The sequence below is a fragment of the Pteropus medius genome, unplaced genomic scaffold, assembly GCF_902729225.1.
Source record: "Pteropus medius unplaced genomic scaffold, Ma_sr-lr_union100, whole genome shotgun sequence".
Taxonomy (NCBI): Eukaryota; Metazoa; Chordata; class Mammalia; order Chiroptera; family Pteropodidae; genus Pteropus; species Pteropus medius.
This window is the reverse complement of record NW_024342539.1, coordinates 1,477,486-1,538,433: the sequence shown is the minus strand read 5'-3', so window position 1 is coordinate 1,538,433 and position 60,948 is coordinate 1,477,486. Positions and strand designations below refer to the sequence as shown.

General features: G+C 40.5%; 1 protein-coding gene and 1 long non-coding RNA gene across 2 annotated transcripts; one reads left to right on the top strand and one right to left on the bottom strand.

Moving 5' to 3' along the window:
• Positions 1-1,386: 1,386 nt before the first annotated feature.
• Positions 1,387-18,846, bottom strand: OTUD6B (OTU deubiquitinase 6B). Its single transcript, XM_039866380.1, has 7 exons — positions 18,617-18,846; positions 17,824-17,975; positions 15,583-15,663; positions 10,070-10,382; positions 9,249-9,310; positions 4,527-4,633; positions 1,387-3,771 (listed from the first exon to the last, which is right to left on the bottom strand). The coding sequence occupies exons 1-7, from the start codon at positions 18,696-18,698 to the stop codon at positions 3,687-3,689; spliced, it is 882 nt and encodes a 293-aa protein (XP_039722314.1). The 5' UTR covers positions 18,699-18,846; the 3' UTR covers positions 1,387-3,686.
• A 1,549-nt stretch (positions 18,847-20,395) lies between these two features.
• On the top strand, positions 20,396-25,584 carry LOC120605478 (uncharacterized). Its single transcript, XR_005653638.1, has 3 exons — positions 20,396-20,418; positions 24,639-25,067; positions 25,339-25,584. It is a non-coding gene; the product is annotated as an uncharacterized LOC120605478 (long non-coding RNA).
• Positions 25,585-60,948: the final 35,364 nt, after the last annotated feature.

Genomic DNA, 60,948 nt, shown 5'->3' with positions numbered 1-60,948 from the left:
TAGCAATTACAAGGCTTCTAGGTGAGAAATAAAAGGGGGCGGGGATAGAAAGAAAATGATAGGGTATAAAGTAGGTAAGACCGTAACTAGAACCTGATCTCATAGGTATATTAGATGGGCTGAACCGCAATTTAAGATGTAAAGTAGGTAAATAGAGTTGGGGTAATATTTGGTTGGGTAAGGCTGTGGCACAGGTCAAGTTTTGCGAAGACACAAGAAGAGAAATGCAGAAAAGGAGATGGGATTTACTACTTCAAATTTTTTAATGTTGACCTGCTTCTTAAATGCACTATTTAAGCCCCGCTGAAAGGGGTGCTGAGCTCACTGCCATGTGGATTAACCTTGTGGAATGTCAGCAACCAGAATTCAATCTATTTGGCAGGAAAACTGAAAAAGCATTTGGCATAGAGTGAGAAAGATGGTCAGGGGTAATAATGTGAAAGTCATAGGAGGAACCAGCAGAAATTTTCAGTAAGATAAGGACAGGTACTACTCTTAGAAGCAGTTTCACTGGAGTGGTGGAAGTTTACACACTGTTGTTGGTTGAATATATACATATATTTCAAAACCACATGGTTAAATGCATAGCTTCATGTGCAAATGTTTTTCTTCAGCAATAATCAAAACAAGCTTTGTAAGTCTGGGAGCTTGCCAAGGTAGGTGTTATTTAAACCGAAGACATAAAAGTATGTTGGTGAAGCAGGTTGGGTGAAACGTTCAACTCTGAAAGGTCTTAAACAACAGTGGGGTAAAGAACAAGAACTGATTGCTTTCCTAAAAACTTACTTCGAAAAATTAAAAACCCCATGAGTTCTATTTTTTCCACAAGATGAAGAGACTATTTTAAACAAGACTTAAAATAGGAGAGAAGAATCTATGTATGTGAAAACATACTGGACAGGAAGAAGAAACACTCTATTTCATACTGTTTACTACAAAAAAAAAAATCTGCTCCTTTAGCTAGTTCAGGACAACTCGTTCAAGACAACATATTAACAAGGGTGTACCAGTATAATTTGCACAGCCTTCCTTATTTCACATTCTTGTACACACGTTTCTTTTCATTAACACCCACCAGTCTGAGAAACTTCTAATTCACTTGCCCTAAATAAACCTTCATTATTCTAAAAGGTTCTAAATTTCAACTTGATTACTAAAAGCCATGCCTTAAATGGCTATTATTTTATTATCTCCTTCTATTCTGTTTAGGTCATAATGCTATGCTCGTACATTTATTCCAGATCTTTTAAATCCAAGAATATGTTATTGTATTAATTTCAATTATATGTGAAGACAAAATAAAGGCTGAATAAAATTCTAAAACAAAATGAGTTTCCTCTATTTCTATATTCTAAAACTGTTAAAGAACAACAATTTGAACAAATGTTTACTTAATTCATCTTTTATTCTTTTGGCAAACAGATATGAACAAAACTATATTGTTCACTATAGTTATAACACTCTTTTTTGCTTTATACAAGTTGTAAACATATTTAAGGGGATAAAATTCTTGGCTTAACACATATTCCAGAACTCTAACACTTTTTGAGTTAGGACCAAATAAAGATTAGAAAACTTCTATTAAACTGTCATCATACAGCAAACTAAATTAGTGTACGTGCTTTTAAATTAACATCTGCCATTTTTTAAAGACTTAAATTTTAGGTTACAGCTAAAATGATTTTTATCTGAAGTTTTATGAAAGAATGGAAGTTAACCATACATGTCTTGTTCATAACCATATTGGGCATTTAAAAATAAAAATAAAAAATAAACCTATAATCAAGAAAACACTCGTTAGGGAAAACAATAGCTACCAGCAGGTTATTTTAGAATACTTTAAATATAGATGGAATTTGTAATAACGAGGATTCATGATCTTATTTTATTACTTCCTAATGTTTATCTTTTAAAGTAATAAATTACTTCAAAATAAAGCCAAGATATTTAGTGTTTTAAAATTTCATTATTTTATACATTTCAGACCCCCAGAAATTCAGATCATGGATTACAAAACAAGCAACCTTCAGAATATATTTTGTTTGGCAGGCAGAATTGTTTTTAAACTCTTGAAATGCAGTACTCACTTGCTCTAGTTGACCAGCTTCCTACATAGTCACCTGCTAGGCAGGTGAGACTGACACCTCATTTTAAATACTATAAACTCCATATTTAATTGTAAAAATTAGCTGGATTAATGAAGCTCAAATAGATCCAACCAAGAAAGTCTCATTTTCATAATACTTCCTTATATATCAGACACATTTGTATATATAAGTACTATCTTCTTAGATGGAATACGTTATATGTAACCTGAAATCTGATTTAGATAAATCATTCACACCAAAAAGCATTGTATACTGATTTTACTATATAGTCTTGACTCCTAAAGAGTGGCTTTCAACTTTATCCATAATGTAATAAAAAAAATACTGAAAATACTTGAGTTAAGGAAAGGTACATTAATAAGGCAAACAAAATAACAAGTAACAAAGGCTTTCTTTTAATCCTAGAAAATAAAACAGAGAAAGATCTTGTAAAACAAATTGGAAAAGAAAATTTGAAGAAATTTTAGCCTTGGGCCTTTTTACATTGCTACTCTTTCAAATTGTACAAGTTAAAGGTTAAGTGAGGCCACAAACTATTTCTTAGTGGAAAATGCTGCAAGGAAAGCAAAGCAGCTGAGTGGTGATAAAGAAAACACAACAAACCAAAAAACTGTAGTTATGAAGATAATCAAGAAATGATGGCACTAATTCCATTCTGAAGTTTAAGAAACAGCAAGTAGTAACAAGTGAATTAGACAAGAATCCGTTGGGTTTTTTTTAAGTTACACACAAATAAAAGGCTAAGCTGTAATTCTTTAGAGCAGGGGTCCCCAACCCCCTAGCCACGGACTTGTACAGAGCTGCACAGTAGGAAGTAAGCAGGGAGTGAAGCTTCGTCTGTATTTGAAGCCACTCCCCAGGACTAGCGTCACCACCTCAGCTCTACCTCAGATCATCAGGCATTAGATTCTCATAGGAGCACTGGTCCCTGGTGCCAAAAAAGTCGGGGACCACTGCTTTAGAGGTTTAAATCTGATAGGGAATACCTATTTACCTTCAAATTTGTCTCATTTCTTAAAATATAACTGATTCCCATAGGAAAAAATATTTTACAATTCTTAATCATTAAAGCAAGCTTCTCAGCTATACTTTGATGGGCTTATAAAAAGGTTCACAGTATTAATCCCATTGATACCAAGGTTACCGCAATCAAGTTCATTTATAAGCGTTAAAGTCGCTATCACGATCACCACAGTATTGCAATGACAAAGAGACTGAGTCTCATTTCTTCAAGAAAAATTACACTGAAGTGGTTACTGTAAGCTTTTAGTAAAACATTTAAGATTTTATTTCAACAGAACGTTCAGGATCCTATACTAATAAAAATATCAGCAAATAGGGTTGCATCTTGGTCTATAAATGATCTCCACAATGTATTTACATGTGTTTTTAAAATACCGCTTAGGGGACACTGGTTAAAGTTTATCTCTGAGACATTTTCTAAAAACCTGTTAGTAGCTTTGCCATAAAACAAATTTCAGGTAGTTGTGTTTTTCCAGTAACATTTAGAACAATCCAGCACTTGGTTTGAATACTCATATATTGGTACTAAAACATAATTGTGCAACTTTTTGTAAACTAGCTGCAATTTTCAGTAGCTCTGTTCACCAACCATGTAACAGAATTGTAATGTTCTCCTAAGCCATATGCATGTCTCATATATCTGAAATAAAAAAAAAAGAAATGAGTAGTTTTGATGAATATTTATACATATTTATTAAGCATATAAAACCAAGTATTCTGAATGAATCACTCCACAGAGGTATCATTTAATAAACTACATAAGCATACTTAAGTTTAACACCATGTGAAAAGCAGTGGCAGTCAATAAGACCTGTAACTCTGTCTGCTAAGTTTAAGTAAAACACAATCATTGGAGGAAAAAAAGGATTGAAATGCTGACTACTCAATAAGCTGAAATTTTCACCTAAATCCAAGCCATTAATGACCACCTTAGTAGAGTTAGCTAATAAAACACTGAAGCCAAGAGCAAACTCTCCATGTTGTGTTTCAGAGATTTCTCAATCGCATAAAATACTTTTACAATATGAAGAAAAAAATCTCTAAGGAATAATCAGGCAACATAAATATATTTCAGCTTTTTCACTTGTTGAAACTTTTAGCATTATTAATGTCAAACTAGGACAATATGCAAACTAATTCTAAAACTTTGTAACCTTTAGAAATAACTTTATTCTTAACTCATACTCAAAAATAAATCACTAGAGATTTAAACGAGTATCTAAATCACATATTTTAAAAATGCTTTCTAATTTTATAATTGCCGTTAACATAAAATAAGCATAATTCTACTGACAAGTTTTTTTTCAATTAATCAACAACACAACCTAAAATTTTTAAATAATCCTTTTTGTCTTAATATGAAAAATATAACAGTAGACATTTCTAGGTACTTACACAAGTATTAATGGTTTTTTGTGATATTCTTCACCAACTACAATAGGAGGAGAATCTGCCTGTATTATCTCTATTGGTGTTTGTAAAATATGAGACAGGGCTCTTAGCTATAAGAAAGAAAATGCATCGTTAAAAAAAATAAAAATGTAAATCTTACTGAAATTATAAACTACTAAGGTACGCATGAATTGGGCAATCAGTAAGGGCAGGGATCTGCCCTGTTTGTCAATGTACACCGAGAGCCTGGCATACAGAAGGCACTTAATACCTTAAAATTAAAAAATAATTAAAAAATAAATTAAAAAATAAATGTTTATTAAATCAAATGCAGAAGTTTCAAGCTCTGGCTACACAACAGCTTCTTAGACATATCAATGTCATAGTTAAAGTGAGGGGATGGGTAGACGGAGTTCATTGGTCTATTTTTGAATATAATTTAAAATTTCCATAATAAAAAGTTTTTAGTAAATCATTGTTGAAGCAGCAGACCAAATCAATTACAATTTTGGAGGGAGGGGGGAAAGAGAAGGAGCAGAGCAAATTGGTTATTTTTTTTAAAGCTTTTCAGATGATCTTGAAGGCCTACCTAAAATCAAGCACAAGGAAATAAAATGACCTGCAACTGAATGAAGAAAGTTCATAAACAAATTAATCCCTTAACAGTCTTCAATCATAGTGCCCTGATCTATACATCTGCCCCACTAGAAGATCATTCTGTCTAAAACATGGAAGTTTTAAACAAAAGTATTAAATTACTCGAGGAATATGAAAAAGGTTCTATGCTTCATGGTGGCAAATTTAATCCCATACTCTATTGCATAACAATGTCCCTTTGAGAATGAGGAAAAAGAAATGGCGTAGATGATAGAGGCTCTGTTCATCCCTCTGGTGACTGAATCAAAGTTGTGACATCAACAAGGAGCAAACAGCAAGGAAAATCATCTGGGATCTAGATAAACAAGCCATACAACTAGGGAGAGAACTAAGAAATCACCCGGCAATGGCAGAAGGTAGGACGAGGCGAGGACGATGGGCTGACGGGTCCAGAGCTGCTGAGTGGGAAAGAGGCCACTGCAGCGGTGGCTGGCAGCTGCAGAGGCCTCTTAAAGGGGCCGTGTCTGCGAGCAGAATTTCATGGTGATGGACCTGCTCGCTCTGAGCACAAGCACTGGTTCAGCTACACAGGTGGCACCAGGGACTTCCATGGGGAATACTGAATTGTCAGAGGGCCAAGGGGAGACTTGCTCTGTAATGAAGTGCTGGTGGTATCCACTGTTCCCCTGTTGAGCCCTCCCCTCTTTCAGTGCGTGGACCCAGCGCCACCACACCCAGATGTCATCAAACTGGATAACAGAGGTTACTCTGCCCAGAGGATTCCCTGAAGCTTCCCTCAACTCGTGGCCCCACCCAAGCCACATCCAGCTGTGCCCTCACTTAGTCAGATGCCCCTTGCTGAGCAGGGCCAAGCCACACTGGTGGCAGTTGGCTTCGGTTTCTGGTGTGGCCTTTTGAGGTAACTATAAGCACAGCATCTGTGGATTGTTTGCTGAATCTTAACAGGTGGCCCAAGAGGGGCGCAACCTGGGGCTAAATTTGGCCTGCAGCTGAACCCCTCTCAGGACTGTGCCACTGGACACCTACTACACAAAGTTGCACTAATAAGACTGGCAGACCTAGGAGCTTTGCTTAGTACATAGAAACAAACACAGAAATGCAGCCAAAATGGGAAGACAAAGGAGAAACCATATGAGAGAGCAGAACAGAGATCCAGAAATAATGAAGTCAGGCAATTGAAAAGATGCAGAGTCTAAAACATTGGTTATAAAGATGTTCAATGAACTTATGCAAAGTGTAGATGAAGTCAGTGAGAACTTCAACAAAGAGATAAAAAATATAAAAATGGAAATTATAAAAGAGAACCAGTCAGAAATGAAGAACACATTATCTGAGATGAGAAGTATATTAAATAGAATAAACAGAGTGAATAAAGAAGAGGATCAAATGACCTACATAGAGGATGGGAAAGCCAAGGACACTCAATCAAAATAGCAAGAAAAAAGACTATAATAATAATAATTTAAGGAGCCTATGGGACACTATTAAATGTAAAAATATCTCTGTCGTAGGGGTATTGGGAAAAAAAAAAAAAGAAGACATTGAAGAGCTATTTGAAGAAATAATGATGGAGAACTTCCTTAACCTGGTGAAGGAAATATATATAAAACCCTAGGAAGCTAGAGAATCCCAAAAACCAGGGACCCAAAGAGGCCCACACCAAGACATATAATTAAAATGCCAAAGGTTAAATACAAAGAAAGAATATTTAAAGCAGAGAGAGAAAAACAGATCATTACTTATAAGGGAACACCCATAATACTGGCAGCTGATTTCTCAAAAGAAAACATGCAAGATAGAAGGCCTTGGCACAAAATATTTGATGTGATGAAAACCCAGAATCTACAACCAAGAATTCTTTATCCAGCAAAGCTATCATTTAGAGTTGAAGGACAGAGCTTCTCAGACAAAAATAAGCTAAAGGAATTTATCAACACCAAGCCAGTATTACAGGAAATGTTGGAGGAACTTCTTTAAGAAGAAAAAACATGTATCAAAAACATGAATAAAGAACGGTAATAATTACGTTCCTATCAACAAGTACCTCAAATGGAAAAGAATTAAGTGCTCCAACCAAAAGATAGAGTGGCTGAATGGATTAGAAAACAAGACCCCTACATATGCTGCCTACAAGAGACTCACTTCAGATTAAAAGACACACACAGACTAAAAGGAAGGGGATTGAAAAAGATATTGCCTTGATGGACCTAGAGGATATTGCACTGAATGACATGGGTCGGATAGAGAAATACAAATATTACATGATTTCACATACATGTGGAATCTGAAGAACAAAATCAAGAACAACAACAAAAGTGGAAGTAAACTTATAGATACAGAGAATATTTTGAGGGCTACTAGATGGGAGGGGCATTGGGGAGGATGAAAAAAAAGGATTAAGAGGTACAAATCACTTTGCAAATTATGTGAATTTCTGATCACTATGCTATACAACTGAAATTGGTATTTTATTGTATGCCAACTATAATTAAAAAAAAAAAAAAACTCATGGAATTGTAAAATATACTACAAGCAACTAATTGTCTATTTCAATAAAGACGGGGAAAAAAATACCAAAAGGAAAAAAAAAATGTTCCTTTGAGACAGTTTTTCCTCATACCTAAAATAACATTTTTTAAAAGCTAGCTCAGAATGGAGGGTGCAAAGCAAGTTCTGAAAATCTTAACATCCCTTCTAAGTCTTCAGAAACCATACAAAGATTTTCTCTTTAATAATTTAAATTTACCCTATTGTAAAAATAGCAATTCTTATTTCAAATGGATTCAGAGATGAACAACTTATGAGAAATGTCCTTCAAAGAATTTTTAAAAGTTTTTTCAATTTAGAAAGATTCACTTAGGTCTCTAATACTCATATTAACTTGTGATCCTTGTAAGAAAAGTCAAACATCTTTAATTAATTACTCCTAATGTAGTCACAATGCTACTATGAAAACTTCTTGAGTTTCAGAGACCCAGGAGAGGAACACAAAACAAATGGACACAGTTCCTTCTCATGGCTCAGAAGAGGTACAAATACAGTACTGCTCAGAAAAAGATTTTGAAGAAACATTTATGTCATACCTTCAAACAATATAGTTCTTAAAGGAAAATACCCAGAGCTACAAACTATTCAAAACGATTAATCACTATATTAATAACACTGCTAGATTCATCCACCTGGCACTTTAGCTTACAAACTTCTATGCATATAGTTCTTGCCTTAGTGTCCACAAATGACCTGCTGAGGTACACATAGGTTTTTTATTATTCCCATTCAATAATTAGGAAACTCAAGCTCGGGAGATTGACTCCCTCATGATCACAAAACTGAGAAGTGGAAGGAAAAGCCAAAACCCAAACCCAAGATTTCTCCTCTTATCTCCTAACTTTCTAATCACCCAGGTTGCCTCATTACCATTTGGACCACTTAGAGGTTTGGTTTATTTTATTTTAATGAAACAAAATTAACAAAGTACAATAAATAATTAGAGACAAAAAAATCCTAATTAACTCTCTACAAGTGACTAAACATTGTTTTCTTACATGTGAATTTTAATTCATCAATACTGCTTTCAATTCAGTCAGTCATTACCAACTAGGAATTCATGACATCAATACTGCTTTCCGTCAGTCATTACCAACTAGGAATTCATGGTAGGATTTGACCTGTAATAGCACATAAAAATATTGTCTTCTATGTCTGATGTAATAGGTATGTTATTTTTCATCAGCTGAGCCACTAGGGCAAATATTACAGTACTTGAGTAAAATCTTAACTTTCATAAGTTCAAAACATCAAACACAGTGCCAATAGCAGTATCACAATTGGAAACACACAGGTGCAACACCACCTACACCAACCCACAGATCAAACACCCGGCTATTTAAAATGAAACAGTGCTTTACTTCCTGAAGGTACATACTTAAAGGCCTAAGAATGTTATCCTCCTACACTTCAATGCTTTGTCAATATAGAACCAGCTAATATTTAAAGAAAGGGAATCTTCAAAGAGATGTTAGGATCATCTGAAAAATGTCAAAACTACAGATGGGATTTAGAAATAATTTAACAATTCGCTATCATGATGAATAATTACAAACTTACCTCAAGTTGACCTCCCCATGCAGCTGTGTTTATAATATCATCACAGTACTTTCCAAACTCTTCTGTAGAGAATAAACAATATAAAACTTAATAATTTTCATAAATCATGTAACAAGATCCCTTTTATAGCTTCCACAATTCCTGATGAAACTGTTCAATATATGAACTTCCTCCTTCTCTATCTGTGCTTTCCAGAATTTAACCCACTCCAATTTTCTGCCGCCTCACCATCCAAGAAGAGCAAAGCAATACATTTCTGCTTCCCTCCCTCAGCCTGAGGCCCAAGAACCTTAAGTATGTAACAGGTCTTTCTTCTCCCTCTTTAACCCAAGCAATCATTACCCACCCCCAAACTGTCACCTTATTCACTATCTTGACATGTACTTTAAAGCCTAAATCTGCATGCAAAAGAACACATCAAAAGAATAAAAATGCAGCCCCTATAAAATCGGGTTCACTGTAAAACTATAAGAAATGTGAAAAAAGAATCAGGGTAAAAGTACAAATGAGGTGAAACTTCTTTCCCAGAGCTAGCATCAAACAGTGCCTCCAACTTGTCATTCTGGAAGCTGTTAACTTATTTGCATCAGCATCTTATATGACACAATTAACATATTTTAACTACAAAATGGTTAAGTACTTAAAAGATCTTGTAAAATATGCTAATATCTGTTAAAATTATAGGAAATAAATCTGCCTAAATTTTGAGGTATTTTTCCCCATAAGAACGATATGAGTTTTTCTTATTCTCAGTCCCAGGGAGCACTCTATTTAACAACAACAACCACGACAACAAGATGTAGTAAAGACAAATAAATAACCTGGAGTATATAGATCTCCTGTATTAGGGTTTGTTAAAAATGGCAGAAAGTCTTCTACGTGGTTTTGCATATAGTCAGCAGCTTGACTTCTTAAGGCAGCCACAGTCAGAGGGCAGTCCTGTTCTTGCAGTTGATCTTCAATGGCTCTATACATACAGTGACCATCAGATGGAATCTGTTTGATTTCCAACTGTCTAGCTGCCAATATTTGAGCAAGTTTTTCACTTTCTATGTGTCTAGCTCCAGATAAGTTCTCAATTTCAGCTTCAGCTATCCTTTCTTTCCGCTCCTTTTCTAATGCAGCTTTTTTGTCCTAAGGAGAGAATGTAGAAAAGTTAATTCATAATAATTAGGGCTAATTTACATTTAAGGAGACAGACATAAGATTCTCAAAACATTTTTGCCATTTTTCTCCCTTTTACCACAAGCACTATAGCATTGATGATTTCATAACTTGTAGAATCTTCTGTACTGTGAACTCCTTTAAGGGCAAACTATCTTTCTGTGTACCCAGTACCTAGCTCTGTACCTAGACAAAAGCTCTCAAATTTTCTTTGAAAAATTTAAAAACTTTTAAAAACTACATGCCAAGTTTCTAAAACTTTACTTACTGATTTCAATGTATTGTCTTAAGACTGGATTGTTCTCGGCCTTAAAGCATCATTATCATATATTTATTTAAGTCCAGGCTAATGCAAGCTTTTTAATTTACCACTCCACCAATGAGGCATTAACGTGCTAAAGTCTTTAGAAAAGTACAGGAACTCTACCTAGCTTTAAAAAAAAAAATGTGCATATAAACATGAACATACATGTTTTATTAAAGTAACAGGTAAAAATATTCTTCGTAAAAAATTAAAATATTATAGACAGACTCAAGTACCCCTTAAAGACCACTGCTAATCCCAGTACCTACTGTAGGTATCTGTTGTATATCCTTCTAGATTTTTTCCTATGCATTTTAATAAATACAAATGTACTCATTGGAAATGTATAAAAAGAAAACTTTTAAACAAATATGGTATACATTACATTCTGCACCTTTCTTTACTCAAATGTCATAAGAAATCTTCCCATAAAGCATATACAAGGATGAGATTAGGAGGTCAGTAAAAGATTTGTGACATAAAGGATGGATAGAAGGTAGAATGAGAAGGTTGGGGAAGAAGAGAAAAAGTTCTTGACAGTTGGACTAGCAAGAATTAAAAGCCAGAAGCACTATGTTTCATAGATAAACACAGTTCGTATAGCTATAGTACCAAGGAAAAGTATCAAGACATGAGTTTGGGGCAAAAAAGGTATATAAAAACAGTCCCCCACTTACAGTGGTTTGACTTAAAATTTTTCAACTTTACTCTAGTGTGAAAGCACATACATCTAGTTGAAACCTTACTTTGAATTTTTATCTTTTCTCAGGCTAGCGATATGCAGCAGGATACTCTCTCGTGATGCTGGGCAATGGCAGCCAGCTGCAGCTTCCAGTTAGCCATGATCACGAGGATAAACAACTGATACTCTACACTGTATTTGCTGTGTTGGATGATTCTGCCCAACTGTAGGCAAATGTAAAGTGTCCTGAGCATGTTTCAGGTAGGTTAGGCTAAGTTATGATGCATGTAAGTTAGGTGTGTTCAATGCATTTTCAACTTAAATGATATTTACAACCTATGATGAGTTTATTAGGATTTAACCCCATCGTAAGTTGAAGAGCATCTGTAGTTAATATACATTAAGTATGCACACACACTGTTTAAAAAAAAAAAAAACACTAGAAGGACATACACAAAGTATTTACAGTACTTTTCTCTAGATGGTAGGATTACAAAATAAGTTTTATTTGGTTGTGTGTGTGCATTGCACTTTTCTGCTTCTTTCGAATTCTCCACTGTATGTTTTACTTGTATATTTAGGAAATGCTTTCAAATTTAAGAGAATAAAAATAATTAAACTAAATTCTATGAATCTTGATATTGGTAGCAAATTACAGGGTAAACCTAGGAAAAGGTGAAGATTTTCATATCTCTAACTTCTCCTTTGGGCAGAAGAAGCAAAGGGAAAGGCAAATTTCAATTTAATGTCACATATTGTACTATATGCCTGTTAAGTGTCCCGCTAGATGAACCTAAAGTGACCTCTAAGTTACCTGAATCAAAAACTATTACCTCCCTAATAAAACATAAGCCTATTTAAGTATTTTCTCCCAATTCCAACCATTCCGGAAACAACATGAACAAATTTATCTCACTGCATACCTAAAATTGTGGACCACAGAAGCATAAAATCTTAATACACAAGATGGCACTATTACTTTATAAAAGACTAAAAAACATTTTCAGAGGAGTGGGATAAAAAGCACCTTAGGTATCATCTAGTTCAAAACCTCTCATCTTCCTTTTCTGAGGAAACTGCACACACAAAGATTTCCAAAGCCCATACAGTGGGTAGAGCAGGGGCCAAGGAAAAACAGAGAGCTCCTTCTATCCAGGTACCTGAATCAGAATAAAAACTGGAGCAGATGAAAGCTGAACTTATGATATAATGTACTATTTACTGGCAGAGTGGAACTTTTTACTAATTGCAAAACCGTTCGTTGTAAAACCTCTAAAATACTAATCTAATCATTTCATTTTTTTCTCCCTATGCTCTGCTTCAATATGACACAGCAATTGTATTTCATTTGGGTAGGGTATGCAAAGTACTGTAGACACAGTTCTATTGAAAGTAACCCCACAGGGTGATCTGATCATAAATTCCTAACTGGGCAGGTCATGGTAAATAGTTATGCCCCAGGCATAAAATTGCTTTAGGAAAAGATTTATCTTTGTCTTAAGGAAGCCCTGTCCATTGTTTCTATTCATCTAGGTTAACACACCTGTGAAAAGTCCCCTTTCAGACCCCTCCGGCTAAAGCAGAGACCACCTTCAGGAAGCCATATAATCTTAATTGTAATCCAAAGCACCGCCTTGCTTTCTGCCACCTTCCTGTAATCTTCCTTATGTTCCCTCCTTAATCTCAAATGCTTAACAGAAACTGCTAATTTACTCTCCAAAACACTTGAGATCTTACTCCCTGGCATATGTCCTCAGTTTAGCGTAAATAGACTCTTATAAAAATTCTCCACAAATTTAGATGTTTCTTATGTCAACAGTATAGTTTCCTAATGGCATTAGGCATTTTTGTTTCTACAACCCTAGTACTGGAGATAGAATATCATCAGTGAAGTCTAAAGAAAAAACATATAAAAGATGAAAATATATTACATAATTCATATACACTGTCAGTGAAACTAGAATCATGTTGATGTAATAATATAGCAAAAACAACTCTAAAGAGGAACCTTAAGAATTGAGTACTAGTCCTGGATTTGTATCAAACTTTCAGCATGCCATTGAAACAATTTGGGCCTCAAGTATTCTCATTTGTAGACTAAAGAAACTTAACTATATCTCATTCTAGCTCTCAAATTTCATATTTTGGAACCCAATTCTTCTAAGTTCTACTTTTAATTCTTTCTGCAAAACTAAATTGAAGCACTGAAGTTCTCTGAATCAAATAAATACTCCCTATCCTTTTCTAGATTAAAAATAAGAGATTTGCTCTACGACATTCCAGTAACAAATCGTCATAAAATTCTGTCATGTTTTTCTACCAGAGTTGTTCTCTCTCCTAAAGATAAATACCATTAATTGGCTTTTCAATTCTTGGTGCCTTTGGCCAAAAAAAAGAAAAAAGTCAAAATAAGTCTAATAACTAATTATCCACTCTGTTTTCAGGTTCCATTTTCTTATGTATTATAAGCTTTTAGTGTTTTCTGTTCCAGAATCCTACTGATATAAGAAAGCAAAAGAAACTTGGGGCATTAGTTCTAGGATATTTTCTCTGCCAAGTGTTAAAAGCTGCTGACTATAAACGATAAGATCTTTGAGGGTATAGCCAAAAAAAGGTATGCAGTATTTTAGGAGAAAAATTACAAAACGTTTAAGATAAGGAAATTTAATTTGTTTTTGTTTGTCTTGTTCCCAAAGGGTCCAGGTGGGGATGAACCAGTTTTGATAATGACAGAAAGGAGTTGTATCCTTATGTTTCTCAGAATTAAAAAGAATACTCTAAGATGTATCGATTACTAAGTAAAGGGAATTCCAACAAATATTTTGTTATGCTAAAGCCAAGCAAAGATTCTGCCCTTCATTTTAGATCTATAGATGACAATTTTAACGCTATTGCAAAAAGAATATATATCATAAGTAGGGAGTTGAACTAGGTAACTTTTAAGATACCATGAATTCTAAATTTTAACAGTTGGACAAATCTAAATTTCATGGTCCTATAAAATTCAATCATATTTACTTAATAAAAAAATTTCACCTAAGTGTGAAAAATGTTTGACAATTTGAACTTAATCAACTTTCAAACAAACGAAAAGTACTGGTTTTAGGTTAAATTTTTTTTAAGAGGTATATTTATTATGGAGTAGTTAATACGGTAAACAGTCTATCACTTGTTGACCCAGTAGTTCTCTAGGCATTGTATTAGAACTTTGGAAATAGCATGTTACTTAATTTTCACAATAACTCTATGAAGTAGGTGTTATTTTCCCCATTTATACATGTGAAACCAAGGCTTACAAGGGTTAAGAATCTAATTCGAAGTCACAATAAATGAGATTAAAACCCCATCTATCTGACACCAAAGCCAATGCTCTATTAACTTATATACTAAATTATAAGATTCAAAGCTAGCTTAAAAATAAACATTTAAATCCTAGAAAACATCAGGTGTTAGTAAAACAATATTTGGGACTAAAAAGATTGCATTTAAAGTTTTTCGAAGTGAGAAGGCCTTATCTATCTACGTCATTCCCATAATTTTGATATCACTAATTCCAATAAATCAGATTTCTACAGTTCTTTGATAATGCAAAATTTCATTCCCATACTTTTGTCTATGATATTTCTTACTTCAAATATCCTACCTAAATAACTATTTTTCCTTAAAATTCCAACTCATTACATAACACAAAGAACTTTTCTTTCTTTTATACGGCTATATATCTTGCTTAAACTTCTGGGTTCAAATCTTTGTTTCATCGCTTACTACTATAGTTTTTAACCAAAGCTGTGCATCAGAATCTCCTTGGCCCACACTCTGAAGACTCTGAATTATTAAGTCTGGGATAACATAATTGTAAAAAGTATTCTTTGCACAACTACTTCTTAGCCCCCGCCCTTCTATCAGAACTACAAAATGAATATGACTTTTTTTTTCCCTTGGCCTATTTTCTTTTCTATAAAATGGGGTAAGAAATCCTACTTCATAGGATTAGTGTCAGGACTAAATGAGATTTCATATAATCTATAAGCCTAGCCTAATATCTAGCACATTGCAAGTGTTTCATAAATGTTACTTCAGAGCCTGACAAGAAACTCCATCATTTTTTTCTCTACTCCTTTCCTATATAACCCCTAAGATAGTACTGAGCACATAGCACTAACTTAAATACTTGACTTTCATACCCGTCTCTTTTGTGCTTTTGATATCCGAGGCAGCTGATTCTCAAGAACCAAGTTTGAAATGTTAACAGCAACAGAATCTATCTGAAAAAACAAAAAGCATTAACTAGTTAATGTAAAATACTTTTATTAATCAAAGTATTAGATTATTACATTATAGGAAATCATAAATATGTGCAATCCCACTTTTCGAATTTGAATAAGAACACTAGATAAATATTAGATAGTATGGTTTGTCTCCTTTCTCTATTTACAAGGAAGAATTTGTCAGATTCCCAAGAAGTTTCCTTACAGGTCTTCAAAGATAATGCTCATCTCTCCTCATGCATTATTCCCTTCTTATCAAGCCTACACCTTTACCACCCAAATACTTTTTTAAGTGTCAATTTACTCAGCACTCCATTCTTCCCTTCTCCAAATGTGGCAACACAGGTCTTCTCCATCATAAGCACTGATGAGCACTGCTTCTTGACCCTAGTAACAGTTTTGCTTTTTCTATTTCCCAGCTACAAACTGATAACCATAGGTAGACTTTAACTTACAATTATCATTAAGATATTACAACCAATCTTAATCATTAAATAGGGGTTATACGTTTGCTGAAATAAAAAAGTTGCTAGATGTTAACTATCAGAATTAGGAGCTAGTATTTTATTATTGCAAATATAAACTAGTATTTAGTATGACACATACATAAAACATATCAAGGCCTCTGGCAACAATAACCAGTCAGCATTCTCCAAGGCTATGGCTCGAATGATCAAAAAATCAAAATCAGATTAAAATGTCAAAGAATGGTCATCGATTTAAGTAAAATTAGTATTATATTTTTCAGAGGAATCTGTTACAATTTACAAACTGCCATACTGACAATAAGCAAGATATAGAGAAGTATCTGGAAAAAAAAAAAAAGAGAGCAATAACATAAGAATTCGGGCAGTATTCAGAAGGAGAACAAGTTTATAAAAAAGATAATAATTCAAAATAGAATGAGAGTTTGTATATTAACAGTTGGGCACTATGTAGCTTAAGAATCAAACATTTTTGTCCTTGGAAACCTAGGAAAGAAATCTCAAAATTGAAAAGCCAGGGAGAGCAAACAAAACCATCTCACTAATAGGAAAGACGAGGAGATAATTAAGAATACCATGATTGTGACAACACCAATACCTGGAGCATCAAGCCTAGGAACTTGGAAATAAAATATGTGAAGAGCATGGAAGGCCAGAATCTGGATGACTGGCTAATAAAGTTAAAGAAAATAAAACTATGTTTAATATAACAATCATTATAAATCAGTACAGACAAGCTCTTTCCCTGTCAACAGCAGACCAAAAATAAACCAAATAAAATTCAATTATGGTAGAAAAAATTTGCATAGACGTAAGAACTTTCTAATTACCAAAATGGAGTGAAGTTATGAAGTCTGATCCTTGCTATCCAAAACTCAAGCAATAAATTACCACACCATACAAAGTTATAACAGAATTCAATACTCACATCATGGAGTAAGACAGCTGTGACTTTGACACTAGGTGCTATGAATTCAGGACAATGTTCTTAATCTCTCAAATTCTGTTTCCCAATTGAAAAATGGAATTATTTACACTTATTTTTTATAGGTAATACCTCATAGTTACCATGAGAATTATAGATAATGCACTATTAAAGATGGTGTTTGGCACACAGTACATATTAGCTACAATGATAAAATAAGTATAAGTTAAAATGAGCCATTATGTTCCAATTTCCCCAAGAAACATCAGTAAGTTTTCATTCATTACAACTTGTTCTAAAAGCACTTTTATAACTTAAAAATGATTTCACATCTGTTGTCCTATTTGATTCTTACAAAATCTTTACTTAAACAGAAGTATTTGTATCTTATTATATGTGGAAAAATTTATGCTCAGTAAGTTTAAGTAACTTTATCCAGGTTACAATCATATTTAATGGCAATTCAGGGACTAAGGCTGCTCTTCCAACTTTCATTTGGTGAATCTTCCTCTAGATAAATTTTATCAATCCGTTCATCTTTTGGGAAGTAAATAGTTAAAGAAGTATACTTTCTTTGCTGACCTCCCTTACAAAAACGCCTGACCATGTAAACCTGGGTCGCAAAGATGATGAAGGTGAGGCATGAGGTTTCTCTCCAATTTTATGATTTTTATATAGAAAACAGTTTAACAGAAGTGGACAATTGCTTTCAAATGCCCTAGGCAAGAGAAACATTACTTCACATACTTTACTCTCCTTAGAAGTCAGTTTCAACTGCTCCAGTTCCTCTCTCTGTTTCTGTTCCATTTCTGCTTCCAACTTAGCAACATCATCAATGAGTTGCTTCCTTCTCTTTTTGTCATTCTTGGGAACGGCATTCTTCATACTTTGAATTTTGGCTGAAAAGCCACCAAAACCCCACAGGTTAAAGGAAAAACGAAATAACAAGAAGGGGATGGTAAGGGGAGAGGGCATACAAAAATTATGTAATCAAGAGTAATTACATAACAATCAGACAATTACAGAGAAAAGCCCAGATGAAGTTGAGACTCCCCGTCGTCCCAAAAAAAAACTTTATTATAACTGTGACTATGCTGTGGTACGAGAAAAAAAAAAATGATTGAAATTTTTACAGCTTTCAAATATCCCTTCTGGGTCCTCAAAATCGAGGTAAAGTATTTCAAAAAGCACCCATTAGAGCCAAGTGTGGGTAAGTAGGGCAGGAATGGGAAAAGGAGACCCGGAAAGGAGGTGGAACAGTCTGGGTCCGCCACGGGGGCGTGGAGGCGTACTCAGACAACAGCACTCGAGCGGCGGCTGGGGGTTGGGGGAACGCGTTGCACCTTAGAAAAGGAAGCCACTGAAGTGTTTAGGGGATTATGGGACCGCTGGGGCAGGGAAGGCGGGAGGGAAGAGGCCACTGGCTACTTTGGGGAAGTCTAGCACAGTGGAGATTAGAAGCCCCTCCAGATTCCCCGGCGTGCCACGCGCCCGTCCCTGGGCCCTGAGACTTCTGGGTTCCACTCCCCCACCCCCTCACCTTGCAACTCCTTCTTCTCTTTGCGATGCCTTCTCACCAGCAGCTCCTCCTCATCAAGCCCCTCCGCCGAGGGCTCCTCCATGATCACCAGGGAGCCCAGCAGTCTAGATGGTACAATCCTGCACCTCCGGTTGGCAGGTACCTCCCATCCTCAACAGGCCCCAGCCCCGCCTTCAAAGCGATACCGGATTTAAGTCCAGACGTTGGAAGGAGGTGAAAGGCGAAAAGAATGCTGTGCGCGTGCGCACTTCCTTGACCCCGCCCCTCTGAAAGGGGACGCAACTGGGGTTGAGGGGCGGGAACGGAAACCGAATGAGAAGGCGCCTCACTCCCTGTAGCTTGGCCAGCTGGAGTTTGCGGCCTGGTAGTTGATTGGCTGCCTGCTGGGCTGCTGGCCCTGATGTTAGGCACGCAGAAATGACATAGGGAGAACCATTTTGGAGGTTCGTGTTTTGTTTCATTGCTCTTTTAATCCCCACTTTTGGTCCCATTGCTAAAAAGAGCTAGTGAAAAGGTGAGGAATAAAAATCAAACATTTCAATAAAACCATTGATGATTAGCAATGGGATTCTTTGGGCCGAATCAATCAAACAGTAAATAGTTGTTTATCGTTTTAAAGGTGTAAAAAATAATCTAAACAGAGGCACTTTAAAGCGGAGTTTGAGCTGCCATCCCAGGGGAACTGCCTTGTAGGTCTTACTCCTCAAACCTTTGTAATATTAAAACTGGGCAAAGTACCCTTTGGACTGGGCCTAAAGCAGCAGTGTATCCTCAAATAATTGTTTGCAAAGATAACAAGAAAGACATGGCTACCAGACTGATAATCAAACACATTCTTTGGAATTAATATCACTATGTTAGCTAATCTGCACCCATAGAAACGCAGTCCTTTTATTCATGTAATTATTCCTCTTCCCTTTCTCATAAATACTCCTTGCCTTTACCACCTGTGTACTCTGAGAAAAAGGATACCTTGTAATGATGCAGGACAGAATAAATTCCCACGTGGTGGGTGGAGGGGCAGTGAGACCAAGCCCTGCACTGAGAGAAGAGGGTCCTTTGGCAGAGGGTATAGAAAGAATTCAATACACATGCCAAAGTTAGAGTCAAAATGAAATTTTATTTTAAAAAAGGGGTAACACTCCACAAACAGAGCAAAGAGTAAGAATAATGTAGGGAGGAGGCAAGAGAATTAAAAATGTCAAGCCACAATCAGATACTGCAGTATGCTGACCAGTCCTGCAGCCAGGCCAGGAGGACACCTTCAGAACAAAGGAAGATTTCTACTGGAATTGCTAACCACCCATCCCCCACACCTGTGAAGGGGAAACAGGTACCAAGAATCATTCCCTATGGCTAAAACCATGGGGAACCTATAGATTAAAGGCTGAAAACTGCCAGCAGGCCTTTCACTCTGCATTGCTTTACCTTTTCACTCTACAAACTCTTCACCTTCCCCTTTCTCACTGTAGGTCCATACCAAAGTAAATGGGTTAAAAAAAAAGTATGTTAAACTATAACTCACAGGAGCTAAAGAATGACATATAAACTGAATTTCCTGTGTTCCTGCCATCTGAGCCAATCCTTAAAAAGGAATTCCTGGAATCCTATTCTAACCAATAGGACTGATACATTCCCTATCCAATCAGAGCTGCACATCTATATCCCGAACAGCATCTTTACTGACCAATCTAAGCAGCGCCGTTCTGACCAATCAAGACGGTGCTTTTTGGACCAATCACACTGCAAGGATTTGGAGTTCTTATTTGCATCAGGGACCAAGGGCGAGGACTTCTATCTGTGTAAGTCAGCTCCCCTCTTGCTCAGGGACCACACTTTCCCTTTCCATTGAAGGCTGAAGAATGCATTTCCCCAGATGCAGCTGAAACAATGAAGAGGTCTAGTCAGAGTGGAGTAGAGCAGACTGGAACAAACTTGTCTAGGAGGAGAAGGGCCTCGCCCCAGGGCCCCTCCGCAGCCATTCTGTTTCATAACTGAGCTGTTACAAAGCCATGCTATTCTCAAAACCATGCTGTATCACAATTGAGCTGTTTGCATTGAGTAAAGTTTCCTTCTTCACTGCACCCTAAATTGGGGATTTCTGTTGGCACTGAATTGGTACTAACAACCACCAGCTGACACTCGTAACCCACTATTTTGGTTTCTGCCTGAATCATTGCTTCTAAAATGGCTATTCTTTTGGATCTCAACCATTTGTTGCCACTCATTTTGTCCTTTTATTTTTAGATTAACAAATGCCATAACACCACAGTTCAAAAGAAAGAAATAACTAACAGAAAATGCCTCCTCTTGAAAATAATATAGCAGTGGAAACAAGAGATAGTAACAATTAAGAATCATATAACACAGAAGCTTAAAGACTAATATTTAATGGTAAAGAGTGTCAACATAAGAAACCTGTAAATAAACCTGCAAATAATACTTTCAAGTTTCTTTGAGCCACATGAGGACATATGCCAAGGAGCAAGATCACAAATGTTCCCAAGAATAACAATTTGTGGTTTCTTTTATGCATTTAGAATCAGGAGGGGACTTATGGAAGATGATATGGAGATGGGAGAAAGCAAGGCAGGGATTGGATTATCTGACGGTTTACAATAATATGTGCTCTCTTGAGGGTGACTTCAATTTGCAGGATTATTACTACTGGCATTTCAAAGTTCTGTTAATATAGTGGCTGGCCTTAACATTTGAGGATTCCAGACAAGTCAGCAGTGGGCCCAGAGACTTTGCAACACCCAGCAGCCACGAGCTGATTCTCTGGCACCTTTCTCCCTCCCTCTACCCGCTTCTCATTGAAAAGAATTGGCCCAATGATCCATTTTGGAGGGTTTGACTCAGGGAATACCTCCCATCCTGTACTGTCCCTTAAGGAATCCGGGTTGTTTCTGGGCAGCAATGAGGATAGACTTTCAGTCAGAGGGAATCCCCTGGACAGAGCAGGAATATGAAAAAGTTGGCATCCGCCTGGATCCCTGGGAGACCTTATTTAGCCCAAGGCAAACTGAACAAATGGCTCCCACGTACCCTTTATTCTAAACAAGGTTGTTCATTCTTCCCCAAGGTTGAACTTTTGGAAAGCTATTGAGAAAGAGACCAGGTGTCCCTCTGTCAGCAGTGTCATAGCCCTCTTTTCATTTCCCTACTTTTCACTCCCCTGTTCCAGAATGGATTACCCTTTCCCTCTTCCACCTCTCAATGAGCCAACATCTCCTTTGGAATACTTCTGGCATTCAAAACACAGAAGAAAGGTGATGGACATGGTCGCAGGAAACACTGAGGCACCGAGACTGCTGCTCCTTTTCAAATGGCACTAGGTGACTCCAATAGTCTTTGCTAGGCAACTCTGTGACAGGATGGAAAATAATCCCACCGAATCCAAACAGCATTCCAGGGTGTCCAGAAATCTGTCATCACAAGAATGCCAGACTAGGGTTTGGCACCTCCAAACCTACCTCGGTCTGTCCATTTGACTCAATGAAACCTAGCAGGGATGCGTGATTTAACACCCTTACCCACATGTTAGGGGCACTACTCTGCCTTCTACTCCGACATCCATACCTGTGTGGGGTGCTCAGCACCCGCTGCCTGTTGTGTCATCATCTCGCAAAGGCTAAGCCCCTTTACACACATGTCGTTCTCCCCCTACTGCCCTTCTGCTCTGATCCACACTAGTCTCATGTCTGAGGCTCTGAACTGGCTTTTGCTTGTTTGCCTGTCAGTGTCTTGCTCTCCTTTTCAAGTCTACATGGGAGCAAAATCATAAGGGCCCTGTCCCTGGTGTTCTGACATAGCTCCCTTCCCTTAATAGTGAGGGGGATGGTTCGAAAGGGCCAATCCCAAAGTGAATGGGTGAGTAGAGGGGCTCCTAAGTGGCAGAGGCCTGAGTTCCAGGTGGAACGCAGCTTCGAAATTCTCAGGGCTATCCAGGACCTCTCGTCTCAGCCTAAAGTCCAGCGGCTGGACTGGCCACTGGCCCAATGGGGACAGCTTATAGCCTTTGGGCACATAGAATGCAGATGTGACCATGATTAGGGAGGCCAAGGAAGTCAATGCGTGGCAGTGGAGGCTGGCCTCCCAGCCGGCTAGCAGGTAACAGCTGATCCCCTGGCAGAGGACAGGGCAGGTATCCTGAGCCTTGGTTCTCCTGGGGTCTCCAGGAGCATTGGGGCCTGTGGAGAGTGGAGAGCCAATCCCTCTGTTCCACCTAGGGCAGACGCTGGGGAGGAGGTGATGCGACACATTAGTGGCGGTTCTGGGAAGTCTGCCCCAGGTGAACACGGCAGTCTTGACCTGCCATTTTCAGTTCAAGGTATGTGCATACCACACTTGCAGTGAAATGAGGCCGCTGCCCACAGCCTGGTTGAGGCTCTTATCACCACCTACTCACCAGCATGGCAGTAGGGATGAAGTCACCATGTCTCACACAAGGCCCAGGACAAGAGCTAGCCTTGTTATGTCAAACACCCTAGGTGCCTGGCCTGGAAAGGGCCTGGAATTGGGAGGTCTGGGAGTCATGGCCCAGCCCCCATGCAGAGAACCAGCACCTGTGTAAATCCCTAAGGGATGCTGACAGTCTCGCCCCTGCCCTGAGTGTCCAGGTCACTGATATTCATGCTCTCATCCTAGGCCTCTTGACTGATCAGCATGTGAACACAAGCCACATTTTCCTGCCTCTCGCTCCCCTCTGGAGCTTCTTCTCTGTCTCTGGCTCTTCTGAGCTCTCTTGGCTCTTCTGCAAACTGGTCCCTGCCAGGCTCAGGGCACTTGGAATCCCCAGAGGGGAGCTCTGGATGGGAAGGGTCGACTTGACAAAGGTTCAGCTTCTTCAGTCCCATGATTGGCACAGGTGAGTTGGCCAATCAACGCTCCTTGGAACCAGGATGAGCTGTCAATTAATCACAGCTATTGTCCATCAAATTGATTAGGGCAGGCAGGGGGCTCTCTCCTCCTTCTTCCACTGTCTTCCTGTGACATAGCAGCCCTGCTTTTTTTGCATATTCCCCATTCCATTTCCTTCTACTCTCAGCTTCTAAGTCCACTCCCAGGGACTTCGACCTCCAGGCAGCCCATTCCCTTCATTCTCCACGATTCCATACTCCCTTGCTGCCAATTCTACCGCCCTCTCTTCTCTCATTTGACCATCGTCCTTACCCCCTCTACATAGCCATGATCCTCACCTACGTGATCCAACACAGGGGGCTCATTGTCCCTCTCCACCTCCCTCTCCCTGGACAATCTCTTTGTCCACAGCAGGGCTTTAGACCACCAGCAAGTGCACTGCTCCTGGGATCCTGGCTGCTGTCAAGCCCACTGCCCAGCCTGGCTGGAGCAGCTAGAGACTGGGTCCTGGGGGCAGAGGTTTGGGTAATATTATTTTAGGCCTGGCCAGCACCTGAGAAGGCAAGTCCCCTCTTAGACATGCTGCCAGGCACAGTCCCATTCCTCCTGAGGCCAGTAAGTCAGAGGGCTGAGGAGACCGAGCTAGGCCCAGGTGTGCAGCACGCAGAAGAGAAATGGCTCTGGAGGACTTGAGGGCCAGGTTGCAAGGCCTCTTTGACTTCTGGATCTTCATGTGTCTCTATCAAACAGGCACAGCCATGGCTTGCCTCATTTTCCCAGCTGGCTGTCGGTGCGGTGGACCTGTTTCATGTTCCTCAATCTCTAAAGAACTGAGTTCCAATAAAGATGTGGCTATGTGAAATCCAAGTATGTGGAAATATGTGAGTGCCCTCATGTGTGTGCCTTTGTGAACATTGCTGTGAGTGTCGGATATGGTTTCACTTAATGATGTGGACGCATTGTGCATGCACTTAGTTGGAGAGCAAAGCCTCATGTGCGCCTCGAGTTTTTTGGGAGAAAATCAATGTCTGGTAGAGTGTGTGAATGTGTCAAATATGTTCCCCAGAGACATCTGTCAGTATTTGTTTGGGCCTGGGTGTGAAGACCGGGTGTCAAAAAGGAGGAGAATCCTCTCAGTCACATTATGATCGTTTTTTAGGTGACAGATATTCACTGGACCGCTGATGGCGAACACTTTGTATGGAACTGTCACGTTCGGACGGTGTGCCCCTGAAACCAACATCACCTTTGAATCCGTCGTGCTTCAGTTGAGAATGTGAATTTCAAAAGTTTCAAAGTAAGGAAAACAAATCCACCTGATAAGATCTCCCCAACCCTACACACCAGCCCCCAGAATCATTGGGATGGAGCTTCATGCACTGCCTCCCCACAAGCATCGTGTGCCCTGCAGCCTACTCAGGTCAGCATCCATGTCAAGACCAGTGTCTCCTGTCCTGACGATGTGGCTGACACACCCTCCTTGGTGGCCAATGGAGGCCCTGTCTACCTGAGGCTACAGCTCAGTACACGGCCCAGATGGCTGAGGAGGAGGCCTGGCTGTGGCGTCTCTCAGACGTTTTCCCCAAGAGTGAGTAGAGAACCTTTCCTTTGCTTCAAGGTTACCTCGGACTTCATTGTTTCCTTTTTTGTTTCACATGTGGAATTTCTGGTCACCTTGAAAAAGGGTGTGTGAGGACACCCGCATTTTCAGTGGCTGGCCTTAACATTTGAGGATTCCAGATAAGTTGGCAGTGGGCCCAGAGTCTTTGCAACACCCAGCAGCCACCAGCTGATTCTCTGTCACCTTTCGCTCCCCATTTTCATTTGATGTCTGATTGACCCAATGATCCATTTTGCAGGGTTTGCCTCAAGGAATGCCTCGCATCTTGCAGTGTCCCATAGGATTCCACATTGTTTCCGGGGAGCAGTGACAATAGAATTTCACACAGAGATCATGTCTACATGAGAAAACTTACTGGAGGACAATAGTTGGGCGGCCAGGCTATAATCATTAATAAAACTGAGAATTCATGTGTTGTCCGGTAACCTCTTTTAAGATGGTGGAAGCAGTTGCCCAAATGCTGCATTGTATTATTTGTCTGTGTCTGCTGTGAAGAAGCAACCTGACTGCAGTGTCAACAGCTGCCACCAATTTAATATATTGTGGCAGAAATGCTGAGTCAACATGAGGATACCGTCAAAGGGTGGAAAGAGTGGCTACCTCAGTATTCTTGTATAGTCAACCTTAGGCTACTGATGTGAGAGCGAATTGCTTTACAGACAATGCAAGAAAGGTTATATTTTGAAGTGAAGGCAGTTTCTAAAACGATTTCTCAAGAGATTGGTGTGGAAGTTACCTACAAATCTCTTGGCAGTAAGAAGGAAATCAGGAATCGGTCACAAAAAGGTCCCTTTGGAATCCCATGATGGTCACCAGACCAGCCATGGGAATCATGCCATATTCACATGAACGCTCCATGAGAATCACGCAGCAATCACATGAACATTCTGCGGGAATCACGTCGTGTTCAAGTGACCGCATTGAATCATGTGACCATCAAAAGACTGGCTAGTGGGAGTCACAGGAAGATCACGTGTCATTGTTGGATTGTGTTCCCCTCACTTTTATATTGCTATTCCACATCTCTTCGGAAAATTCAAATAAACACTGAGTAAACAATAGTCTGGGGTAAGAGAAGATGGCCAAGACAGCCTCCAAACCTGCCTCCAATCTAATGCCCTCATTAGAAAACTTACTTGAGGTCAGCGATGTATGTAACCAGACAATGATCGTTCATTCACCTCAGCTTTTTCTCTGTTGTCAGGAAACCAGCTTTAAGGCAGTTGAGGTGACCATCATACCTTGGCTGCATTGAACTTTGGAGGCTGAGTGTGCAGTGAGGAAGCAACTAGATAGAGGTGGAAACAAAGCCACCATTTGGCTGTATTGTAAAAAAAAAGCTGAATCATCGTGAGGATACCTCTTCATGGTGGAAAGAACGATTGCCTCATAATTCTGGTATAGCAAACCTCAGATTTAAATTATGAGAGGGACTGGCTTAACAACCGTGGAAAGCAAGCTGAGGTATTGACATTGAGGCAATTTCTTCAATGTGTTCTGAAAACCCTTGGTGTTGGCCAGCAGAGGAAAATGAGTTGGAATTCACCTGAAAATCTTGTAGCAAGAACTAGGGAATCTCGTGGCCTTCCTGTGGCTGCCCCAAGGGAATCACATGAACATCAAGAGACTGGTTAGAGGTCATCACAGGGAGATCATGTGAAATTGGGGTGATGGTATGGCACTCACTTTTGAGTTACACTTTAACATTCCTTGGTAAAATTCACATTGACTCTGAGATGCCATGTCCAGCAATTGGTAAATCCTGCTACGTCCAGTGCGGCCCTGGAAAATAAACCTGAGTGGGAACGGTGGGAGATTGAGAAAAGAACAAAGACAGAAAGTGGCAAAGACAGAAAGATCAGGAGGTCCGCCACTCACTGATGATGGACAATGACCCAGTTTATTTTTTGCAAGCTGCTTTTATACAGGAACATACAATTGCTGGCTTATGCAGCTTCATAGCAACATCGTTTCTTCTACTTTCTCCAAGACTACATTTTCTTATGGCCTTCATCTTATCTATCTGCCGGTGGCTATATTTGTACTATCTTGTTCTCTGGAGGAATTTGTGGAGGCGAAGTAACCCTTGGTTGCCTTCACAGTCTGCAAAGACCTTATCAGTTTACAAACCGCTCTCCACAATTACAAACCACTCTCTATATCTCTCCCTTTCCTTTTAATTTGACGCCTCAGTGAATGCAGACCAATTCGAGACTGTGTTAGTTGGTGGATAATCCAGCAGTTGACTGAGAAAGCACAGAAGAATACAAGTAAGCATACAATTCCAGCTAAAATTCAAAAAGTATGTTTAAGCATATTTAAAGGATTTAACCCTTGCAAACTATATAATGTCTTTAGCTAAATCTTTTGGATTAATAATAGTACCTTTTGCAGTCTGTATATGTAGAATCTCTTGGTGTAAATTATGTAAATCTAAACTCAAGTTGTTTTGATACTAAATGCCTTGTGAATGTAATTGCACTTGTTGCCAATTCCACTTAGATTGATTATAGAGTACACTAGTTACACACACCCTTTTATAAGTGGCATTGCAGCACAAACTTGCTCTTTTTTCCAGAGCTTCTACTTCATTTCCTAATTGCACAATGACAGATTCTAAAGCATTCAACTTAACTTCTAATTTTAAATCAGTATCTTCTTGTGCTTTCATAGCTATAGAAGTATTACGAGCCAACTCATTAACAAAATTAACATTTTGTATGCTTTGTGATAAGGCTACTGCTGCAGTTACTGTGGTAGCTATTAATGACACAAGAGATACTACTCCTGTAATAACAAGTCCTATAAATCTCTTATCTCTAATCAAAGCAGATTTTATTTCTAACAGAGTTTGTACACCGCTACCATCATACCAACGCTCTTCCAATTTTGTTGGTAACATTATGAAACTTGGTTGATTCAAACCCAATAGATCTGACCCTTTGTTGTGAGAACTTACACAAATAGTTAGATTACAATTGACACAAGATATATTAGGAAATCTATTTAAAGCAGTTGTTTGTAATTATCCAATTAGAAAGACATAGGCAATGCAGGCTCGAACCCCATGACTATATTTGATGTTCAAATCTGCAGCAGATGAATCAGACAGATTGACAAAGTCCAAGGCTGCAGAAGTTTGACACAAGTCCTTTTGAATGTGTCCTTCCGGGGTGGTCATCAAAGAGGCTATGTACCCTCCAGATGTCATCCAGTTCTTTTGAGCAACAATGTGATAAGACCAATCATACACAGTCTATGGCCATCCAGTTGTATGATGTTCCGAAGGCAGAGGATGAGCACATTCTAGCCATTTCACCCATCCATTCAGCTCCACTGATGTAGTATTGGGACAATAAGGTATCCCAGGAGGATGCGTTGATGGCACCTCTATGGTATTTTTAGAGAGTCTAAGAATAGACAATTGCTGCAAATATTTAAACATGTCCCATGAGACAGTGAGAGTAGCAATGGTTGTTTTCAAATAAGATTCAATTCTCAAACATCCTGTAACCCCAGTACGAGTCTCCGCACACAGTAGTGCAACTGATGATACCCCTGAATAGTTAGTTTACCCATTATGGTTTTATATGGCCATCAGAATGGCCCCCAAGAACTCACATATCATTAATAAACACAGATACATTAACGTCTCAAGTAATTGGATGTAATACAGGAGGATGAGATAATATATCCAATAGTTGTCCCCTTTGACTATACTTACTTGTGCTATGAGTAAAGCTAACATAGCCACAAACAGTCAGTCGGTCAGGAGTGATAGGCAAACCCTGGCTTTGAACCATGTCCTGTCCTTCTGATGTCAAATGTTTAATATCGATGAGGAAATTTCAGGAATTTTCATTGAATCATCTCTCTGCTTCTGTAAATATGCTTGCTTTCCGAGAAAATGTTTGCTGCAAGGGGCTTCTGCAAAAGCTCCCTTTTCACTTTGCTTGACTTGCAAATGTAATTGTTTGTATCCTAGCAGCCCTCCCTTCATGTAGCATTTTGTACTTCACCACCCCCTGCCCTCTGTAACAATCTGTGTTTACTGGTTGCCCATAGCAACTCCCCCTTCTGTTTGTTACTACTTAAAATCTGCATAGCAATTCCTGCTGTATGTAACAGTTTATGTTCAAACTGACCAATCAGGTTATATAAAATTTTTCCTATTGTTTCTACTGAGCCCACTGTCCAGATCTTCAGAACACTAGCTCTTCTGGGACCACACATAATAAAACTGAGTTCTCTTTTTCTCTGAGTTGCTGCTTGTTTTTTCGCTGGTCTGATTTTGGGAGCTTTGGGGATTTTTCCATAACAATATCCCCCCATGTGAGCTTATGTGCCCTCTGAGTCCCTCTGGACTGTGGACTAACTGCAGGAGGAGTGATCTTCAGATGCTTCAGGGGAGGGATGAGCTTCTCCAGGTCCGAGCCATCTGTCATCTTCACAATGTCTAACCAGCCTTTCAGGCAGCCGGCGAGGTCCGTCAGCACCTTCAGGAAAAACACAAACATGCCTCTGACCCCATACTAAAACGGGATCTGGGCCATGTCAGTCATTAGTTAAAGGATCTTTCCAACAAACTACTGCTTGTGGAGTCCCCGAAGGAGACCAGAACTGTTCTGCAGCTGTTTGACCATCATCATCTGTGTTCAAAAAATTTAAAGTAAAAAGTATATGGTTTAAGATATTCTGAGGAGTTACAGGGCTGACTCCTTTTTGTTTTGCTATTTGAAGTTTGAGTGTGATGAGCTCATTCTACAATGCCTTGTCCTTGAGGATTATAAGGTATACCTGTTACATGTGTGATTTGAAATGACAGAATTGTCGAAATGTCTTACTAGTATACTCAGGTCCATTGTCAGTTTTAATTTGCTTAGGAAGGTCTAGGACTGCAAATGTTTGCAAGCATTGACTAATTACATGACTAGTGCCTTCCCCCAAATAAGCTGTAGTGAAAATAAATCCAGAACTAGTATCTATAGTAGCATATATATATAAGGAGTATTTCAGAAAGACAGAACATGAGCAACATCCATTTGCCATATACGATTAGGTAATAGTCCTCTTGGATTTACTCCATAATGAAGGACAGGCAGATGAATTTGAATTGATGACCTTGTTCAACAATTTGATGAGCACTTTCTCTAGTTAGTCCAAATTGCTTCCATAGGGCAGATGAGTTCTGATGATGTAATCGATGACTTTCTATAGCTGTGTAGAAGTACAGAGTACAGCAACTAGCAAATGGTAAATAGGGATAGCTCTATCAGCCTGGGTAGCATGATAAGCATGTTTATTTCCTTCAGCCAGTAGCCCTGGGAGCTGTGAATGTGCTCATATATGTCCAATGAAGCATAGTTCTTTCCTAGCTTGAATAAGCTTTTGAAGATGTATGAATAAATGAGACTCTCATCCACCGTATGTCCAATAAAGGCAGTTTTAATAACTTGCCTTACAGTGTATAAATAAGCACTGTCTGAATAAATATTTACAGGTTGTTGTGGAAACGGTTCTAAAGCCCAAATTAAAGCCAACAATTCGATTCTCTGAGCCAAGGTCACATTAGTCTGTTTTGAATAAGTCTGAGTAGGAGTATATACCGCAGCAATGCCATTGCTGGAGCCATCTGTGAAGACAGTAATGGCCTTAGGGGTAGGTACCTGGGAAATCACCTTTGGAAACATTACAGGTGTTTGTAGCAAAAACTTTATCAGCTTATCAGGTGGATAATGAGAATCAATATTTGCATTACATTGAGCTAATGATAAGGACAATGAATTGGATTTAGCCATGCTTGTTGCTTTTGATTATAAGGAATAATTATAAGGAATAATAATTATAGTAACAGGATCTCTTCCTAAGAGCTGTTGCATCTGGGTGTGACCCTCATCTATAAGGACCACAATTAACTCATAATATGGATTAAGAACCTTTGGACCAGAATTTGATAAATGCAACCACTCTATTGGGCCTGATCTCTGCCAAATAATCCCAGTTGGAAGGGGCTTAGTTGGACAGATTACTAGTAGCAAAGGTAGAGAGGGATCTATATGATAGACCTGTGTTTTTTGTATTGCTTCATTTACTAGTTGTAAAGACTGTTTTGCAGCAAGAGTTAACTCTCTGGAGAAGAAGGATCAGATTCCCCTCTCAATATATCAAACAGAAGCTGCAGCTGTCCTGTGGTAATTTTTAACTGTGGTCTAAGCCAATTAATATCTCCGAGTAGTTTTTGAAAATCATTAAGTGATTTTCATGAGTCAAATAGAATTTGAACCTTTTGTGGCTTAACTGTATATTGCAAAATCATAGTTCTCAAATAAGAAAAAGGTACAGATCTTTGCACTTTCTCTGGTGCAATGCAAAGTTCTGTAAAGATACCTGTGATTCAGCATAAGCTTGCAGCAGTAATCTTTCCTCTGTGTGTGTAAGCAAAATGTTATCCATATAATGGATAATGTAGGAGTCTGAACTTTTCTCTAATGGGCAACACTGCTTGAGCAACAAAATTTTGGCACAGTGTAGGACTGTTAGTCATACCTTGTGGAAGAACTTTCCATTGATACCTCTTCATGGGCTCCTTAAAATTAAGTGAAGGAATACTAAAAGCAAAACTTTTTGTCTTCAGGATCTAATGGTATAGTAAAGAAACAGTCTTTCAAATCTATAATAATAAGATGAAAATTCCAAGGAATCATAGTGGGAGTAGGGAGGCCAGGTTGAGTGTCACTCATGATTTTCATAGTTGAATTAACTGCCCGGAGGTCCTGTAATAACCTCTAGCTCCCTGATTTCTTTTTAATGAGAAAGATGGGAGTATTCCAAGGACTAATAGAAGGCTCAATATGTCCTGCTTTAAGCTGTTTGCTAATTAGCTGCTGGGCTGCGGATAATTTCTCTTGAGTTAGGGGCCATTGGTCTACCCAAACGGGAGCATCAGACTTCCAAGATATTTTTCCAGCTGTAATCTTGCATGGGGTAGGTAGCAGGAGCTACTAAAGCCCCAGTTACAAATTTTAATATTCTAACCCAGAGCGATCATATTTAGATAGCCTTGCATAGGTTGTATATCGCCTTGTTGCTCCTTCCCTAGTCTACCAAGAGGAATATAACCTTGTCTAAACATCATATTAGAAACTTGAGCATTTGGACTAAAAATCATAACTTTTAGCTGTGACAGAACATCTCTTCCCCACAAATTAACAGGCAGACCAGGAAGCACATAAGGATGGAAGGAACCCTGTTGACCATCAGGATCTGTCCATCTTTGAAATTTGTAATGGTCCTTGAGCTTGTCTTATGCCTTTCAGCTCAGTTAAAGCTGGCGCAGTGGGCCAGTTGGAAGGTCACTGTTTATCATCAATAACTGATACATTAGTTTCAATATCTAAAAGACCAGAAAACACTTTTCCCTCTATCAATAGTCATTGTAGGCCTCTCTTGTTTAATTTGTTGAATCCAAAAACATCTGAGGAACCAAATCCAGATTTTCCCCTCTCCCTAGAACTTAATATTTTTCCAGCCTTTACACGAAGAATAAGCAATAATTGAGCAATTCTATCAGTTGACAATATTTGAATAATAGTTCATACTGTTTGAGCCATCACTTTAATTTCCCCTGTATAATCTTTATCAGTAATTCCTTCTTAGTCATGCTACTTCTTCCTAAAATAAGACCTACTGTTCTAGGAGGAATAGGATCCCACATCCATGCTTGTGGCTCCATTTCATGGGTTAATACATATCAGGTGGTGGGATTGAGGCCCAGTCCTGCATTTTCTGGAGTAGTACGACAGAGTTGAATTCTGGACTTACTTGAGACAGCCGCTCCGCATTGGGTGGCAGGACCACTGAAGGATTGGTAGTTAGTGCTCCCAGTATTTGACGAGGCCGGGACCAACTTCAGGGTCTATTTCCCTGAATCAGGTTTCCTTGAACATCATAGATAGACTTGCAATCACTGTCACAATGTAATCCTCTTTGACATTGAGGACAAACTCCAGGCAGTGCAGATTAATTTGTCCTTCGACCATGTAATATTGGTTTACTTCCAGAACCTCTAATTAAACTCCTGGTGGTACATTCTCCTGCAAAATGTCCAATTTTACCACGTCTGAAACAACTTCCTCCACCTTTCATTACCTTCTCCTGTGGCCCCCCTACATTACCTAGAGACTGAGTTAGGGTAGCAGCCAGGGCAGCTCCCTGTACATACAATGGTCCAATATCTGAACAAATTCTAATAAAATCAGACAAATTGGCAGTCTTTCCATAAGGTCGTAATGCTTCATGACAAAGTTTATTAGAATTCTCATAGCAAGTTGCTTCACTATCATATTCCTTGCTTCAGTATCACATGTTGTCCTAGACACAGCCTGCAAGAGGTGAGAAACAAAATTTTCATATAATTATCAGGACCCTGTCTTACACTACTCAATTCCTCCAATTTAGCCCCCAAAGTAGGAAAGCTATGCCAAGCCTTCGTGGCACAGATATTAATCTGTTGATATGCCTGAACCTGATATTTCACCTGCTACATGAGATCTAAATATTGTCCTTCTCCAGTTAACATTTCAACACTTATAGGAATATTGCGAGCAGCACTACACCTTGCTTTCTGTTCACTGAGATCATATCACTCACTCTTCCACAGTAAATAATCTCCCCCTAATAAACAAGCCTTAGCAACCATTTTCCAATCACTGGGAGGCAAGGCTTCATTCTGAAAACCCTCAAGTATCGCCAAAGTAAAAGGTGCTGTAGGCCCATATGTAGTACAAGCCTGTTTTAGTTCTTTAAGTGTCTTAAAAGGAATAGCAGAATGTGCTCTAACAACTTGTCCATTTACTTGTCTCTCAGTGACTGGAAACACATGAAATCCCCCAGTATCTTCTTTTTGTTCTCTGGCTATTTGCAATCTCCATTATACAGGAGAACATAAAGTTTTAGATATTACAGACAAAGTAACAGTATTTCTCTTAGGCTTGGTCCTGCAGGAAGGAACTACAGGAACAGTCACGGGGGTGCTCCACAAGATAATTTTGCCAAAGCTGCGACCAATCCTGTGGCAGAGTCTTTTTCCTCATCAGAACTATCCTCATCAGAGGACTCTGCAGAGTGACATTTCTGTTTCTAATTCCTGCTTATACTTTGGTGATAAAGGCTCCTCAGTTAAAGGAGGGGCTAAAGGCACAGCTTTCTTTAAAGCTTCATAACCCTCCACTGTGCTCTTTAATTGCTGTACTGTAGCAGGAAGTTGATTGGCAGAAGGTGCAGGATCGAGAGTTTCCCTTACTAATCCCCATAAGGCAAAAGTTGAAATAGGAAAATCTTTAGGTCTTTCTGCTGAAAAGTATTCCCTTAAGCACGCTCCAACCTTTTCCCATGTTTCTAAATTCATTGTTCCTTCATCTGGAAATCAGGTACAAGTTCCCTGTATAAAATCTAAAAATTGCTGAATCTGTTGAGTACGCACACTGCATCCCCTAGTCCTAAGCATAGTTTTAAGCATCTGTACATAAATACTACAGTCCTTTGACCTTAATTGCCCCATGTTTTACTCCTGATTATAACAACCAATTCCTTATTTTTCCTTTATACCTTAAATTTGTTAACATTTGTGTTTTCCTAAATTCCACCAGGCTGTTCTCTGCATTCTCCCTCCTCCTTTATTCTTTTCTGCACCCTTTCCTGAGGGAGTATCTCCTCACCTGACTGTATTTACAAGTTTTCCCGGACTCAAGTCCCTATTCGGGTGCCACCTGCCACATCCAGCAAGTGGTAAATCCTGCCACATCCAACACAGCCCTGAAAAATAAACCTGAGTGGGAATGGTGAGAGATTGAGAAGAGAAAGAAGACAGAAAGTGGGGATCAGGAGGTCCACTACCCACTTACGATGGACAATAGCCCAGTTTACTTTTTGCAAGCTTCATAAAGACAGGCTTGTTGCTGTAGGCCTAGGACACATGAGACATTCGTTCAGGGAGTACAAATTACCACTTCAGTCTCTGTTAGGGAAAGACAGAATAAATGCTGAGGGCCATGGTCTCAGCTCTACCTCCTGGAAAAGGTGTAGAGGCTGGAAGCGCAATCCCAGGTCACCAGTCTCGCACCTAACAGAATGTCCAGGCCTGGAGCCAAGGTTATAGTCCTCCAAGTAATAAATCTTACCAGAAGAAAGGCTGGCCTTGCAGTTTAAACTGTACAATCTTCCAGTTTTCAACGTGGACGAGCTTTGTGGCTTTAGGCCAGGGCTCCACTGTACTAGAGTTAGGAAGAGACAGGCTTTGTGCCATGGGCACAAGTCTCCAGTTTACATCATTTGAATGGAGGACAGTACAGGTACCTTGAACAAAGTTCTCCTTTCTTTTTTGTAAGAGCAGAGAGCTTTGATCTGTGGACCTTTCACTGCACATAAGTTTCTGTTCACAGGGTCTAGGTTGTTTGAGTGTGCGTAGGTCTTTAGCATAGTCTGTTAAAAATTAGACGGTCTTCACCTCGGGATCATGGCCCAGTGGGAATCACAACAGGGTCATGGGATTTAATGAGGGAATAATGAGATGACCAAAAGACTGGTGGGTGAGAATAATAGGAAGATCATAGGACTTTGAGTGATTGGGTGCCGCTCTCTTTTGTGTTACAGATCCACATCGCTTGGGAAAATTCACATAATAACTGAAAAATAGTCTGTGTGTAACAGAAGGTGGCTGAGACAGACTCCTATCTGTTCTCCAATCAAATGTCAATGTCTGCATTAGAAAACTTACTTGAGTTCAGTAGTATATGTAGCCAGACAATGAACATTCACTCGCCTAGCTTTTGTATGTTGTCGGGAAACCTGGTTTAAGGCAGTGGAGGTGGTGGTCGCACGATGGCCGCGTTGAAAATTGGAGGCTGAGTGTGCTCTGAGGAAGAAACTGAATAGTGGTGGAAACAAAGCTGCCATTTTGTTATATTGTAGAAAAAATGCTGAGTTATTGTGAGGATACCACTTTATGGCGGAAATTGCAGCTGCCTCACAATTTCTATATAGGAATCCACAGGCTACAAATTCTGAAAGGGACTGGCTTTACAAACATGGAAAGAAAGCTGAGATATTGATAATGAGGCAGGTCTTTCAACATGTTGTGAAAAACCTTCATGTTGGCAAGAAGAGGAAAATTAGTGGAAGTCATCTGGAAATCTTAGAGCAAGTACTAGGAAATCTCACAGCATTCACATGGCTGCCCACGGGAATCACGTGATCATCAGGAGATTGGCCTGACTGTATTATATGAAGATCAAGTGATATTGGGGTGATGGTGTGGCACTCCCTTTGAGATCCACTTCTACAGTCCTTGGTAAAATTCACATCAAAACTGAAAAAAAAGAGTCTGTGTGTAACCGAGCGTGGTCGAGACAGCCACCTCACTGCCCTTCAATCAAAAGATCATGCCTACATGAATAAACATGCTTGAGGATAGTGGTGTTGGCTTCTAGACAATGATCGTTAGATAATAGTCCTGAGATTTCCTTCATGGTTGGGCAACCTGCTTGAAATCAATGGGTGTGGCTGTCACACATTAACAACATTGAAATTTGGAGGCAGAATCTGCCATGATGAAGCTACTTTAGAGTGGTGGAAACAGCAGTCACCATTTGTCTATATTTTAGCAAAAATTCTGAGTCATTATGAGCATAACTCTTAACAGCTTTGAGTGCAAATCTTGCACTATTCTTGAATATAGACCTAAGGCCACAACTATTGAGAGGGAATTGCTTAATGGCCAATGCATCAAAATTGAAATATTGAAAATGAAGCAGTTTATGAGATGTGTTTTGAAAACACTTGGTTGAGGATAGAGGAACAGGAATAAGGTGGAAGTCAAAAGAAATTCACATAGTGATCACTGGGAATCATGGGGGGTCACCTGAACACCTTGTGGGGTTCACGTGGAGTCAAGGAAGACCCCGTGGGAATCATGTGTCTACCTGGTGATTAGCCTTGTTGCGGAGGACATAGGTTTTCCTCTCATTAGAATGGACCAGGCTCGAGTATGTTGAAAATGTTTTCCCCTCGACTTTACCTTAAAAATGAGATGGCATGGTGTGGTGTTTCCAAACATCCATTCTACTTCCACTGATCTGGGCAGAGGTCTGGGTCCTGGGTCTTGGACATCTTTCAACGTTTTTATTCTACCAAGACGGTCTTGTTATTGTGTGCCAAGTCCTCTGTATAAGGTTCCTTTAAGAAAAGTTAGGCTAGAGTCTTTGGGCCAAAGTCTCCATACTACTTCCTGGAAATAGGAACAATGCTTGGCTGTGCTTCCAAGCTCCCCAGTAGAGTGACTATGAGAATAGTTCAAGCTTTATGCCAAATTTCTAAGTGCACACACTACCTTCTATTGCCAAGGGAAAGGCTTATTGCTGTAAGTTACAGTCATTTTTATTGGCCAAAGGGAAAATTGGTGATGTGGGACCAGGTTGCGCTGAATGGATTGTTTGCATGACACAAGGTTGGTGCCATCGATCCTAATTTTTATCGTAAATACTTGAAAGGGTGAAAAGTCTTGGAGCCATGAACCAAGTCGTCCGTTCCTCCTCCTCTTAAGAGAGGACAGCTTGGTTTGCGGCCAAGGTCTCCACAAGAGTTTCTGGTAGCAGGGGCCAGACTGGGTATTGTGGACCTAGGTTTTCAGTCTGGTCTTTGTTACCAATTGGATGGTCTTGGCCTTGTGGACCTGGAGCTGCCAACTAGTTCCTTTTAGGAGGTTCAGGCCTGGTGCCGATTTCCACAGTCTCAGTTCTAATTTCTCTTCCATGAAGAAGGCTTGTTTATCAAAGGATTCCAGTTGAAATTCCTTCAGAGAGGACACTATTAGAACCATGGGCATATGCCAGTGCTTCTGAAACTGATAGGAAAAGAGAGAAGAAATTCTATGGGCCAATTTCTCAGCTCTACTGCCTGGAAATAGGGGATGGGATTGGAAGTGCTAACCAAGGTCATCACTCTAGTTCCTGATTCAAACTCCATGCCAGAGACAAGGTCCTAGGTTTCAAGTTAAGATTCTCATACCAGATTTCAGGTTTGTCCTGTGAGTTCAGGTGTCCTATCTACTAGTTTTCAGAGGGGATAAGCTTAGGGCCTCGGGAACTAATCTTTCTTGTACTTATATTTAGGAAAAGACAGGCTTTGTGCCTTGGGGCCCATGTTACCACTCCACATCATTTCTAGTAGGCAGTATTACTGGCATGAATAGAGTCCTTCATTCTTCCTTTTGTTGAGAGAAGACAGCTTTGTTTGTGGGTCATGCACTCCACCTGAGTTTCTGTTCACAAAGGCTACCTTGGGTGTAGTGTGAATAAGTCTTTCGTCTAGTGTGTTATAAATGAGACAGCCTGGGCCTGCACTCTAGTTCCTGTGAGGAGAGTTCATGCTTATTGTCATTGGCCTAATTCTGCATTCTAGTTTCCCTTGCATAAAGACAAGCTTTTTGCTGTGGGCCTAGGGCTCCACTCAATATTTGTTCAGGGAGGACAGGCTTAGAACTGTGGTCCCAGGCCATCAATTCAGTCTCTGTTAGGAAAAGACAGAAGAAATCCAGAGGGACACGTTTTCACCTCTACCTCTTAAAATAGGTGAAGAAATTAGAAGTGCAAGCCAAGGTCATCATACTCTCTCCTAACAGAAAGTCTAGGCATGGAGCCAAGGTTCTAGTTCTCTAAGTAAGACATTCTTACCAGAGGAAAAGCTGGCATGGAGGTTTAAGCTGTCTAATCCACTAGATTTCAACAAGGACAGGCTTTGTGGCTTTAGACCAGGGCTCTGTTGTATTTCTGCTAAGAAGAGACTGGATTTATATCATGGGCCCTGAACTCCAATCTATATCATTTGAAGGGAGGACAGTACTGGTACCATTAACGAAGGCCTCCATTATTTTCTGTAGGAACAAACAGATTTGATCTGTGGGCCATTCATTACATATTAGTTTCTATCCACAGGGTCTAGGTTTTTGGTAGTGTCCATAGGCCTTTAGCATAGTCTGTTCAAAATTAGATGGTCTTATCTTCAGGAGCATGGCCCCATGGGAATCACGACATGGTCAAGTGACAATCCCATGGGAATTAGGCTGTGTTCACGTTACCGCACTGGGGAAATCACATTACCATCAAGAGCCAGGTTGGTGTGAGTCACAGGAAGATGACATGACATTCGGTGATTGTGTAGGGCTCACTTTTATATTAGTTTCACATTGCTTGGGAAAATGCACATAAACACTGAGAAAACATTATTCTGTATGTAACAGAAGGTGCCCAAGAAAAACTCCTAACTGATCTCCAATAGAAAGTCATGCCCACATTAGAAAACTTACTTGAAGTCAGCGATATATGTGGCCACACAATGATTGTTCATTCGCCTCAGCTTTTGTCTGTTGTCAAGAAACCTGCTTTACAGCAGTGGAGGTGGTGGTCGCACAATGGCTGCGTTGAAATTTGAATGTTGAGTCTGCTGTGAAGAAGTGACTGGATAGCGGTGAGAACAAAGCTGCCATTTTGCTGTATTGTAGGAAAAATGCTGAGTCATTGTGATGATATCTCTTCATGGTGGAAAGAGCTGCTGCCTCAGAATTCTTTTATAGCAATCCACAGGCTACAAATTCTGAGAGGGATTTGCTTAACGACCATGGAAAGAAAGCTAAGGTATGGACATTGAGGCAGTTGCTTCGACGCGTTCTGCAAACCCTTGGTTTAGGCCAGCAGAAGAAAATGAGTGGAAGTCACCTGAAAATCTCGTAGCATGTACTACGGAAAATCGGGGCATTTACTTGGCTACTGGCAGGGATCACGTGACCCTCAAGAGACTGGCCTGAGGGCATCACAGGGAGATCATGTGACAGTGGGGTGATGGTATGAAGCTCATTTTTGAGATACACTTCTACAATCCTTGTTCATATTAACATAAACCCTGAGAAAAGGATAGTCTGTGTGTAATGGTACGTGGCGAGACAGCCATCTCACAACCCTTCAACTGAGATGTCATGTCTGCATGAATAAACATTCTTGTGGATAGCGGTGTAGGCTACTAGAAAATAATCATTAGATAACTGGTCTGATCAGTCATCTGGGGTTGTAATACCTGCTGGAAGGCAATGGAATGGCTGCCACACATTAAACGCATTGAAATTTGGAGGAAGAGTCTGCCATGAGGAAGCTGCTTTAGAATCTTGGAAACAACAGCTGCCATTCTGCTCTTTGTAGGAAAAATGGTGAGTCATCGTGAGCACAACTCAACGGCTTCAAGCGCGACTCCCATACTATTCTTGGATGCGGAACATAGGCCACTACTTTCGAGTTGGAAATGTTTAATGGCCAATGCATCAGAGCTGAACATTGGAATGAAGCAGTTTATGAGATGTGTTTTGAAAACACTTGGATGAGGATAGGAGAAGAAGAATAAGGTGTAAGTCACCTGAAAATAACGTAGCAATCACTAGGTAACCATGCGGCGGTCACATGAACACCTCGCGGGATTCACATGGGGTCAAGGAAGACCTCATGGGAATTGTATGTCTACCAGGTGGCTATTCTTCTTGCTGTGGGCATAGGTTTTCACTCTACTTCTTAGAATGAATGAGGCTAGAGTGTGTGAAACGTTTTCCAATTGAGTTTACTTTGTAAAAGAGACCAGCATGGTGTCATGTTTTCAAACATCTACTCTAATTTCCCTGATAAGGGCAGACAAATGGGTCCTGTGCCATGGACTTCCATGGCCTTTTTTTTATTCCTACCAAGACAATCTTGTTACCATGTGCCAAGTCCTCCACCTAAGGTAACTTTACATAAAGTTAGGCTAAATTCTGTGGGCCAAGATCTCTACTCTGCTCCTCGGAAATAGGAGCAATGCTTGGCCATGCTTCCAAGCTCCACAGTCAAGTTCCTGAAAGAACAGTCCAGGCTATGTGCCAGGTTTCTTAGTTCCTAAACTACCTTGTCTTACCAAGGGAAAGACTTGGTGCTTTAAGTTAAGGTCACCTTTCAATAATTGTCAAAATGGAAAATTGGTGACATGGAACCAGGTTGTGCTGAATGTACTGTTAACATGACACAAAGTTGGTGCCAATGGTATAAATTTCTATCATAAATACTTTAAAGGGAGGAGAGTCTTGAAGCCATAAACCAAGTCTTCTTTTCTTCCTCCTCCTAAGAGATGACAGCTTGGTTCTCTAGGCCAAGAGTTTTTGATAGTAAGGGCCAGGCTGAGTGTTGTGGGCCTAGGTCTTCAGTCTGGACATTGTTACCAATTAGATAGTCTTGACACTGTGGGCCTGAGGCAGCCATCTAGTTTCTTTTATGAGGTCCAGTCTTGATGCAGATTTCCATAGTCTTCATTCTAGTTTCTCCTCCATAAAGAAGGCTTTTGCTGTGAGCCTAGGACTCCAGGTGACATTTGTTCACAGATGACAGGCTTGAAACTGTGACTTCACATCACTTCTTCAGTCTCTGTTATGGAAAGACAGAAGAAATGCTGTGGGCCAATTCCTCAGCTGTACTTCCTGGAAATAGGTAAAGGGATTGGAACTGCAAACCAAGATCAGCACTCTGGTTCCTAATTAAAAATCCAGGCAGGAAACAAGGTCCTATGTCTCTAGATAAGGTCCTCTTACCTGAGGACAGGCTCGCCCTGTGGTTAAGTTCTCCTTTCTACTAGTTTACAGACAGGACAAGCTGAGTGGCTTGGGTCCCAGTCTCCCATGTACTTTTTGTTAGGAAAGACAGGCATTGTGCCTTTTGCTCGTGTCACCACTCACATCCTCTCAAGGGAAGACAGTGTTGCTGGTATTAAGGCAGCCTCCATTCTTTTTTTGTTCTGAGAAGACAGCTTTCTTTCTGGGCCATACACTCCATATTAGTTTCTGTTCACAGAGAATACCTTGAGTGTAATGTGAGTGTAGTTGTTTCGTTAAGTATGTTATAAATTAGTTGGTCTTGAACTTGGGAACCTGGGCCTTCACTCTAATTCATGTGAGGAGAGTCCAGGCTTGGTGTCAGAGGCCTAAGTTTCCATTCTGGTTTCCCTTGCAGAATGATGGCCTTGTTGCTGTGGGTCTAGGACATCAATCGGCATTCATTCAGATGAATGATTATAGATTACATTAGTTACACATACACCTTTAAAAGCAGCATGGCAGTGCAAACTTGTGCTTTTTTCAAGAGCTTCATTTCCTATATGCGCTGCAACAGATTCTAAAGCATTCAGCTTAACCTTTAATTTTAAATCATTATCTTCTTGTGTCTTCATAGCCATAGAAGTATTATGGGCCAACTCATAACAAAAATTAGCATTTTGTATGCTTTCCAATAAAGCCATTGCTGCAGTTACTGCAGTAACTATTAAGGACACAAGAGCTACTAGTCCTGCAATAACAAGTCCTATAACTCTTTTATGTCTATTCAAATCAAATTTCATTTTTAACAGAGCTTGTACTCCACTATTATCATACCAAGTTCTTCTAATATATTTAGTGCCATGATAAACTTGGTTGATTCAAAACTAATAGATCCAACCCCTTATTATGGAGACCGGCACAATTAGTTAAACTACATTTGGTACAACATACATTAAGAAGACCATCTGAAGCACATGTTGGCAATTGTCCCAGTAGAAAAACATAGGGGGCAGCTGCACAAGATCGAACCCCATAGCTATACTTAATATTCAAATCTGCAGTAGATGAATCAGACAGGTTAACAAAGTCCAAAGCTGCAAAAGCTTGCTACAAGTCCTTTTGAATGTGTCCTTTCAGGGTGATTAACAAAGTATGTATACTCTAGCTGAGCTTCTCTGGGTCTGATCCATCCGCCATCTTCACAATGCCTGACAAGACTTTCAGGCAGCCAACGAGGTCCGTCTGCACCTTCAGGGAAAATACAAATGTGCCCCCTGCCCCATACTAACACAGGATCCAGGACATGCCATTCACAAGTTAATGAGTCCTTCCAGTGAAGTACTACTGCTTATGGATTCCCGTTAGGAGACCAGAATCTTTCTGAAGCTGTTCCACCATCATCATCTGTCTTTAAAATATTTAAAGCAAAAAGTACATGATATAATATATTTGGTGGAGTCGTGAGGCTAACTTCCCCTTTTTGTTTTTGTATTTGAAGTTTGCTAACAACAACAATAGCAGACTAAATAAGTACCAGGCAATATGTTTAAGAAAATTGTAGGGGTTAAAGCTTCTCAAATATTCTGAATTTTTCTCAGCCAATTTTGCAAGCTCCACAATAAAGGCTCTATTGTTTTGGATGTCAAGAATATGTTTATGAAGATTAGCCACGTCGAGACTGGCATTATTGCCAGTCCATTTCACTTATAAATGTAATTTAACTTTATTTTAATCCCATTCAGAGGCATTGTAGTCTCTGAATGTGACCCAAACAACACCTCAATATCCTGCCTCATCCCTACATTATTTCCCGTCAGAGATTTTATTCCTTTAATCTTAAGGGTACGTTGAGGGAAGAAGGTCTCTCTTCTATAACTTCTTCAAAGCTGAGATAGGGCTGTAGTCCCTGCCTATTGGGAATAAAAATTTCTGAAAGCCTATTCTAAGAGCCCCGGAGGCAGACTACATGAGGCCGTTCCAGCATGCAGAAGTGGTAGGAATCCTTGTAACCTAGAAGATATAAATGTAGCAAAAAGATAGAAAAGATAAGTCAAAGTTGATAGTAGATGTAATTGACAATGAAGTTACTTTTTCACGGCAGTTTGTTAATTCAAGGTACACAAAAGTTCCCTGATTCCCTGGGACATGTGGACTTATCTAGTTTCCGAAACAAAAGCTTAAGGTCTTCCGCAGGTTCAGAAGAAGAGGATGCACTTTCCGGTTTATTTTCTGGAGGAACCCGTGAGGACTCATAAGAAACTGGTTTAATTCAAGATAAATGTATCCAGCTGTTGATTCCTTGTAATTTGACAGCATTTGGGAACTTAACAAAACTTGGTAGTGCCTTTCTATTTGCCTTGAGGGCAGACTATTTATTTCTGTCACTATGTGGTTAGCATTGGAGATAGGCCCATGGGATGGGTCAAGACAGAGTAGGTAGCTCTAGTATCTTGTAAAAATTCAGTTTTTCCTCTTTGCCATGTCGAGGGTGACCTGAAGTTCCACTGTTGAGTTCGTGGTGGATTTTCCTAGGACTGGAGGTTGGAAGCACTTGCACCTCCACTGTTGGAGGAGGTAGCAGCCACTTCATGAGAGGCTCACTGTGTGGGGCATATGAGGGCTTATGAGGTCCACCCCTCCCTGGCTTCCCAGGGCTAGATGAACATTTGCCCTTTCAGTGCCCCTACTTCTGCAGTTTGCACATTGATTATGCTTCATTCCTGACAATGCCACTCACGGCCAACCAAGATCGAGGCCCTCCAGGCCTGCAAAGTTTTTATTGCCTAGGGTCACCCCGATGTGGTCCCTGTATTATGGCAGCTTATATTTGTGCCTTTTTTGTACTTTGCTTCCTTCTCTGCTCTGTCCCAGTTATTGGACACCTTAAAGACTTCTGGCACCAAGGCAGGCTGTGTTGTAGCCACCAGCGCCCAAAAGACACACGGACCACCAAAAATCAGTGAGTTATAGGAAACACACTCTTTATTCAGCCAGCTGGGTCTGCCAGGGGCACGCAGACCCCAAATTAAGCAGCAGTGAAATGTAGAGGTACAGGGTTTTTAAGCCCTAAATCTCATTTCTCATTCTGTCTTAACACAAAGGTCGATTTTCTCATTCATTACCTGTCAACCCACAGGTCGGGTGTGCAAGGGGGGGTGCGTACAGAAGCAGAAAGTTTGTTATTAGAATGTTATGTTCCCATAATTAATAGCCTATGTTCTCATGGCGATAGCTAAACAGTAATTTCCAGGAAGTAATAAATTTTAAGCAGTGATCTTCGAGCCAACACAGCTGTAGGGGTGGGGTTTAGGCCCCAACTTTTGGAGCTTCTTTTGAATATTGCACACAGACCGAGTTACAAAACAGATAGCATGGAGTTTCTGGCCCTCAGACTTTGGGCTAATGTTAATACATTCTCTAAAAGCCTCAGAAAACTGGTTAAGGCAACATAAAACACAGAAATTACTTTGATTCATCACAGAATCCTTGTTTTCTACTCAGAAAACTTTTCCATAATATCAGCAGCAAACTAATAGTCTAAGAAATATTAAAACATAACTTTAATATTGCATTAGTTTACTTTTGGCATATAAATTTCAGATCTTCTTTAGTTTAATCACATAAAATTTCCTCTCAGGATGTTTTTTTTATAAACCTTCTACTACTTTCTTCATTCCTTCAGTTTGCCTCTTTTCACTCATTCAGAAATAACCAATTTTAAGACAAACACCTTTTCTTTAATTTCCTTCATAATAAATCTCTATACTTCATTCTTTCTGTTACCAAAAACATACATTTTCCTTTCCATCATAATTAGAATTCTTAACTGAACCACTATATTACATATAACACAGATAAATATAGATTAGAGGCCATGCTGATATGGGAAACATAAAGATATCTAAGATGGCTACCCATCCCAGAGGAATTTTTCCAACCTTCTCTCCCTGGAACCCTACCTTTCCTGCGCACCGAAAACAAAAGACCGCCAAGCATGTAAAAGTAGTCAATGTATAAATCTACCTGACTGCCTTTGTTTGGGAGAGTGACTCCTTTGAGCCCACTGGCGTAAGTAAACCTCCTTTGATTCTTAGTTCGCTGAGTGCCACTTGGTTCTTCTGGGTACACGGGCCAAAATCCGCAACAATGCACATATCCATATTTCCCCATCATCAGTATTTGTAACTTCCCTAGGTGTCCCGACTCAGCCCTGACTGTCCTCTCCTCCCCTAGCCTGCTGATCCCTGTAAGCCTCCCTCTCTATTTCTAGCTCATACTCAGGAGGCAATGGTGACAGAGAAGCAGAAGGTGGTGAAGGAGTATAAAGGTCCTCATGCCACTCAAAGTCCTTCGCAGTGTAGCAACCCACTCATTACCTTCTTCTCCCAGGAGTCTTTGAACCCCCCAAGTAGAATCAAGACAATGTCTTATTAAAGCCCATAAGGAGAACGTAAAAATGGAGATCTTATCAGGCCCTTCAGAGGTACAGCGCCATCGTATGGCTTCTGAATCTTCTCCCAGGTCTGACTATTGACAGTTCCCTCCTCTGGGAACTAAGGGCAAGTTTCTTGCACAAAACTTAAAACTTCTGTTAATTGTTCTTCTTTCACTTTATAGCTTCTAGCTCTAAGCGTAGCCTCAAGCATTTGTACAAAAATATTGCGGTCTTTTGATCCTTGTTGTTCCATGTTTAACTCCTAACTACTACAGCCTATTCCTTAAATTTATTTAATTTGTGTATTTTCTTGAATTCTACCAGGCTGTTATCTGTATTTTCTCCCACCTCCTCTTTTGCCTATGCTTATCCCAAGGGAGTCTCCTCATCTTACCATTTTTTACGTCTTCCCATACTCAGATCCCTTTCCGGGCGCCACCTGCCGCATCCAGCAAATGGTAAATCTGCCACGCCCAGCACAGCTCTGGAGAATGTACCTGTTGGAAGCGGTGGGATATTGAGAAAAGAAAGAAGACAGAAAGCTGGGATCAGAAGGTCCACTGTCTACTGATGGTGGAGCAATGGCCCAGTTTTATTTTTACAACCTGCTTTTATGCAAGAGCATACAATTGCTGCCTAGGATAATATCATCCTCTGCACAATCACCCAAACCACACACTGCTAGGGTCTTTTGTAGTTCCATCTGCTCGGGGCTGTGAGCATACTTCCCAGCCATGGAGCAACACTGCATTGTTCCCCAAACAGTTCATAATTCCCCATTCTTAGGAGGGTTCATTGAGGTGAGGCACCCTTGATAGACCTCACAAATTGCAAAAACTTCGTCAGCTTACAATCCTCTCTCCTGGGGAAGGTATTGGAACTGAAAACAATGGTCAGCACTCTGGTTCCTCATTAGAAATCCAGACAGGAGACAAGTTTTTAGGTTTCAAGATACGATTCCCTTCCCTGAGGACAGGCTTGCCCTGTAGGTTAAGCTCTCCTATCTACTAGTAGGCAGAGAGGACGGCCTTAGTGCCTTTGGTCCCAGCCTCCCTTGTACTCTTTGTTAAGAAAAAATAGGCATTATGCTTGAGCCCGTGTCACCACTCCAAATCCTCTCAAGGTAAGACAGTGTTGCTGGTATAAACAGCTGCCTCCATTCTTCTTTTGTTCTGAGAAGACAGCTTTCTTTCTGGGCCATACACTCCACAAGAGTTTCTGTTCACAGGGGATACCTTGAGTGTAGTGTAAGTAGTTGTTGCATCTAGTCTGTTAAAAATTGGATGGTCTTGAACTTGGGAGTTTGGGCCTGCACACTATTTCCTGTGAGGACAGTCCAGGCTTGGTGTCACAGGCCTACATCTCCATTCTAGTTTCACTTGCATAAAGATGGGCTTTTTGCTGTGGGGTCTAGGACACCATTCAGCATTTATTCTGACATAAAGTCTGAGAACCGTGGGCCCAGGATACCACTTCGTCTCTGTTAGGAAAAGACAGAAAAAAATGCTATAGCCTGAAGTCTTGGATAGACCTCCTAGAATAGGTGTAGAATTGGAACTGCAAGCCAAAGTCACAGCTCTCGCTCCTAACAGATAGTCTAGGCCTGGAGGCAAGATTCTAGTTCTTCAAGAAAGATATTCTTACCAGACGAAAGGTGGCCTTCCAGATTAAGGTCTCTAATATACTAATTTTCAACAAGGACAGGCTTTTTGACTTTAGACCAGGGTTCTGTTGCATTAGTGTTAGGAAGAAACTGGCTGTGTGTCATGGGCCTAGGTCTTCAGTCTACATCATTTGAAGGGAGGGCAGTACTGTTACTGGAACAGAAGTCTCCTGTCTTTTCTGTAAGAGTTGATAGCTTTGATCTGAGGGGCATACACTGCACTTTAGTTTCTGTCACAGGGGCTCAGATGTTGGTACTGTGAGGAGGTCCTTAGCCTGGTGTGTTCAAAATTTGACAGTGTTAACCTTGGGAGCGTGGCCCTGAGGGAGTCATGAAAAGATCATATGAGTGTTCATGGGAATCAGGGCCCCATCCAGAGACTGGACTGTATGAAACACAGGGAGATCATGTGACAGATGGAGATAATGTAGTACTCCCTTTGGAATGACAAGTGCATATCACTTGAGAAAATTCACATAAACACAGAGAAAACATTAGTCTGTGTGTAACAGAAGGTGACCAAGAGAGCCTCCTTACTGTCTTCCAATCAAATATTCTTTCCATATTAAAAATCTTAATTGAGATCAACGATATATGAGGGCAGGCAGTTCAATAATTCGCCTCACGTTTTTCTCTTGTCAGGAACTCTGTTTTATGGCAGTGGAGACGGCGGTCGCACATAAGACAGGTTGATATTGGAGGCTGTGTGCGCTGTGAGGAAGTGAAGGGTAATGGTGGAAACAACAGCCACCATTTTGCTGTATTGTAGGAAAAATGCTGAGTCTTTGTGAGCAATACTCTTAACGGCTTCCCGTGGGAATCCCGTACTATTCTTGGATGGGGACCCTAGGCTACTACTATCGAGTGGGAATTTCTTAATGGCACATAAATCAATGCTGAAATATTTAAAATGAAGAGTTTATGAGTCTTGTCTTGAAAACCTTGGCTGAGGATAGGGGCTGAGTAGTAAGGTGGAAGTCACCTGAAAATCACGTAGCAATCACTAGGGAATAACACAGCGGACACGTGAACACCTCATGGGATTCACGTGAGGGTCAGTAAGCCCACTCAGGAATGTGGTATCTACCAGGTGACTAGTCTTGTTGCTGTGGGTTAGGTTTTTATTTTAGTTCTTAGAATGAACCAGGCTTCAGTGTGTGAAACATTTTCCACTCAAGTTTACCTTGTAAATGAGACCAGCATGGTGTTGTATTTTCAAACATCAACTCTACTTGCCCAAGTTCAGGCAGAGGACTGGATTTGGGGACATAGATTTCTATTGACTTTTTTTTTTCCACTAAGAAGGTCTTGTTACCGTGTGCCAAGTCCTCTACCTAAGGTTCCTTTAAGAAAATTTAGGCTAGATTCTGTGAGCCAAGGTATCCACTCTACTTGCTGAAAATAGGAGCAATGCTTGGCTGTGCTTCCAAGCTCCCCGATCGATTTCCTGAAAGAACAGATGAGGTGTTGAGTCAGGTTTCTTAGGGCCCACATTATTTCCTCTTACCAGGGGAAATGCTTGGTGCTATAAGTTATATTCAACTTTCAATAATTGTCAAAAAGAAAAATTGGTGACATGGGACCAGGTTGTGCTGAATATACTATTAACATTTCACAAGGTTGGTGCCATTGGCCCAAATTTCTATCATAAATGCTTTAAGGGGAGGACAGTCTTGGAGCCGTAAACTGAGTCCTCCATTCTACCTCCTCCTATGAGATGACAGCTTGGTTCCGTAGGCCAAGGTCTCCACAACAGTTTCTGGTACAATTGGCCAGGCTGGGTGCTGTGGGACTCCAACTTCAGTCTTACTGTGTTCCCAACTGGATGGTATTGATGTTGTGGGCCTGGGGCTGCCAACAAGTTTCTTTTAAGATATCCAGGCTTGGTGCAGATTTCCATAGTATCCATTCTGGTTTCTCTACAATAAGGAGGCTTTTGCTGTGAGCCTAGGACTCCAGGCGACATTTTTTCAGAGCAGACAAGCTTGGAACTTTGTGCTTACCCAACCCCTTCAGTCTCTTTTAGGGAAAGACAGAAGAAATGCTGTGGATCATTTTCTCAGCTCTACTTCCTGGAAATAGGGGAAGGGATTGGAACTGCAAACCAAGGACAGAACTCTGGTTCCTGATGAGAAATCCAGGCAGGAGACAAGGTTCCAGGTCTCGAGATAAGATTCTCTTACCTGAGAATAGGCTTGCCCTGTGGGTTAAGTTCTCCTATCTACTAGTTTTCAGGGAGGACAGGTTTAGTACCTTAAATCCCTATTGCCCTTGTACTTTTGTTAGGAAAAAACAGGCATTGTGCCTTAGGCCCATGTCACCATGCCACATCCTCTCAAAAGAAGACAGTGTTGCTGGTAGGAACAGTGGCCTCCATTCTTCTTTTGTCCTGAAGAGACAGGGTTGTTTGTGGGCCTTGCACTCCATCTCAATTTCTGTTCACAGGGGATTCCTTGGTGTAGTGTTAGTAGTTGTTTCATCAAGTCTGTTATAATTGGATGGTCTTGAACTTGGGATCCTGGGCCTGCACTCTAATTTCTGTGAGGAGTGGTCTGGCTTGGTGTCACACACCTAATTTCCATTCTAGTTCCCCTTGCATAAAGACAAGCTTGTTGCTTCAGGCCTAGGACACCACTTGACATTCTTTCGGGGAGGACAGGCTTAGAACCGTGGGTCCAGTCCATCACTTCAGTCTCTGATAGGAAGACAGAAGAAATGCTGTGGCCCTAAGTCCCAGTTCAACCTCCTGTAATATGTGAAGAAATGGAACTGCAAGCCAAAGTCCCAACTCTTGCGCCTAACAGAGAGTTCATCCCTGGAGCCAAGATTCTAGTTCTTAAAGACAGCTATTTTTACCAGGGGAAAGACTGGTCCTGTGGTGTAAGGTCTCCAACATACTAATTTTCAATGAAGACTGGCTTTTTGACTTTAGACCAGGGTTCCTTTGTATTATTGTTAGGAAGAAACCAGCTGTGTGTCATGGGCCCAGGTTTCCAGTCTACATCATTTGAAGGGAAGGCAGTATTGTTACCTGAACGGAAGTCTCCTGTCTTTACTGTAAGAGTCGACAGCTTTGATCTGTTGGCCATGTACTGCACAGCAGTTTCTATTGCAAAGTCTAGGATGTTGGTAGTGTGAATAGGCCCTTACCCTCATCTGTTCAAAATTAGACAGTGTTAAGCTTGAGAGCATCGCCCCAAGACAGTCACGTGACCACCTGTGGGAAATAGGGGCCATTAACAGACTGGACTGTATGAAACACTGAGACATCATGTGACAGATGGGGTGATATAGTGCTCCCTTTGGAATGACGAGTGCATATCACTTGCGAAAATTCACATAAACATTGAGAAAACATTAATATGTGTGGAACAGAAGGTGGCCGAGACAGCCTCCTAACTGACCTCCAATCGAATGTTGTGTCCACAGTATAAAACTCATTTGAGGTGAAAGGTATACATGGCCAGTCATGATTTGCCTCAGGTTTTGTCTGTCATCAGGAAAACTGCTTTATGGCAGTGGAGGCAGCAGTCGCACATTGGCCGCATTGATAATTAGAGCTTGAGTGTGCTGTGAGGAAGTGACTGGATAGCGGTGGAAACAACAGCCACCATTTTGCTATAGTGTAGGAAAAATTCTTAGTCATTGTGAGGATACTCCATCATGGAGGAAAGAACAGCTGTGTCAGAATGTCTCTATAACAAAACTCAGACTACAAATTCTAAGAGGGACTGTCTTCACCACCATAGAAAGAAAGATGAGATATTAACATTGAGGCAGTTCCTTCAATGTGTTCTGAAAACACTTGATTTAGGCTTGCAGAGGAAAATGAGGTGGAAGTTAACTGGAAATCTTGTAACAAGAATTAGGGAATCTCGTGATATTCATGAGGCTTTCCCATGGGATTCACATGACCATCATGAAACTGGTCTGAGGGTATCACACAGATGATGATGGTATGGATCTCACTTTTGGGTTACTCTCTACATTCCTTGGCAAAATTCACATAAACACTGAGAAAAAGAGAGTCCATGTGTAATAGAGCCACCTAACAGCCCTTCAAACGAAAGATCATATCTTGCTTGAGGACAGTGGCATAGACTACTAGACAGCTGTCATTAGTTAAGTGGCCTGAGGTTTCATCTATGGTCAGTCAACCAGCTTGAAGACAATAAGAGCGACTGTCGCACATTATCAGCATTGAAATTTGGAGACTGAGTCTGCTTGATGAAGCTACTTAAGAGTAGTGGAAACAGTAGGTGCCATTTTGCTGTGTTATAGAAAAATGTTGAATCGTTGTGAGCATAACTTTTAATGGCTTCCTGTGGGACTCCCACACTATACTTGGTTGCGGACCTTAGGCCACTATTTTTGAAAGGAATTGCTTAATGGCCAATGTATGAATGCTGAAATATTGAAAATGAAAAGAGTTTATGAGTCTTGTCTTGAAAACACTTGGCTGAGGATAGAGGAAGAGGAGTAAGGTGGAAGTCACCTGAAAATCACAGAACAATCATGCAGCGGTCACACGAACACCTCACTGGATTCATGTGATGGTCAAGCAAGACCCTGCGGGAATCTGGTGTCTACCAAGTGACTCATCTTGTTGCTGTCGTTGTAGTTCTTAGAATGAATCAGGCTTCGGTGTGTAAAAAGTTTTCCAATCTAAGTTACCTTGTAAATGAGAGGGATATGGTGCATTTTCAAACATCCACTCTACTTTCCCTAGTACAGGCAGAGGACTGTGTCTTGGTCCATGGATTTCTATAGACTTTTTTTCCACCAGGAAGTTCTTGTTACCACGTACCAAGTCCTCCACCTAAGGTTTCTTTAAGTAAATTTAGGCTACATTCTGAGGTCAAAGGTCTCCTCTCTACTTTTTGGAAATAGGTGCAATGCTTGGCTGTGCTTGCAAGCCCCCCAATCGAGTTCCTGAAAGAACTGTCCAGGCTTTGTGCAAGGTTTCTTAGTGCCCACACTATCTTCTCTTACCAAAAGTAAGCCTTAGTGCTTTAAGCCAGATTGTGCTGAATGTACTGTTAATATGACACAAGTTTTTTGCCATTGGACCAAATTTCTATCTTAAATGCTTTAAGGGGAGGACAGTATTGTTGCCATCAACCGAGTCCTCCGTTATTTACCCTCCTAGGAGATGACAGCTTGGATCTGTAGGCCAGGGTCTCCACAAGAGTTTCTGGTAGCAAGAGCCATTCTGGGTGCTGTGGCCTAGGACTTCATTCTAGACTTTTATACCAATTGGATCGTCTTGACGTTGTCAGCCTGGGGCTGCCAACTATTTTATTTTAAGAGGTCTTGGTGCAGATTTCCACAGACTCCATTCTAGTTTCTCTTCCATCAAAAAGGCTTTTGCTGTGAGCCTAGGACTCCAGGTGACATTTGTTCACAGAGGACAGTCTTGGGACTTTGGGCTTATGCCATCCCTCAGTTTAAGTTAGGAGGACAGAAGAAATGCTGCCAGCCAATTTCTCAGCTCTACTTCATGGAAATAAGGGAAGGGATTGGAACTGCAAACCAAGGTCAGCACTCTGGTTCCTGATTAGAAATACAGGCAAGAGATAAGGTCCTAGGTCTCAAGATAAGATTCTCTTCCCTGAGGACAGCCTTGCTCTATGAGTTAAGTTCTCCTGTCTACTATTTTACACATACGAGAAGCTCAGTGCTTTGGGTCCAAGTCTTTCTTGAACTTTTTGTTAGGAAAAGACAGGCATTGTGCCTTGGGCTTGTGTCACCACTGACCATCCTCTCAAGTGAAGACAGTGTTGTTGGGATGAACAGCAGGTCCCATTCTTCTTTTGTTTTGAGAAGACAGCTTTGTTTGTTGGCCTTACACTCCACATGAGTCTCTGTTCACAGGGGATACCCTGGGTGTACTGTGGGTAGTCGTTTCATCTAGTCTGTTATAAATTGGATGGTCTTGAACTTGGGAGCCTGGGCCTGCACTCTAATTCCTGTTATGAGAGTCCAGACTTGCTGTCACAGGCCTAAGTCTCCATTTTAGTTTCTTTTGAATAAAGATGGCTTGTTGCTATGGACCTAGGTCACCACCTGCCATTCGTTCAGGAAGGACAGGCTTAGAACCATTGGCCCAAGCCATCATTCCAGTCTTCTTTATGAAAAGACAGAAGAAATGCTGTGGCAAGAGGTCTCAGCTCAACCTCCTGGAATAGGTGAAGAATTGGAACTACAGAGATAGTCACCACTCTTGCTCCTAACAGAAAGTCCAGGCCTGGAGCCAATGTTCTAGTTCTTCAAGAAATATATTCTTACCAGAGGATAGGCTGGCCTTGAGGTTTAAGGTCTCCAATATACTAATTTTCAACAAGGACAGGCTTTTTTGGCTTTAGACCAGGACTCCGTTGTATTAGTGATAGGAGAAAGTAGCTTTAGGTCATAGGCCTGCATTTCCAGTCTACATTATTTGAAACGAGGATAGTACTGTGACTTGAACAGAGGTCTCCTCTCTTTTCTGTAAGAATCGACAGCTTTGATCTATGGGACATGCACTGCACATTAGTTTCTATCACAGGGACTAGGATGTGAGTAGGTCTTTAGACTACTCTGTTCAAAATTAGACAGTGTTAACCTTGGGAGGTTGGCCTCTAGGGAGTCACAAAAGGATCACGCGACCACCTGTAGGAGTCAGTTGCCCATCAGAGACTGAACTGTATGAAACACTGGGACATCATGTGACAGATGAGGATGATGTAGCGTTCCCTTTGGAATGACAAATTCATATCACTTTTGAAAATTCACATAAAGTCCGAGAAAACATTAGTCTGCGTGTAACAGAAGGTGGCCGAGACAGCCTCCTAACTGACCTCCAATCGAATGTCGTGTCCACGTTACAAAGCTTACTTGGTGTCAAGGGAATATGTGACCAGTCAATGACCATAATTTTCCTCGCATTTTGTCTGTTGTCAGGAAAACTGCTTTATTGCAGTGGATGCGGCAGTCGCTCCTTTGTCACATTGATAATTGGAAGCTAAGTGTGCTGTGAGGAAGAGACTGGATAGCGGTTGAAATAATAGCTGCCATTTTGCTGTATTGTAGGGAAAATGCTGAGTCATTGTGATATAACTCTTCGTAGAGGAAAGAAAGACTGCCTGAGAATTTCTCTATACAAACCTCAGACTACAAATTGTGAGAGGGATTGGCTTAACCACCACGGAGAGAAAGTTGAGATAGTGACATTGAGGGAGTTCCTTCAATGTGTTTAGAAAACAAGTGTTTTAGGCTAGCAGAGGAAAATGAGGTGGAAGTCACCTGGAAATCTCATAACAAGAATTAGGGAATCTCGCGATATTCATGAAGCTGTTCCGTGGGATCCACGTTACCATCAATGAGAGGGCATCAATGAGAGATCACATGACATTGGAGTCATGATGTGGCACTCACTTTTGAGTTACCCTTCTACATTCCTTGGTAAAATTCACGTAAACACTGAGAAAACGAGAGTCAGTATGTAACAGAGCCACCTAACGGCCCTTCAATGGAAAGGTCATGTCTGCATGAGAAGACTTGCTTAAGGACAGCGGCGTGGACTACCAGACAATTGTCGATAGTTATGTGGCCCGAAGTCCATGGTCTTCTTGAAGGCAATGTGAGTGGCTGTCGCACAATATTGGCATTGAAATTTGGAGACTGCTTGACTAAGCTACTTTAGAACGGTGGAACAGTAGGTGCCATTTTGCTGTGTTGTACAAAATGCTGAGTCATTGTGAGCATAACTCATAATGGCTTCAGTTGGGACTACCACACTATTCTTGTATGAGGACCTTAGGCCACTCTTGTGGAGAGGGAATTGCTTAACAGCCAATGTATCAATGCTGAAATATTGAAAATAAAGTGTTTATGAGACTTGTCTTGAAAACTCATGGCTAAAGATAGAGGAAGAGGAGTAACTTTGAAATCACCTGAAAATCATGACGCAATCACTAGGGAATCATGCGACAGTACGTGAACACCACACTGGATTCACGTGAGGGAATCACACCTGGAGGGAATCTGGTGTCTACCAGGTGACTCGTCTTGTTGCTGTGGTCATAGATTTTCACTTTAGTTCTTAAAATGAACCGGGCTTCAGTGTATGAATCATTTTCCAATCCAGTTTACTTTGTAAAGGAGGCCGGCATGGTGTTGTGTTTTAAAACATCCCCTCTGCTTGCCCTAGTCCAGGCAGAACACTGGGTCCTGGGCCATGGATTTCTATTGACCTTTTTTTTTACCACTAAGAAGTACTTGTTACCATGTGCCACATCCTCTACCTAAGGTTCCTTTAAGAAAATTTAGGCTACATTCTGAGGGCCAAGGTCTTCACTCTGTTTCCTGGAAATTGGAGCAATGCTTGGCCGTGCTTGCAAGTCTTCAATCGAGTTCCTTATAGAACTGTCCAGGCTTTGTGCAAGGTTTCTTAGTGCCCACACTATCTTCTCTTACAAGCGGTAAGGCTTGGTGTTGTATGTTATGGCACCTTTCAATAATTGTCAAAAGGAAAAATTGGTGACGTGGGACCAAGTTTTGCTGACTGTACTGTTAACATGACACAGGTTGGTGTCATTGGCCCAAATTTCTATTGTAAATGCTTTAAGGGGAAGACATTCTTGAAGCTGTGAACCATGTCCTCTGTTCTTATTCTTCCTACGTGATGACAGATGGTTATGTAGGCCAAGGTCTCTGCAAGAGTTTCTGATAGCAAGGGCCAAGCTGGGTCTTTGGCCCTAGGACTTCATTCTGGACTTTGTTACCAATTGGATAGTCTTCACGTTGTGGACTTGGGGCTGTCAACTACTTTATTTTAGGTTGTATTAGTGTTAGAAAGGAACTGGCATTGTGTTATGCACCGGGATCTCCAATTTATATCATTCGAAGGGAGGACAGTACTCTTAACTGAATGGAGGTCTCCTGTCTTTTCTGTAAGAATCGACAGCTTTGATCTGTTGGCCAGCACTGCACATTAGTTTCTGTCACAGGGTCTAGGATGTTGAAAGTGTGAGTATGTCCTTAGCCTAGTATGTTCAAAATTAGACAGTGTAAACCTCAGAAGCATGACCCCGTGGGAGTCAGACAGAATCATGTGACCACCCATGAGAATCATGTGGCCATCAAGGGACTGGCCTGTATGGAACACAAGGAGATCATGTGACAGATGGAGATGATGTAGTACTCCCTTTGGAATGTTGAGTTCATATCACTTAATAAAATGCACATAAACACTGAGAAAATATCAGTCTGTTTGTAACAGAAGATTGCCGAGACAGCCTCCTAACTGACCTCATATGGAATGTCATGTCCACATTACAAAACTTACTTGAAGTTAATAGTATATGCAGCCAGACAATGATTAATTTGCTTCACTTTATCTGTTGTCTGGAAATCTGCTTCATGGCCTTGGAAGCGGTGGTCACACATTGGCAGCACTGAAAATTAGAGGCTGAGTGTGCTGCGAGGAAGTGACTGGATAAAGGTTGAAACACAGCCACATTTACTGTATTGTAGGGAAAATGCTGAGTCATGGTGAGGATACCTCTTCATGTTGGAAAGAACAGCTGACTCAGAATTCCTCTATAGCAAATAGACTACAAATTCTGAGAGGGACTGGCTTAATGATCATGGAAAGATATCTGAGGTATTGACATTGAGGCTGATTCTTCAACGTTTTTTGAAAACTCTTGGTTTAAGCCAGCGGAGGAAAATGAGATAGAACTCTTCTGGAATACTCGGTGCAAGAAAGAGGGAATCTTGCAGTATTCACAAAGCTTCCTCGCGGGATTCACATAACCATCAAGCAACTGGCCTGAGGGCATCACAGGGAGATCATGTGATATTGGAGTGATCATGTGGTGTACATTTTTGAGTTACCCTTCTACATTTCTTGGTAAAATTCACATAAACACTGAGAAAAGGAGAATCCAAATGTAAGAGAGCATGGCCGAGACAGCCACCTACTGCCTTTCAATTGAAAGGTCATGTCTGCATGAGAAGACTTGCCTGAGGATAGCGGTGTGGACCACCAGACAATTTTCATTAGTTAACTAGCCTAAGGTTTCATCTGTGGTCAGGCAACCAGCTTGAAGACAATGAAAGAGGCTGTCGCAAATTAACCATGTTGAAATATGAAGGTTGAGTATGCTTGATGAAGCTACTTTAAAGTGGTGGAAACAGAAGCCGCCATTTTGCTGTATTGTAGCAAAAATGCTGACATTGTGAGCTTATCTCTTTACAGCTTCAGGTGGGACTTGCACTATTCTTGCATGAGGACCATAGGCCACTATTGTGCCAATGTGTCAATGCTGAAATAATGAAAATGAAGAGTTTGTGAGACGTGATTTGAAAACACTTGGTTGAGGATAGGAAAAGAATAAGTTGGAAGTCACGTGAAAATCCTGTAGCAATCACTCTGGCATCATGCAGCAGACACTTGAACACCTCACAGGATTCACGTGGAGGTCAAGGAAGACCCCGTGGGAATCATGTGTCTACCATGTGACTAGTTTTGCTGCTGTGGGCATAGATTTTCACTCTTCTTAGAATGAATCAAGCTTGAGTTTGTGAAACATTTCCCACTTCAGTTTACCTTGTAAGGGAGATCAGCATGGTGTCGTGTTTTCAAACATCCACTCGACTTCCCATGATCGAGACAGAGGACCAGGTCCTGGGTCATGGACCTCTATCGACTTTTTTTTTTTACCAAGAAAATCCTCCGTGTGCCAAATCCTCCATCTAAGGTTCCGTAAAGAAAATTTAGGCTAGATTCTGTGGGTCAAGGTATCCACTCTACTTGTTGAAAATAGGAACACTGCTTAGCCATGCTTCCAAGCTTCTCTATTGAGTTCCTGAAATAAAAGTCCAGGCTTTGTGCCAAATTTCTAAGTGCCCACACTACCTTTTGTTACCTTGGGGAAACTTTGGTGCTGTAAGTTATGGTCACCTTTCAGTATTTGGCAAAAGGGAAAATTGCTGATGTGGGACCAGGTTGTGTTGAATATATTATTAGCATAACACAAGTTGGTGCCATTAGGAAAGGAAACATAAAAATAATGAGCATTCTCAAAGGGGAGGAAAAGGAGCAAGGACTAGAAAGCATTTTCAGACAAATAATTGACTAGAATTTTCCCAAATCTAAGGAATGAGCTGGAGCTTGGAATTCAAAAAGTCAATAGAATACTCAATTACCTCAACCCCACAAGGCCTTCACCAAGACATATTGTATTAAAATTATCAAAAATGAATGACAAAGAGATTTCTCAGGGTAGCCAGGGAGAAGAAAATGGTAACTTATAAAAGATTATCATCAGACTTCCCTGAACAGCCATGCCTGGAAGGGCTGTGAGTTCTACGCATCCAACAGCATGGCCCAGTTATCAGGGCAGAAAGCAGAGAAGTGAGAGGGGATCGCAGAGAAGCAACAGTTGATTTTTACTGGCCCTGGTTGCAAAACCAAGGCTGAGCTGCAGCCTCCGACTCCCAACCCAGAGGGCCTCTCACCCCATACCCTCCGAGACTGATCACCGCAGAGCCCCAGGGGAATCTGAGCAAACGCTGCCGAGACTGTCGCTGACACTGACAGGGACTGAAACTGAGTGTAACGAGCTTGATTAAATATCTACAAGAAAATAAAAAAGGCAATGTTTAGGTTTTATATAAAGCAGGGATCCAAGAGGCTTAGACACCACCTACTGGAAACCAATAGAAAAACATCTTCTTTGCAGCCGGCTAAAGATACCTTTATATAATAAATCTTCTTTCTGGAAAAACAGCAGAATACACTTCCATTAATGCCCAGGCATAGAGCTAGTCCATTAAACACCATGAACAACCAAGGTGACAAGGCATCTTAGAAAGAAAGAGAAAAATCTCTAGAAAATAAGCTTACAGACAGAATATGCAACTTAAATGACAGAATTCAGGATGGTACTTCTGAAAAAAACTCAGTGAGTTCCAAAACAAGTCATATGGACAATTTCAGGAATTGAAAAAAACTATGTGAGCAGAGCAAGGAGATTGAAACCCTCAAAAAGAACCAAATAGAACTTCTGGAAATAAAAAGCACACTGCAAGAGCGGAAAAGTGAAATAGCAAGCTTGGGAAATAGAGTCGATCAAATGGAGGAAAGGATCAGTGATATGGAAGACAGAAATCTAGAACTAAATCAGAAGGAAGAAGAGAGAAACCGAAGAGTGAAAAATAATGAAAGAGAAATACAAGAACTAGCTGATACCGTCAGGAAAGGAAACATAAGAATAATGGGCATTATCGAAGGCGAGGAAAAGGAGCAAGGACTAGAAAGAATTTTCAGCCAAATAGTTGAAGGCAATTTCCCAAATCTAAGGAACGAACTGGAGCCTGGAATTCAAGAGGTCAACAGAACACCCAATTACCTCAACCTCAAAAGGCCTTCACCATGACATATTGTATTAAAATTATCGAAAATGAATAACAAAGAGATTTCTCAGGGCAGCCAGGGAGAAGAAAACGGTAACTTATAAAGGAAAACCCATTAGATTATTCTCAGACTTCTCGGCGCAGACCTTACAGGCCAGAAAGAAATGGAATCAAATATTTAAACTATTAAGTGACAGGAACTACCAGCCTAGAATCATGTATCCAGCTAAGCTCTCCTTTAGGTATGAAGAAGAAATTAAGACCTTTAGAGATGTACAAAAATTGAGGGAATTCTCCACTACGAGGCCTGCACCACAGGAAGTACTGAGAGGGGTCAGTTCACCTAAAAACAAAATGACAAAAAAAACACATAATTATGAGTAAGATGACTATCAGGCAAATAGAAGCAGAGGAGTGCAACTCTTACTAGGAACAGGGTATTCTAAGCTTAAACAAGAAGAAGAGAATTGCTATAGCAAGATAGTAATGAACCTTCGGCATACATAGGGACAAACTGAGACAACGATGACTGCAAATGGGAGGATTCAAAGATTCAAATTCGCAAAGGGGAATGGAGATAAGGCATACGCAGATGAAAATGTATGACTGTATATGTATAACTATGCTTTACATATTCGTAATGGTAACCACATGCCAAAGACTCAAAACTGAGTATATAACATAAAACAAGAAG

What these genes read in the sequence shown, in the direction of transcription:
- OTUD6B (XM_039866380.1), bottom strand. Translation starts at nt 18,698, where the DNA reads ATGGAGGAGCCCTCGGCGGAGGGGCTTGATGAGGAGGAGCTGCTGGTG. An exon ending in TGACTTCTAAGGAGAGTAAA is followed by an intron (nt 15,664 to 17,823) that starts GTATGTGAAGTA and finishes TTGTTTTTTCAG; the next exon opens with ATAGATTCTGTTGCTGTTAA. An exon ending in CAAAAGCACAAAAGAGACGG is followed by an intron (nt 10,383 to 15,582) that starts GTATGAAAGTCA and finishes TTCTCTCCTTAG; the next exon opens with GACAAAAAAGCTGCATTAGA.